The 72,089-nt window shown below is 34.5% G+C and overlaps 1 long non-coding RNA gene and 2 other non-coding genes across 3 annotated transcripts; all 3 read right to left on the bottom strand.

Annotated features, from left to right (window-relative positions):
- Nucleotides 1-28,186: 28,186 nt before the first annotated feature.
- Nucleotides 28,187-28,279, bottom strand: LOC112998417 (small nucleolar RNA R64/Z200 family). Its single transcript, XR_003263518.1, has one exon. It is a non-coding gene; the product is annotated as a small nucleolar RNA R64/Z200 family (small nucleolar RNA).
- A 20,061-nt stretch (nucleotides 28,280-48,340) lies between these two features.
- On the bottom strand, nucleotides 48,341-50,439 carry LOC102663779 (uncharacterized). The gene is made up of 3 exons (XR_001383372.3): nucleotides 50,195-50,439; nucleotides 49,059-49,329; nucleotides 48,341-48,792 (listed from the first exon to the last, which is right to left on the bottom strand). It is a non-coding gene; the product is annotated as an uncharacterized lncRNA (long non-coding RNA).
- A 2,030-nt stretch (nucleotides 50,440-52,469) lies between these two features.
- On the bottom strand, nucleotides 52,470-52,562 carry LOC112998416 (small nucleolar RNA R64/Z200 family). Its single transcript, XR_003263517.1, has one exon. It is a non-coding gene; the product is annotated as a small nucleolar RNA R64/Z200 family (small nucleolar RNA).
- Nucleotides 52,563-72,089: the final 19,527 nt, after the last annotated feature.

The following is a 72,089-nucleotide window of genomic DNA, read 5'->3' as shown; positions in this document are numbered from 1 at the left end:
ATGTCCTCACCTTCAGAGGACTACACGTCCTCGCCTTTAGAGGGCTACACGACCTCGCCTTCAGAGGACTACACGTCCTCGCCTTCAGAGGACTACACGTCCTCCCCTTCAGAGGACTACATGTGCTCACCTTTAGAGGACTACACGTCCTTGGCATTAGAGGACTACATGTCCTCACCTTCAGAGGACTACACGTCCTCAGCTTCATAGGACTACACGTCCTCACCTTCAGAGTGCCACACGCCCTTGCCTTCAGAGGACTACACGTCCTCACCTTCAGAGGACTACACGTCCTCGCCTTCAGAGGGCTACACGCCCTCACCTTCAGAGGACTACACGTCCTCGCCTTCAGAGGGCTGCACGCCCTCACCTTCAGAGGGCTACACGCCCTCGCCTTTAGAGGACTACACGTCCTCGCCTTCAGAGGATTACACGTCCTCCCCTTCAGAGGACTACATGTCCTCAGCTTTAGTGGACTACACGTCCTCGGCTTCAGAGGACTACATGTCTTCACCTTCAGAGGACTACACGTCCTCGGCTTCTGAGGGCTAAACGTCCTTATCTTCAGAGGGCCACACGCCCTCGCCTTCAGTGGACCTGGAGAAGTCCAGCAGGGTCTTAGGGTTTCTAGCTCTGATTACGGGCCTCTGTCAGTTCAACGGAGTGCCTGTCGCCCCCAATAAGGTCATCAAGCCCCCTACTAACCAAGCTTTCATCAAGAAGTACTGCGCCCCCAGGCAGGCACAGGGCGAGACACCACAGTAGCCTGGGGATGGCCGGCAGCGGGCAACAGATGCACCGTCGCCACCTCCCAAAGCCTTTCAGCTCATCTACAAAAGATGGAGCGTTGCCTACGACCCGTGGCCGACCAGCAGGCGACCAAGTCCAAAGCCAAAGGTAAGCAAGGTACTAGGTCCGTGACCGACAAGTCATCACACGTCCTGCTCAAGACGTTAAAGAAGCGCTACTAGGAGGCAACCTAGTACCTTTTAAATTTCTACTTGTTATTTGATCACCTTTTGTTTCTCAAGTCATAGTAGGACACACCTAGTTGCTCATGATCCTAGGAATTTAAATAAAACAAGCACAAGCTCGGAAGGTAGTCATACCTCACAAAATATATGTATGTATGTTTAGGTAACAAGATACCTTGGATATGCATGTATATAGCAAAAATACCACACAAAAATATACATATGTTTAGGTAGAAAAATATCTCATGAAAAAGATGTGTATGCAACTAAAGGGTGAATGTTGTGAAAATTTTCCCGAACACCCAAAATGGACTCGGATGAATGAATGAATTGATAAAAGAACATGTTTTGGAAACACTAGGTTGACTTAAATAGGGAAAATGAATCCTGAGCCCTAGTGTCACATGACCATAAAAACTTGATGCTTGAGTGTCCACATGGGTGCATGCATGGCCAGTTTTGCATAAAATTTCCAAATCATCTTTGTTGCATGTGTGTTATGGAAATAATGTGGGACATCCCCTTTATCCCTGAACCACTGGCCAAACCCACACCTTGACATATATCATGTCTAGCTATTCTACAAGCCTTGTGCCAAAATCCCAACTTACCATAAACCTTGACATAGGGTGAGAATATCAATCCTTGCCCTCGGAAGAAAACAAAGAAAAGAAAGTTCCCGATCAAAGATCGGAAGAAAGCAAAAGAAGAAAATTCCCAATCAAGATTGGAAGAAAGCAAAAAAAAGAAAGAAAAATTTTCGATCAAAGGTCGGAAGAAAACAAAATATACAGAAAGGTCTTTGGACCAGACAATATCTAAACAATACAGAATTGTCACAAGTAAACAAGAAAAGGAAGGAAACCACGACTTGGAGTGGTCCTCTCCCTTTGATCACCAACCAAAATCCTATGCGCTAGCGACTTTCTCACCCCACACTAAACAGAAACAGAAAAGGAAAAGGCCCAAACACTTAAGGCCAAATTCCTCACCAAAACACCATTCCCAAAAAAGTCCTATTGATCCATGATCACGCATGTAATCTTTGATTTGATAGGAAATGATTTTGAAAATCAAGTCATGACATATCTATGGTTCGGAATTAGGATAAAACACTTACCTGTGTGAGATTGATACACTTCGAGTGATTTTCTTCTATTTTGTTGGACCCAGTGTTTCCTCTAAATGGTCGTTTAGAAACGAAGCGCTAACATCCAAAATCTCATTTATGGTTATGAGAAAATTTCATCAGCATACTCTCTTTCCGCAATAGACACATTGTTTTTCATCAAAAATTCATATGTTGCTCTGGTCAATTGGAGGTTTTGTTTTTTTACTAAAGCATGTTCGCATTTTAGTGAAAGAACACCGAGACTATTTTAGTATCACAAAAGAAAGAACTACGTAGGTCTGAGTTCCTCGTCACAAATGGAGGATACGTAGGAGCAAAAGCCTCGCTTTTGTCGACCACCCCACCTTTGCTATCATGACCCAAGAGTCTGGTAGCAGGCAGAGACACCTTCTGGTTATCCGCACCTCGTCATTCGGAGACCCCGAGTTCGATTGGCAAGCAGAGGCCAATGTGGTCATCTGTGCCCTTTCTGGAGATGTCAGCATCTCCCGGTAGAGACTATTTTAGTCTCACACAAAAGCAAGAACTATGTAGGTCTGAGTTCCTCATCATAAATGGAGGATACGTAGGAGCAAAAACCCCACTTTTGTTGACCACCCTTCCTTTTGTTATCATGACCCGTGAAGTCAAGTGACGTGCTGAGATACACTAGTGATTATCCGCACAAACGATTTCTGTTGATCCTAACCCATGAAGTTAGGTGGCAGGCGGAGATATCCAAGTGGTTATCCGTATAAAGACACTTTCACTATACGTCAGACTAAGAGTCCGGTAGCATGCAGAGACTAACGTCGTCTTCTGCCCCCTTTGTCAATCGGGGCCAACGAACCCATTGACACGCGGAGATTTACGTTGTCTTCCGCGCTTTCTGTCTTCCTGACCCGTGAAGTCAGGTGACGTACGGAGATACCCAAGCGGTTATCCGTACAAATGGTTTCCGTCATCCTGACCTGTGAAGTCAAGTGACGTGCGGAGATACACAAGTGATTGTCCTCACAAACGATTTCTGTTGATCCGAACCCATGAAGTTAGGTGGCAGGCGGAGATACCCAAGCGGTTATCCGTATAAACACACTTTCGCTATCCGTCAGACTAAGAGTCCGGTAGCATGCAGAGACTAATGTCGTCTTCTGCCCCCTTTGTCAATCGGGGCCAACGAACCCGTTGACACGCGGAGATTTAAGTCGTCTTTCGCGCTTTTTGTCATCCTGACCCGTGAAGTCAGGTGACATATGGAAATACCCAAGCGGTTATCCGTACAAACGGTTTCTATCATCCTGACCCGTGAAGTCAGGTGACGTGCGGAGATACACAAGTGATTATCCGTACAAACGGTTTCTGTCATGCTGAACCATGAAGTCAGGTGACATGCGGGGATACTGTATGGTTATCCGCACCTTTCGTCAACCAGGGGCAAACGAGCCCGTTGACGCGTAGAGACTAACATCGTCTTCTGCACCTTTTTTCATCCTGACCCATGGAGTCAGGTGACATGTGGGGGTATCGTATGGTTACCCGCACCTTTCGTCAACCAGGGGCAAACGAGCCCGTTGATGCGCAAAGACAAACATCGTCTTCTGTAGCTTTTGTCATCCAGGGACAGCGAGTCATGTGGCAGGCGGAGATACCTTATGGTCATCTGCACCTTTCGTCAACCGAGGGGAACGAATTCGACAGTATTAGGATGATGTTGGTCATTCGATTCTGATTATTTTCAAAATTTTTGCAGGTTTTTACTCTCGTCGTCCAGAGACATTCAAGCCCGACGACGCACTAGATTCTTCTCTGGTGGGCGGGGACGATCAAGTTCGATGGCGTAGGGAAGTGTTGTGGTTGTCCCACTTTATCGCTTTCAAGACACTGAAGTTTTGTTGACGCTTATGATGCCTTTTCTTTCTTTCTGAATGACAGGTTCTGCTGGTCGAGATATTAACCGGCCGAATGATGATGTTCTGCTCGAACGAAATTAGTGTCTTATCTTTACTTCGCTTTTATCTCCAATAAAAGATAAGTAAAGTGGGGCAATAGTCATACCCTAATTTCGTCCGGGGACCATTGTTTGGTGGCATGCAACCTTCGCTTCACCGCCTCGAGGTACTTAACACCCATCATTAGGCAATCCGTGAAGTTCCGCAACATTCCAGAAGTCAAAAGGAAGCATTGTTGCGCACTCCGTAAAGTTCCGCAACATTCCAGAAGTCAAAAAGGGGCATTGTTGCGTAATCCATAAAGTTTCGCAACATTCCGGAAAGAAAATAGGTGTCGTTACATAATCCGTAAAGTTCTATAACGTTTCGAAAAAGGAATTAGCAAAAAAAGCATAAAGGGGGTGTATTTAGTAAAAAGGGGGTGCAAATAGCAACCAAGCCCACTTGGGCCTTCCAGGGGGTTCCAACAGAAGGCGGTGCCTTCTGGTGGAAGCAACCCAGCTCGCCTGGGTAAGCTGGGCGGCAACCACCTCCTGCATTTCTCCTATAAATAGGGGAAAGAGGGCAGAGTAAAAAGGTTCAGCCCTTCTGGTATTTAGGATTCTCTCGAAATTAGTGAGAAAAATTGTTTCCGTGGAAAAAATCCAAGCTGAGGCGCTTCCGTAACGCTTCCGAGACGTTTCCGTGAGCGATTTCGTGAAGATTCTTCACCGTTCTTCGTTCGTTCTTCATCGTTCTTCAGTCTTCAACCGGTAAGTTCCCGAAATCAAATCTTTCAATTCATTCTATGCACTCTTAGTGGTCCCCACTTATTCCGCATGCTTTTATTTTTATTTCGTTTTTTTTTGTACCCCCTTTTGACGTGCTTTAACCATTTATTTAAGCCGTTTTCTCACCTAATAAATAATAAAATAAATTTTCACCGATCATTTGAGTTGTAATATCGTTTAATCGTTGTTAAAATAAAATCCAACCGATCATTCACGCTGTAATCTCGATTAAACAAAAAAAAGGCAAAATAATAATTAAATAATCAAAATATCTTGAAAAATAATAATAAAATAATCAAAATATCTTTGAATAAAATAATCAAAATAATCAATCGGTCGTTTTTCTTTGGAAGTTTCCTTGAATGAATTGACTAATAACCAAAGTGAAACTAAGGCTAAAATCAACTCACAAATCAAGCTTTTGTTCGTAAAGGTCACTTAAAACCGTTTTAAGGTCCAACGCCTTAAACGGTCCTCTTTGCTTTTATCGGTTAACATGAACCGTTCAAAAGCATAAAATCAACCCATAACTTTACCGCTTTTGCAAGAACTACGTAGGTCTGATTTTCTTATCGCAATTGAGGATACGTAGGAGCAAAAGCCCTGCTTTTGTCGACCACCCCAAGAGATCGTTAATGGTCCAACGCCTTAATGTTTCTCTCCTTTCAAAATCAAAAGATCGTTTAATGGTCCAACACCTTAAATGACCTTTTGTTCAGTCAAAATATATCTTGCAAAAAAAAAGATAAAAACAACTTAACGAACGTTCAGTTCTCAAAGAACAACGTAGGTCTGATTTCCTCATCACAATTGAGGATACGTAGGAGCGAGGGAAACACCCTTGTCGACCACAAAAAGATAAAAAAAAATACAAAAGGCATAAAAAGACATAAAAACGTAAAAAAGGGAAAATAAAACAAATCGAAGACATGATATTGCACACTTGGTTAAAGGCTGTCGTCCCTTGTGACAGACGCGTGGGGTGCTAATACCTTCCCCATCCGTAAAAACAACTCCCGAACCTTTCACACTTAAAGTTCGTAGACCACACCTTTTCTAGTTTTTTAGACGTTTTCCTCGAATAAACGTTGGTGACTACTCCGCGCATTTTCCTCCCATGGAAGACGCACCCGTGAGCCTTTGCGTCGCCCTCCCGCCATAGGGTAGGTTGCAACAAGAAACAATCAATCAAAGCAATTATCAAAAGATTATGTGAATACAAACGTGAATCTATCACAATACACAAAGAAGACATGGTGTAGTACAATAAGAAATTAATTAGGAAGCAGAATAAAAAAAGGCAATGGATCTAACATATTTCATATTACAACTAATAATAGTGATGGGATGTTAAACTTCACTAATTATTTGAGAATCGTAGTAGCTAGGAAGCTCACAAGACAAGTATTTGTAAAAATGCTATACGTGTAGAGGAGTAAAATAAAAATATTTAATTAGTTGGACAATCTGCAAAGAGAAACTCATTTCTATATCTTGAACCCCATTAAAGCAAAAGAAACATTATTATAATACAATGAAGTAAAAAACATTTCAAAATTAAAATGGAATTAGTTCACAAACATAACTGTTGAAAACATGATATAGGTTCAGTATCTATCTCAAGACCATCAGTATATAATTAATTCATTCTTGAGATGGGTTCACAGATTAACAACAGAAAAAGACAAATTTAGGACTCCATAATAGAGAAAATCTATAGAGTGGATATAGAACAAAACTCAGGGCCAAGAAATCTTTCATAGCCAATATCACATGAATATATTGCCCCTATCCTTGGTTTAATGTCTCTCCCATGCTTTATGACTTGCCTAGTTCTTTGTGATGCTTGTTAAATGCCTGAGAGAAATTGAGCAAATGTTATGTAGGAAAACAAGAAAGTTTAAAAGTCTCAACCTCCTAGGTTTCAACAGTCTAATACTTCTTTACTGTGAAAGTGAATAAAGCTTTCTATGGCCTTAAGCCGGCCCCAGACAATGGTTTGAAAGACTGCAATCTACTCTCCTTCAATTTGGTTTGTGGCAAACAAGTGTGATCCCTCTCTTTTCATTTACAAGACTAGTTCTCACACTGCTTATCTCTTAGTCTATGTAGATGATATCATCATTAATGGCAGTTCTTCATAGTTGATTCAACACCTAACCCCTCAACTCAACTCTAAATTTTCTCTTAAACAACTTGGTCAATTGGATTACTATTTTGGCATTGAGACTAAATCTGTTTCTGACAAGTCATTACTTCTCACTCAAAGCAAGTATAAAAGGGATTCACTATAGAATACTAAAATGGCAAAAGCTCAGTCAATCTCTTCTCCTATGGCCTCCAACTGTAAACTTAGTAAAATAGGCTCAGATCTCTTTAAAAATGCCACTTCATACAGGTCTATAGTGGATACTTTTTAATGTTTGACCATCACTAGACCATAAATTAGTTACTCTGTGAACCAGGTTTGTTAATTTACGGTCAATCCCCTAGAGTCACACTAAACTGTAAGGAAAAGAATCTTAATGTACTTGAAAGGAATAGTTTTGCATGGTCTTCGTCTTCAAGCTATTGTTTTGGGTCAACCTTACTTTGTTTGGACCCTTTGTGTTGTGGACTTGGGATGTCAATAGGGTGGGACGAGGGCGGGGAGTGCTCCCATGTTTCCCGTCCTTGCCCCCCCCAACTTCCCCGCATCCCTGTGGGGCCCATATTTTTAAACAAAAAATATTAATTTTAAATTCTAATACAAATAAGTTTCAAAGACACTTAAAAAGTCTTGCCAACATAATATTCAAATTCAAATAATCCATATGCAGTTAAACTCAAATAAACAAACATGGACAACAAATTTAATTTGAAATAATACAAACATAATGTTCAATAATAATATAAATAGTTGAAACTACAAATATTATTTTGTAATATTTTGAACAACCAACAAGTCTTAAGTTCTCTCATTCATCAACCAAGTAAAACATATGGATCTATACTATTCCAAAACAATATGATTTGATGGAAGATAACTGTCAGCCAAGAACAAAAGCAGAGACAAACAAAACAATTATCTTGCACTTGCAAAAGAAAATACCCCATTAAATTGAAACTGGAATTTTATGTAACACTTTTTATGTTTATCCATAAGTTTTACTGAAAGCGCATAATGGATTAAGGTACATTAGATTAGATTCCAATACATTCTAGAGCTGTTGTAGCCAGTGAACCTGGAATTGTGATAAATAATGCCTTGATCAACCAGTCAATAATATAAATATAAGAGTAGCATAAATATCAAATTGAAATAGATAAAATCAGATGAAAAATATATAAAATGCCACTGGAAAAATATGTAAAAGAGATTAAAGTGAATTACTAAAAGTCAGATTGACTATGAGTGTTTAGATTTTTAGTATGTAAAATATCTTATTTATACTATGTCGTATAAATAATTTAAGAACTTAGTCTAAAGAACACACTAACTTATTCACAATTAAGAGCCAGGATGTAAGTTAGTGTGAATGTGCTAGGAAATCTTTGGGTGTAATTCAAAGAGAATTGGTCTAATTAGTTTCACATGTTAGACAATTATTAGTGAAAATAGATAGATAATCATTCAGTTTTTTAATATCCATGAATTTATTGTTCGCATTACCTTATTGTTCGCATCTTGCTTCCTAGATCTTCAAACCTTGCCCTGGTTTCTGAAGAAGATCTCATTGTCATGTGGGCCGTTCATAAAGGTTTACAAATTGATTGGGCTCATCTTGTTAGATATCGCATGCATAAGGTATTGCGATTGAATGCCCCATTGCCTTATCCTCATCTTATTACCCTTTTCCTTCAACACTTCAACATCCCTCTTGATTCTGAACCCTATGTTCCAATCAAGAGATCATTCCTTATAGGCGCTTCAGTCATAGCATCCTTTGGTTATATTATGGAGCATGATGGCTCTTGGGTAAAGAAGGGTGCTAGAAATGTTGGTGAAGAAGGACATGAGGGAGAAGATTCATCTCTTCTTTCGAAGATTTTGGAAAGGTTTGATGGTCTTCAAACCTTTGTTGGTGAGAGGTTTGATACTTTGGAATTGCAAGTGGATATGCGCTTCAATGAAATGGAGTCAAGAATGACAAAGGTTGAAGAAGATGTATCTTACATTCGGTCAAGCTTCGATCTTCCACCACCGCCACCACCATCATCTTAGAATTATATTTTAATATTATTACTACTTTGATTTTCAGCCTTGTATTTTGGCTATATTATTATGGTATTTGAACAATTTACTATTTCCTTATTTGCATGGTATGTTTGGACCAATTTTAAGTATGTTATTTGACTATGTGGAGTTTATAATTAATCTATTCATGGTTGTTGCTTCATGGTTTTCATGGCTCTTGCTTCTTGCTTCATGATTTGGTTGATGGTTTTTCATAAATGCTGTTTGAATGTTTAGTTATATTTGCATACTTAAATTTTGATACGCACTTTGGCTTTTTGTTGATGCCAAAGGGGGAGAGAAATGGGATTAAATCAAGAACTCACATGAGTAATCAATTTAATTTTAAGATAAGCATAAATTCAAAAACAAAGGGGGAGAATTTATGTGAGTGATCAACTAGGAAAAAGTGTGTGTGTGTTTCTTGATTTCAAAAGTTGTCATCATCAAAAGGGGGGAGATTGTAGAAGCAAAGCTTCATGGTGAATCAAAGGTGATTCAAAGGGCAACCTGAAGCTTATGCTGCAAACATTTATAATAGACCTCCTCAACAGCAAAACCAATAATAGTAGAATAATTATGACCTTTCAAGCAATAGATACAATCCAGGTTGGAGGATGTAGAAGCAAAGCTTCATGGTGAATCAAAGGTGATTCAAAGGTGTTTTGATGATAACAATGATGATAACAAAAGATGATGACAAAGGAGATGACAAAAAGCTCAAAGATCAATCAAAGAACAACTCAAGTGGATCAAGAACAATTCAAGAGTTCAAGATAAGAATCAAGAAGAATTCAAGACTCAAGAAGAAAGTTTAGAGTCAAGAATCAAGATTCAAGGTTCAAGATCTCAAGAATCAAGATCAAGATTCAAGACTCAAGATTCAAGAATCAAGAGAAGGCTTAATCAAGATAAGTATGAAAGGTTTTTCTCAAAAATTGAGTAGCACATGATTTTTCTCAAAACATGTTTACCAAAGAGTTTTTACTCTCTTGTAATCGATTACCAGATTGTTGTAATCGATTACCAGTAGCAAAATTGTTTTGAAAAAGTTTTTAAATTGAATTAACAAAGTTCCAATTAATTTCAAAAAGCTATAATCGATTACAATGTTTTGGTAATCGATTACCAGTGCCTTTGAACGTTGAAATTCAAATTCAAATGTGAAGAGTCACATCCTTTCACATAAAAGCCTTCCGTAATCGATTACACTGATTTGGCAATCGATTACCAGTGATTGTTTCTGAATAAATCAAAAGATGTAACTCTTCAAAAGGTTTTTAAATTTTTCAAATTGGTTTTAAGTTTTTCTTAAAGTTATAACTCTTCTAAATGGTCTTCTTGACCAGACATGAAGAGTCTATAAAAGCAAGACTTTGTTTTTCATTTTAATCAATTCATTCAATCTTGAACAACCTTTACAATACAATCCTTTACAATCTTTGAATCTCTTTGAACTTCTTCTTCTTCTTTGTACCAAAAGCTTTCTGAAGTTTTCTGGTTTTCTAAACCTTGAAAACTTGTGCTATTCATCTTTTCATTCTCTTCTCCTTTTGCCAAAAAGAATTTGCCAAGGACTAACCGTCTGAATTCTTTTTGTGTCTCTCTTCTCCCTTTTCCAAAAGAACAAAGGACTAATCGCCTGAATTCTTTTGTGTCTCCCTTCTCCCTTGTCAAAGAATTCAAAACGACACAGTCTGAGAATTCTTTTGATTCTTCCCATTCCCTAATACAAAAGTGTTCAAAGGACTAACTGCCTGAGAATTCTTTTGTATCCCCATTCACAAAGTATCAAAGGTTTAACAACCTAAGATCTTTGTCTTAACACATTGGAGGGTACATCCTTTGTGGTACAAGTATAGGGTACATCTACTTGGGTTTGACTGAGAACAAGAGAGGGTACATCTCTTGTGGATCAGTTCTAGTAGAGGGTACATCCACCAGGTTCAAAGAGAACAAGGGAGGGTACATCCCTTGTGGATCTTTGCTTGTAAAAGGATTTTTACAAGGTTGAAAGAAATCTCAAGGACCGTAGGTCGCTTGGGGACTGGATGTAGGCACGGGTTGTTGCCGAACCAGTATAAAAACTCTTGTGTGTTTGTCTCCTTCTTCCCTACTCTTTTAATTTCCGCTTTTACTTTTGGTTAAGATTCTGTTCTACTCCTTATTCTCTTAACAACTTAGTAAAAGCCTTAGAAGAGTAATTTTTTAATTAGTAAAGGTTTAGGAATAATTAATTCAACCCCCCCCTTCTTAATTATTCTGAGGCCACTCGGTCCAACAGAGGAATCATCCAAATCTGAGATGGACAAGTCCTCCACAACAACAACAACATGTCCCTCCTTTTTAGAATGCTACTGGAACAAGCAAGCCATATGTTCCTCCTCCAACACAGCAGCAGTCACAACAAAGACAACAAGCAATTGAGGCTCCTCCTCAACCTTCCTTAGAAGAGTTAGTGAGGCAAATGACCATCCAGAATATGCAATTTCAGCAAGAGATAAGAGCCTCCATTCAGAGTCTGAAAAATCAGATGGGGCAGATGGCTACTCAATTGAACCAAGCTCAGTCCCAAAAATTCTGACAAATTGCCTTCATAAACTGTGCAGAATCCGAAAAATGTGAGTGCCATCACCTTGAGGTCTGGCAACCAAATTCAAGTGCCTCCATCAGTAGCAGCACCTGCACCTGAACTTGTCAAGCTTCATTCTACACCTGAAACAGAGGATGAGATAGTTGCACAAAAGAGAAAGCTTCCTAACAAAAATTTTCATGCAGGTGGACCTTCTTCTAGTAATTTTGACTTACAACAGCCTCCTATCCCTCTTTTATTCCCACCTAGAGCAATTCCAAACAAAAAGATGGAAGAAGCGGAAAAGGAGATCTTGGAGACCTTCAGGAAAGTAGAGGTGAACATACCTCTATTAGATGCCATCAAGCAGATTCCAAGATATGCCAAGTTTCTAAAGGAGTTGTGCACCCACAAAAGGAAGCTCAAGGGCAATGAAAGGATTAGCATGAGCAGAAACTTTTCAGCATTGATAGGTAAATCTGTTCCTCACATTCCTGAGAAATGTAAGGACCCAGGTACTTTCTATATACCTTGCATTATTGGGAACAATAAATTTGAGAATGCCATGCTAGATCTAGGAGCATCGGTTAGTGTCATGCCTCTGTCCATTTTCAATTCTTTATCTCTTGGACCTTTGCAATCTACAAATGTGGTGATTCATTTGGCAAATAGAAGTGTTGCTTACCCTGCAGGTTTCATAGAGGATGTGTTGGTTCGGATTGGTGAACTTATTTTTCCTGTTGATTTTTATGTTCTTAATATGGAAGAGGGATTTTCCCATGGTTCAGTTCCAATTATTTTAGGCAGACCATTTATGAAAACAGCCTGAACCAAGATAGATGTTTATGCTGGCACATTGTCTATGGAATTTGGTGATATTGTTGTTCATTTTAACATTCTTGATGCCATGAAACATCTATCTGAGGATCATTCTATTTTTCATGCTGAGATTATTGATCAGATTGTTGATGATTATATGTTTGATTTTCATTCTGTTCTTCATGGTAGGAAACATCCATTTTTATCTGATCTGCATACTTGTCATTCCTTATGCATTGAGTCTGAATCTGAGTTTGAATTTGATCCTGTATCTGATTTTTATGCTGAGAATGAATCTGAATTTGAATCTGGTTCTGATTTTCTGGGTGTTGTACCTCTTGATGTTGATTTTTTAGTCATAATGCACTAACCATGTTGCAGGAAGTACATATACTTCTGACTTGTTTTATGAGGTACAGGTTGAGGAACCTTCTTCTTCTCCTACCCTGGTTCCTCCCACTGTTCAGCCACCACCCACACCAGAGTTGAAGCCCTTACCAGCAACCCTCAAATATGCTTACTTGGAGGACAAGGAAAAATTTTCAATGATCATCTCTGCCTCCCTTGATGCTGAGCAAGAGGAGAAGTTGTTGCTAGTGCTCAAGAAGCACAAAAAGGCCATTGGATGGACTTTAGCAGACATTCCTGGTATTAGCCCATCTACTTGCATGCATAGGATACTTTTAGAGGATGGAGCTAAGCCAGTGAGGCAGCCACAGCGGCGACTCAATCCCGTCATTCTAGATGTGGTGAAAAGGGAGGTGACCAAGCTCTTACAAGTTGGAATCATCTACCCCATTTCTGACAGCCAGTGGGTGAGTCCAGTCCAAGTGGTTCCTAAGAAGACAGGCCTCACAGTGATCAAGAATGAAAAGGATGAGCTTATCCCCACAAGAGTGCAGAATAACTGGCGAGTCTGCATTGATTATAGGAGGCTGAACCAGGTAACCAGGAAAGATCATTTTCCCCTGCCATTCATTGATCAAATGCTTGAGCGCTTGGCAGGTAAGTCTCATTACTGTTTTCTTGATGGTTTTTCTTGTTATTTACAAATTCATATTGCTATTGAGGATCAAGAAAAGACCACATTCACCTGTCACTTTGGCACTTTTGCCTATAGAAGGATGCCCTTTGGCCTATGCAACGCCCCTGGTACCTTCCAGCAGTGTATGCTTAGCATTTTCAGTGATTTTTCAGAGAGTTGCATAGAGATGTTTATGGATGATTTTACTGTTTATAGATCCTCTTTTGATATATGTTTGGATAGTCTAGATAGAGTTCTTAATAGATGCATTGAAACTAACTTTGTGCTGAATTTTGAAAAATGTCACTTCATGGTAGAACAAGGTATAGTTTTAGGGCATATCATTTCGAATAGGGGCATAGAGGTAGACCCTGCAAAAATAGATGTTATTTCACAATTACCTTACCCCTCTTGCATGCAAGAGGTTCATTCTTTTCTTGGTCATGCAGGGTTTTATAGGCGCTTTATCAAGGATTTTAGCAAAGTGGCCCTTCCACTATCCAATCTGCTGCAAAAGGAGTTGGAGTTTGATTTTGATGACCAATGCAAAGAGGCTTTTGATTGCCTCAAGCATGCGGTGACTACCACCCCTATCATTCAGGCACCTGATTGGACAGCCCCATTTGAGTTAATGTGCAATGCATCCAATTACGCATTGGGGGTTGTCCTTGCTCAAAAGATTGATAAGCTGCCTCAGGTGATCTACTACGCTTCCAGAACTTTGGATGCTGCTCAAGCAAATTACACTACCACAGAGAAGAAGCTATTAGCTATAGTTTTTGCTCTTGAGAAATTTCGTTCATATTTACTTGGTACTCGTGTTATTGTTTATACTGACCATGCAGCTCTGAAGTACCTGTTGAAGAAGGCTGCATCAAAGCCTAGATTGATCAGGTGGATGCTTTGGCTCCAAGAATTTGATTTGCAGATCCGTGATCGGAGTGGTGCGCAGAACCTCGTGGCTGACCATCTGAGTAGGATTGAGCGTGTGTCTGAGGACTCACCCATTCAGGATGATTTTTCCTCCCTTAGCATCTAAAGCTCACAATGATAAAATTAAGAGCGATGCTAAGCATTATATTTGGGATGACCCCTATTTATGGAAGTTGTGTAGTGACCAGGTTATTAGGAGATGCATTCCAGACCATAAGATTGACTCAGTCCTACAATTTTGTCATTCTTCCACACCAAGTGGCCATCTTGGCATACAGAGGATAGCTCGCAAGGTGCTTGACTGCGGTTTCTATTGGCCCACCATCTTCAAGGATGCGTGGAGAATCTGTAGCACTTGTGAGCCTTGTCAGAGAGTAGGCGGCTCACTTTCATGGAGACAGCAAATGCCTCAACAACCCATGTTATTCTGTGAGGTGTTTGATGTCTGGGGTATAGACTTTATAGGGCCTTTCCCTGTCTCTTTTGGTTTTGTTTATATTCTCCTTGCTGTTGATTATGTTTCAAAATGGGTGGAAGCCAAACCCACCAGAACTAACGATGCTAAGGTTGTTGTGGATTTTGTTAGATCTAATCTGTTTTGAAGGTTTGGAGTCCCTAGAGCCATCGTTAGTGATCAAGCACCCATTTTTGTAATAGGTCCATATATGCCTTGCTAAAAAACTATGGGGTCATGCACAGAATTTCCATACCTTACCTCCCCCAAACTAATGGGCAGACTGAGATTTCAAACAGGGAGATAAAAAGGATATTGGAGAAGATTATGCAGCCGAACAGAAAGGATTGGAGCACCAGGCTGGATGATGCTCTTTGGGCGCATAGGACTGCCTACAAAGCACCCATAGGAATGTCTCCTTATCGGGTTGTCTTTGGCAAGGCATGTCATCTTCATGTAGAGATAGAGCATAGAGCCTACTTGGTTGTAAAGACCTGCAACTTCTCTATTGATCAGGCTGGAGAGAAAAGGAAGTTGAACTAAGTGAGCTAGATGAGATCCGTTTAGAATCCTATGAGAATTCAAAAATTCTACAAGGAAAAAACCAAAAAGTTCCATGACAGTTTGATAGTTAAGAAGGACTTCATGGTTGGACAGAAAGTTTTATTGTATAACTCTAGGCTCGGACTCATGAGTGGTAAGTTGAGGTCAAAGTGGATTGGTCCTTTGGTGGTGACTAATGTTTTTCCTTATGGTACAATTGAGATCAAAAGTGAATCCACAGATAAGAGCTTCAAGGTCAATGGACACTGGCTGAAACCATTCCTCACAAATCCCTCCTTAGTGGATGTATTAGTGGAGGAGACCTCCTTGGTTCACCCTACTTCTCTTCCGCCATGACTTAGGGAGTTTTATTTTTCTGTCTCCTTCTTTACTTTTATTGCACATGTCCAAATTTATTGATTGTTCTGATTTCTCTTGTTCTTATGATTGTGTTACATTGAGGACAATGTGTTGTTTAAGTGTGGGGGGAGGGGGAGATTGTTCTTTAATTTTGTTGGGTATTCTAGTTTAATTTTATTAGGTTTTTCTAGGTTAATTTTGTTATTTTGGTTTTATGTTTTGTGTACAACATTGCATGTTTCTCTTTTGAATTTTGGGTTATGTACATGTAATGGGTAATTGTTTTTTAAATAGGAGTTTCTTGGCATTTTGTGAATTGAAACCCTTGTTTTTCTCTACATGTCAAGTTAGTTTTGAAAGTTCGAATTGAAAGTGATAGATTTACCCTTGGTGAGAATTTGAGCCATCATCATCTATTTTATTCGGTGTGTTTTGCCCCATTGATTGCTTGCACAATAGCCTTGGCTTGACTCTTGTTGATACTTCTTGCTTCACATACATGTTGGGAGATGATTTAGGCATTTTGTTCTTATAAGTCTCTAGCCAAATGAGCCCACCTTGAATTAATTCCTTTGATAGCCCCTTTGAGCCTATGTTCCCCTTTCTTTGTTTTAAAGCTCATTACAAGCCTTAAGTGAAAAACCATGATTTCCCCCTACCCTTAAGGAATTTTGGAGCTTTGGAATTGTTTTAGGAATAAGTGTGGGGGGTATGTTTCATTGGATGATATGTTTTTGTTGGCCATGCTTGATGATGTATTTTGGCCATGCTTGATGTATATACATATATTGCCTAATTGTTGCTTTATTTTTCAAATGCTTTCAAATGCTACTGTTCACGTTAAAAAAATACAAAAAAATACAAAAAAATGAAAAAAAAAAGAGAGAATGAAGTTGAATAAATGAGGTCTTGGTTTGAAGACTTGGATTGGTTTGAGGACTTGGTTGATTTTGTTTTGGGATTACTTTTTATGCTTTATTTTTAATTTTGGTTTTGGGGTTTACTACTTTTTCTTACTTCCCACTTATTCCCCATTGCTCCTCTATTCCTTTGGGTTTTAGTTACTATCCCATACTTTCCTCTACCTTGTCCTTGGCCCCATTACAACCCTAAAAGACCTTTCGATCCTCATGTGCATGTGTTTGTGATGTGGTTGTCAATTTTAGAGTCTTGCCAAGTCTATGTGGTGTCTATTTTCATGGGTGCTCTGAGAGTAAACAATAGCCTAGACACTTGAGAGATAGAGTGCATATCTTGTGAGGCTTTATTACTTTTCATTCTTGAGTTGATTGACTATCTTGCCATGTTTGAGATGCTTGGATGATTTTCATGATTGCCTTGATTCTTTAACTCTTTACGTGTTGGATGTTACCCATTCTTTTCATTCCTTGAGATTCATTGAGAAATATGTAATTGTTTTTGTGTTTGTTTGTTTCTCTTTAATGTCTCTGGATTTGTTCCTTGCTTTGCTTTTTTATTTTTCCCAGGAATGCAAAAGGCTAAGTGTGGGGGGATTTGATGTGTCATTATTTTCTCCTATTTCTTAACTCTTTTTGTCACCATTTTAATTACTGATTAGCCTTAATTGTCAAATTAATTATGCAGTTTTATCAATTGGACCTACTTGACTAATTTTGTGTTTTTAATTTAATTTCAGGAGAATTATAAGCAATTGGGCTTAGACATGAAGAGAGCAGACAATTTTAGTTTATCAAATCTTATCTTATCTAGATTTTATTTCATCCAATCTTATCTTATCTTATTTTATCTAGATTTTATTTCATCCAATCTTATCTTACCTTATCCAGATTTTATTTCACCCAATCTTATCTTATCTTGTCCAAATTTTATTTTATTTATGGGCTTGGACTTAAAAGAGATTTGTAAGCTTTGAGGGCTGAAAACCTATATAACAGCACCAAAGTTTTAGTTTTAGGTTTTTTTTCGTTTGGGAGAGGAGAATAATTTTAGGTTTTGCAATTTCAGTTTTTACTGTTCATGCATACTATTCACGTAGCAATAAAATTTATTTTCTGCTTCAATTTGCAATTTCGTTTTCTGTTTCAATCTGCAATTTTGTTTTCTACTGATTAATGGAAGGCTAAGTCTCCAGCATGATTTTCCCTTGAGGATCAAGCACAACTCTCTTTGAGGTTTTATTATTACTATTGAATTCTGATCAGTTTTTCCTCTTCACCAATTACTCTGTAATTGTTGTTATTAATCCATGCATGCTTTGTGCTTGATTAAATGTCTCTATGCTTAATTTACGTTCATGCTTAATGATCAGTTTTGTTCATGATTAATTGGTGTATGTGTTGCTTAATCACATAATGACAACCTTATGTTAAATTTCGCTTAGTAATTTAATTTAGGGTTGGATTAAGTGGTTGAACTGATAAAGGATAAATTCTCGTAACCTAGGATGCTGATTAAGTGGTGTCATCTGCATACTATAGGATGCTGATTTCTATTCCATCTTTTCCCACCAATAACCTTTGTACTTGTTTTCTTTTAGTGCATTTTCCATTAAACCCCTTAAGCCCTCAGTCACAATATTAAATAAGAGAAGGGCTAGTGGATCCCCCCCACCAAAATATTATCATAGTTTGGCACAAAGTACTGCAAAATTATCCGGGATTCAGACCTTGTTGAATGAATTGAAAGTTCCCTTCAACACACCCATTGTATTATATGACAACCAAAATGTTCTTGCTCTTGCCCACAAACCTATCCTTCATGCAAGAATAAAGCATATGGACATTGATGTTTTCTTTGTTCGGGAGAAAGTTCTAACCAAGTAGATGGTTGTTCACCATGTTCTTGCACTAAATCAATGGACAGATGCTCTCACAAAGCAACTTTCTCTAAGAAAATTTATTTTTTTGATAGCAAAATTCAAAGTGCTTGAGACTCCCTTATAGTCTCACCCACATTTATTTTGAGAGGAGGTGGGTATTAGAGTATTGTACAGAGAGTTACAGTATCCAATTCTACTATCTTAAGTTAGTAGTTAGGAGGTTAGTTATAGATAGTTTGTATGTTAGTTATTGACAACTATTGATAGACGTCATAACTAACTACCTAACTCTATGAATATAGAATTGTAACACAAAATTTAGTACCCTTATAATATTTTCTCTTTACTTTGAAGTTTTATTTTCTTTCTTTTCCCTATTCTATGATCTATTAAAACTCTAATTGCATGAAAGAAATTAAAGAAAAAATAAAATATACTCACAAACGATAATAACTATTTGATGTGACAAGAGAGACATAAACACATAGGAATGGTGTCAATGAGGTGTCTAAAATATTTGGGTGCCCAAGTATCATTGTAGGAATTAATAGAAGATATTACAGTTTCCTATATTAGATGAATCACATATTTGTTTTACTTTGTTTTAAAATAAGATTTTTTTTTATCATTATTAGCTATTATTTGTTTCCTTTATTATTCCTTAAATCAAGGAACAAATTTATTGTAATATTTCTATATAAGCAGTATTTTTACTGCTTGAATGAAATAAGAAAGTCTTTTGGCCAAGCAGATCATACCTTAGTTACAAAATTTTCTTCTAAAGAAAAAATTGTTGGACTAATAGTCTATGTTGGTGACATTATCTTCATTGGGGATGATGAAGTGGAATTGGCTAGGCTAAAAAATAACTTAATAGTAGAATTTGAGATCAAGGACTTGGGATCCTTGAGGTACTTTCTTGGAATGGAGGTTGTTTGCTCAAAAAGAGGAATTGTTGTTTCCCTACAGAAGTATATTCTAGACCTCTTGGAAGAAACTGGAATGAGCGGTTGTAGACCAGCAGATACCCCCATCGATCCCAATGGGAAATTGTGGGAAAAAGGAAGTGTTCCTATTGATGTTGGAAGATACCAAAGGTTAGTTGGCAAATTGATTTACTTGTCTTATACCCGAACACATTGTTTTTTCAGTGAGTGTTGTACATCAGTTTATGCACTCTCCTTATGAAAAACACATTGAGGCATTCTACCAAATTTTTAGGTATTTAAAGAGAAATCCTGGAAAAGGTCTGTTTTTTAAGAAAAATAGTGACTTGGAGAAGAGCAAATGCCTTCATACACCATGAGTATCTACTTTATTCCAGCAACTCTAAAGGATGAGATTCAAAGGATGTTGAATTGAATTTGGTGGGGATCGAAAGGTGCATCACCAAGAAGAATAAACTTAGCTCAATTTGGACAAGCTTTCCATAAAGAAGGAGTTTGGAGGTATGAGGTTTCGTAATCTCCATGGATTCAACCTAGCAGGGTTGGAATTTCATTAATAACCCAAATACTACAATTTCTAAAATTCTCAAAGCTAAATATTTTTCAAATATTTGATACTTGGATGCCAAACTAAGGCATAAACCAAGATATGCATGGCATAGTATTTTTGCTTCACATATATTGGTCAAGGATGGTATTTTGTGGGGAATTGATGGCAGCTCCATCAATATTTGGAGCCAACCTTGGGTGCTAGCATCAGCAAGCCCATATATCACTTCATCTACCCCGCTCGGCCTTGAGGATCTTAAAGTCAGTCCACTCATCAACCACCAACAACAATGTTGGCATTAAGATGTGGTACAAAAAATTTCCAATGACAATGACCAAAGAAATGTTGCTTCCTTCCCCCTGTTGAACAGTGAAGTCAATGATAAAATCATATGGAGATTAACTACAAATGGTGAGTAGAACATCAAATCAACTTACCACAATGTCATGGAAACAATAATCCAATAGAACCACTAAAAGGTAGCTAGAAATTGGAACCTCGTCATGAAATTATAAGTTCAACCCAAGGTAAAGTATTTTCTGATGGTGTGTTCTTAGAAACTTCCCTCTTACTCGTGTTAGGCTTCAGACCAAGAGAGTCACGTGCTCTTCTACTCGTTGTTAATGTTATAGCAATTTTGTGAACAACTTCCATATTTTCTTCAGCTGTTAACATGTCCAAAACACCTGGAAAGTTGTTGGGATTTGGATTTTAATTGAGCCAAAATTCTACCAGGTTGGACCTGCAAGCGAGCTAACCTTCAAGCTATGGGAAACCAGTAATTCCAATGTCCAAACAAGAATTGCTATGGTTTTGTGGTATATTTGGAAAAGAAAAAATGAAAAACTTTATAATGAGGTAGATACTAATCTAAACATCTCAATCTCTCTCACTATGCAATTCCTCCATGAATGAAGTCATGCTCAAAAGACCTCTCAACCACCAAGTGCAATTCAGACAATTGATGCACATTCGCGATAGACAAAACCACAAAAGAAGTATCGGAAGATCAATATAGATGCAACACTTTTCATTGTTGAGAACAAAGTTGGTATTGGTCACTGTCTACACAGTGAGGAAGCGAAAGCATGGGCCTTGCTCCATGCTATAAAATATGCACAAGAGTTAAACATCTCAAAGGTTATTTTTTGGTTTAATTGTAAGCCATTGGTTGATAATCTGCAAGCAAATTAATCAACATGGTACTTCTAAATACCAGATGATACTTCTTTAATGTCGAACAGGGATGGTAGTTATTCCAAACCCAATGGTGAGTTTTGCTAAAAGACAAATAAACCAAGTAACTCACCCCTTGCAAGGGCTTCTCGGTTTAATGCTCGTACCCATGAGTATGATTGTATTTCAAATTGTATCTAGTCTTTGATTCTTAATGAAACGAAATAATCTTGCTTCTCTTAAAAAAAATATCTGCATGTTTGAATCCATAATGAGTTTCTCATATGCATACTGAATTCGCATTAACACCATGCTTAAAGCTCATAAGTTTTAATGTGTGAGTGCATTTAATGTGATTTTCTTAAATAGGTTTGTTTTCAAACATTTATAAATGTACACTTAGTAGCCTTAAAATGACCGTCAAGCACATAAACAAGATGGCTAAACTGAGCCTCCAAACTCAAAATTAAGATTGTACTCAAAATAGTAACATGCAATTTTATTTAGTAATTGAATAAACCATATAAAATTAATCTTCATTACCTTTTCAAATTCAACCATACAATAATAAAATAGTAATTGCTTCTATTTGCTTACTTGCTTTTTCTAAATTTTTCTATGACTAGGAAGCTTTCTTTGCTTTCTAGAATTGACCTTCAGCTATATAACTTGATTGACTTTGGGGCTTAGTTTAACAACTTTGTTGTATCAAACAATGGGCCTTTGGGCTTTTTTCTGTTGAAAAGGAAGTAGATTTTACAATTTCTAGAGCGATTTAATAATTGGATAACTGTTGGATCAAGTGGCCTCGGAATAATTAAGAAGGGGGAGTTGAATTAATTATTAATGAACATTTACTAATTAAAAACTTATCCTTCTTAATGTTACTAGATTCAATTATGCTTTTACTACTAAGTTAAGAAAGTAAAGAACAGAAATAGAAACTTAACCAAAAGTAAAAGCGATAATTAAAGTGCACAACGGAAATTAAAGAGTGTAGGGAAGAAGAAGACAAACACAAGAATTTATACTGGTTCGGCAACAACCCGTGTCTACATCCAGTCCCCAAGCAACCTGCGGTCCTTGAGATTTCTTTTCAACCTTGTAAAAACCTTTACAAGTAAAGATCCACAAGGGATGTACCCTCCCTTGTTCTCTTTGAACAACCAAGTAGATGTACCCTCCACTTGAACTGATCCACAAGAGATGTACCCTCTCTTGTTCTCAGTTACAACAACCCAAGTAGATGTACACTCTACTTGTACCACAAAGGATGTACCCTCCAATGTGTTAAGACAAAGTTCTCAGGCGGTTAGTCCTTTGAAACTTTGTGAAGGGGAAACAAAAGATATCTCAGGCGGTTAGTCATTTGAAATCTTTTGTTTAAGGAAAAAGAAAGAATCAAAAGAATTCTCATACTGTGTCGTTTTGAATTCTTTGAAAAGGGAGAAGGGAGACACAAAAGAATTCAGGCGGATAGTCCTTTATTCTTTTGGAAAAGGGATAAGAGAGACACAAAAAGAATTCAGGCGGTTAGTCCATGTCGAATTCTTTTTGGCAAAGGGAGAAGAGAGACACAAAAGAATTCAAGCGGTTAGTTCTTCATTCTTTTGGAAAAGGGAGAAGAGAGACACAAAAAGAATTCAGGCGGTTAGTCCTTGTCGAATTCTTTTTGGCAAAGGAAGAAGAGAATAAAAAAGATGAATAGCACACTTTTGTTTTCTATGAAAGAACAAGATTTGGAAACCAGAAAACTTAGAAAGCTTTTGGCAAGAGAAGAAGAAGAAGAAGTTCAAGAATATGTTCAAAAAGTTGTGTAAAAAGTTATATCAAGTACTTAAAATGCAAGTCAAGGTCTTGCTTTTATAGACTCTTCATGTCTGGTCAAGAAAACCATTGGAAGAGTTATAACCTTGAGAAAATCTTGAGAAAACCATTGGAATAGTTACATCTCTTGATTTTTATTCAAAACTTGTCACTGGTAATCGATTACCAAAACCATGTAGTCGATTACACAGGGCATTTTATGAGAAGATGTGACTCTTCACAATTGAATTTGAATTTCAACGTTCAGATACACTAGTAATCGATTACCAATATATTGTAATCGATTACACCATTTAAAAATCAATTGGAACGTTGCAAATTCAGTTAAAAGCTTTTGAAATCAAAATTTGTAATCGATTACAGGAAACTAGTAATCGATTACTAGAGAGTAAAAACTCTGGTAACTTAGAAAATTTTGAGAAAAACTCTTTTGAAAAACAAAATGGTGCTATGTTTGTTTTTTGAAAAATCTTTTCAATACTTCCCTTGTGAAGACTTCTTGATTTCTACTCTTGAATCTTGAATTCATCTTCCCTTGAATCTTGAAATCAAACTTCTCTTGATTCTTGAATCTTCTTGATTTCTTCTTATGAAACTTGAAATTAAACTTGATCTTGAACTTGTTGACTCAATCTTGAAATCATTCTCTTGAGCTTTTTATCATCATCTTTGTCATCATCAAAACTACTTGAATCAACTTGATTCATCATCATGAAGCTTGCTTCTACAATAACTAAAAAGAATTTAATTTTAGGACAAAATGAAATTTTCTTAATATAAGGAGTGTTTATTAGGGTGAAAATAGGCCACGCAGACAATTAGGTGGCTTATAGCCTAGCTGGGCCTGACCTTTTTAATAGGGCTCTTGCTAAATACATCTTCTTCTTTGCTATCTTAACCCCATTTTTTGTCATTAAATTTGTTATTACCATTTATATCCTTTTCACCTTGTTTCTACACCCCCAATAGAAGCATGGTTCTCTACCTCGAAAACTGATTGGGGAGGAGAATTTTGCCCATTTGCACCTTTTTTGGTTGTGTTCCCCTTACTTAGCCCTTACAATACTCATAAATTGGATTCCAGGTCTCATGAATGCCTTTTATTGGGTTATTCTACTTCTTATAAGGGCTACAAGTGTATTTCCCTTATTGGAAGGATGTTTGTCTCAAAGGATGTCTTATTTAATGAGTTTAAATACCCCTATTTAGTTTTGTTGAGTCTACCTTTCCTACCATTGAACCATCCTTATCCCCCACTTCTTTTATTTTTCCTTCCATACCAATCATAAATAACCAGCCTCCTCATCAAGCTAACTTCTCAAATAGTTCTTCAACTCAATCTCTTCAAAATAATCAGGTTGCAACTACTGCTGACACTGCTTTTAAGTCAAATTCTGATATTGTTGTTCAATCAGCTTTTGTTGTTGTGTCTCTTCAGTCTCTTGACAGTACACATACATCTCTATTAATAGCTAACAATAATACTGCTCATTCTCCTAATACCATTGATCTTTCATCTTTTTACACTTCTTCTTTTTCTCTTTCTCCTTCTTGATCGCTGATCTTCTGAAACTTTTTCTTCTTCTTTTGCAAACTAGATTCAAATTAGGTAATTATTTACCTATGAATCCTTTACTTCTTCTAACTCAATTGAACCAAAGAATATGAAACATACCTTGACTTCTTGAAATTGTTTGTCAGTTATGTAACTAGAATATGAAGCATTGATGAAGAATAATACTTAGGATCTAATACCTCTTCGATCTAACAAGAAGGCTATTAGCTGTAACTAGGTATTTAGGGTGAAAGAAAATGCAAATGGTACCATAAATAAGTATAACTGGTTACCAATGGATTCAATCAAGGGCAAGGGTTTGATTTTTTTCTCTACTAGTAAAACCAGTTACTATTAGACTTGTTTTTAGTTTAGCCATTACAAATCAGTGGGATCTTGGTAAATTAGATGTAAATAATACTTTTCTGAATGACTTACGTGATGGACTGTTTACAAGTCTCAACCTCCTAGGTTTCAACAGTCTAATACTTCTTTACTGTGAAAGTTACTAAAGCTTTCTATGGCCTTAAGCAGGCCCCAAACAATGGTTTGAAAGACTGCAATCTACTCTTCTTCAATTTGGTTTTGTGGCAAACAAGTGTGATCCCTCTCTTTTCATTTACAAGACTTGCTCTCACACTACTTATCTCTTAGTCTATGTAGATGATAACATCATTAATGGCAGTTCTTCATAGTTGATTCAACACCTAACCACTCAACTCAACTCAAAATTTTCTCTTAAACAACTTGGTCAACTGGATTACTATTTTGGCATTGAGACTAAATCTCTTTCTGACAGGTCTTTACTTCTCACTCAAAGCAAGTATAAATGGGATTCACTATAGAATACTAAAATGGAAAAAGCTCAGTCAATCTCTTCTCCAATGGCCTCCAACTATAAACTTAGTAAAATAGGCTCGGATCTCTTTAAAAATCCCACTTAATACAGGTCTATAGTGGATATTTTTTAATGTTTGACCATCACTAGACCATAGATCAATTACTCTGTGAACCAGGTTTGTTAATTTACGGTCAATCCCCTAGAGTCACACTGAACTGTAAGGAAAAGAATCTTCATGTGCTTGAAAGAAATAGTTTTGCATGGTCTTCATCTTCAAGCTATTGTTTTGGGTCAACCTTACTTTGTTTGGACCCTTTGTGTTATGGACTTGGGATGTCAATGGGGTGGGACGAGGGCGGGGAGTGCTCCCATGCTCCCCATCCTCACCCCCAGCTTCCCCGCATCTCTGTGGGGCCCATATTTTTAAACAAAAAATATTAATTTTAAATTTTAATACAACTAAGTTTAAAAGACACTTAAAAAGTCTTGCCAACATAATATTCAAATTCAATTAATCCATATGTAGTTAAACTCAAATAAACAAACATGGACAACAAATTTAATTTGAAATAGTACAAACATAATGTTCAATAATAATACAAATAGTTGAAACTACAAATATCATTTTGTAATATTTTGAACAACCAACAAGTCTTAAGTTCTCTCATTCATCAACCAAGTAAAACATATGGATCTATACTATTCCAAAACAATATGATTTGATGGAAGATAACAGTCAGCCAAGAACAAAAGTAGAGACAAACAAAACAATTATCTTGCACTTGCAAAAGAAAATACCCCATTAAATTGAAACTAGAATTTTATCTAGCACTTTTTATGTTTATCCATAAGTTTTACTGAAAGCGCATAATGGATTAAGGTACATTAGATTAGATTCCAATACATTTTAGAGCTATTAAAAATATGGATTCGTTTAAAATAAGTCAACATGAGTCTAGAGTTGTTGTAGCCAGTGAACCAGGAATTGTGATAAATAATGCCTTGATTAACCAGTCAACAATATAAATATAAGAGTAGCATAAATATCAAATTGAAATAGATAAAATCAGATGAAAAATATATAAAATGCCACTGGAAAAATATGTAAAAGAGATTAAAGTGAATTACTAAAAGTCAGATTGACTATGAGTATTTTGATTTTTAGTATGTAAAATATCTTATTTATACTATGTCGTATAAATAATTTAAGAACTTAGTCTAAAGAACACACTAACTTATTCACAACTAAGAGCCAGGGTGTAAGTTAGTGTGAATGTGCTAGGAAATCTTTGGGTGTAATTCAAAGAGAATTGGTCTAATTAGTTTCACATGTTAGACAATTATCAGTGAAAATAGATAAATAATCATTCAGTTTTTTAATATCCACGGATTTATATAACGGTCAAACATAATAGAACTGTTAAGTTACCTGTTATAGTGAATATTTATAGAATAACTAATAAACCCATTATAAGTGCTAAGAAAATAGAATGGAAAACTAAACATGAACTTTTAATGTCAGTGTACCATACTCATCATTCTGTTGCAAGTAATAATTTATTACAAAAAAGACTAGAAGAAACACACAAGGAAAAGTTGATCCTCAAATTATATATTGTCAATGATTGACCACAAGAATAACTTGTAATATCATCCACGACCATTACATTACAAAAAAAATAAAAATTATCTTTCAAAGAAATAAAGAAAGTCAATGTGTAGCAAACAAATCCATTTGCAGAAAGAGAGTAGCCAACACTTACACTCCAAAGTGACTGGCGGCGAATGGTAATGAGATTGGGTGGCGACGGTGCGGTCTGGGGTGAAGTGAACGATGTGACATGATCTAGGGCAAGAAGTGAAGTGAACGAGCTATTTGAGGGGGACTGAGTTGTTAGGATTTCTAATTAGGCAAATTATAAAGTATTAAAATTTTAATATCTAATTATAAAAATATATAAAAGAAGTTTTCATTTATTTTAACTTTAGAAACATTTTAAGTTTAATTTCTTTTAATTGATTGAAATATGTAAAATGAACAATCAGATCATAATGTCATGTAAAATGAGAACTATTTTATGTATTTCACTAAATTAAAAAAAATAAAATTCATTTTTTGCAAAGTTAAAATAAATGAAAACTATACACCAAATGTTTGTTCATGATAAATATTTACCTAGAGTGAATAAAGAATAGATTTTTATAATTAATTAAAAATAATAATTATTAAGATTTTAATATTTTATAATTTTATTACATATATTTATGCATTTTAATATAACTTTAAGTATTAAATTTTAATTAATAATTATAAAATTTTAATGTTATACATAAAAGATATGAATAAAAAATGACATGAAAGAAAAAGTAAAGACAATGCATTCATTAAACGTGATAGTCATATCAATAATGGTAGAATTCAAATCATAAAGCAATTGTCAAAATTCTATTGGTCATTAAAATTAAAAATAAGGTAGTTAGACAAACCCTTTTATAATAATATAAATAAATAATTCTGCTGTATAACATAATTTTCAATAAATAAATTACAATTCTGCTAAGCAGAATTAAAAATAAATAATAAAAATATAAATTATGAGTTATGGTAAATAAAAAAATTAAAAATAAATAAATTATAAATTCTTCTAAATAACAGCATTATTTAATAAATAAATTATGAATTAATAACAAAATCATCAATAAATAAATTATATAGCCAGCTCAGTGACAAAATTACAACTGAATTATAAATAAATAAATTATAAATTCTCCTAAGTAACAAAATTTTTATTCTCAATTATTTGAAAATATCTGAAGTTTGACATATGAATTTATTTATGAAATTATCACCGTAGAACATATAAAAAACAAAATCAAAACCTAAAAAGATTAGCTCAAGATTTTAATCTCTATAGGAAAATACCTAAATAAACAACAAAATTAAGGTTTCTTAAGACATACACATAGCAGCGGCTCACATCAAGAATCGGAATAGCCTATACTACAAGTCTACAATAAAGACAGAAAATTAATGAGTCAAAGCCAAAAATATCAAGAAATTCACATGAAATGTTATAATTAAATATGAAGAAACAAAAATGAGCTAGAATCCAACCAAAGCACAACATGGGCGTATACTGCAAATAAAAATTCAAGGAGAAAACACAACGAAAAGATGAAAAAATTTAGAATATAAAAATAAAAATATTATATTATCATGATGATTAAGAAACAGGGTGATTGAATTAAATTGGACAGATAATTTCAAAAATAACAAAATAGAGAAAGAAAGCGATAAATAACGAAGTAGAAAATATGATTTAATATAAAGATAATAGCATAAAAAACTAAATTTGAGGAAGAAGATATGATTAATTCTCTCAAAATAACAGAAAGAATCTAAAAATGACGAAAGAAGAAAATATGATTTTTGAAAATGTAACAGAGAACGAACCTAATAAAAACTAACAATAAGGAAGACGAAAATATGATTTCTAAAGAAAGTAAGAAAAAAACAGAGTCAGAAAGCTAAAACTCGTCGTGTATCGAAAAGCAAAAACCCAATGCATACTTTTATAAGGTAATCACAGTCTAAAGGTAAAATCAAAAAATATAAAAAAAAATCATAAATTATGATAAACATATACATAATAAATTATAAACAATAAAAAATAATTAAAACATTATTTGGGCCAAGCCCAATCCCCCAGTCCTGATGGGTTAATCCCCCAGTCCCTCAATTCCTTCTTATACCTTGTTTGCTAATAATATTTCTTTAATTGCTCCTTTCTCCATTGAAGAATTTAAGGATGCCCTTTTTTCCATGTTTTCTAACCAATCCCCCAGTCCTGATGGGTTAAACCCAACTTTCTACAAAAGATTTTGGAATCTTTATGGCCTTGATATTTTTTCAGTAGCTACATCTTGGCTTGAACAAGATTTTATCCCACTACAAGAAAACCAAAATTCCATTGTCCTTATCCCCAAAATAAATAATCCGAAAATCATGAGAGACTATAGACTCGCCTCCCATTGCAACATCTTGTACAAGATCATCTCTAAAACCTTAGCCAGTAGACTTAGACCACTCCTCCAAAATGTATATCCAATGAACAATCTTCTTTGGTTGAAGGCAGATCCATTCTTAATAATGCATTGATTTCCTCTGAATTTATTCACCATAAGAGATGGAAAACAAAAGGCAAGACAAGTGACATGGATTTCAAAATCAACACCAGCAAAGAATTTGATAGAACCTACTGGAGTTATCTTCTACAAGTGATGGATAAAATGAGATTCACATGAAATAGAAAGGTTGGATAAAGCTTTGTTTGGAAACTATAAACTACCAAGTCAAAATAATGGGGACCATGCAGGACCAATCTCTCCTCGAAGAGAACTAAGACAAGGTGACTCAGTGCCACCCTACCTTTACATTCTTTGCATAGAGGGGTGCTCCTCTCTCCTTAAAAAACCTAAGTGAAGGGAGATATTCATGGTATGAAGGTGTGCAAAGGGGCCCCTGTCCTCTCACACCTTTTATTTGTGTGACGATTGTTTTCTATTTTGCATGGCATCAGAGAAATAAGCAACTACACTCACTCAAATCCTTGATACCTATGGAAGGGCTTTTGACCAAATGATTAATTTAGACAAGTCATAAAAATTTTCAGCACAACACTCAAATATTTGACGCAAACAATCATGTTTCTTTTGGGTGCCTCTACAATCATAGGGTCTAGAAAATACTTAGGCCTCCCATCTATCATAGGCAAATGAAATAAAGCAATTTCAGTTGTCTAAAGGATCGAATTTTGAAATGCATCAATCACTACTAGAGAAAGTATCTTTCCAAAGCTAGTAAAAGGAAGTTCTAATTAGGAAATCCCTTCATATTGCATGAGTATCCACTTGCTTCCAACCACTCTAGAGGATGAGATTTAAATGATGCTGAATTTATTTTGGTGGGGATCAAAAGGTGCATCAACAAGAGGAATAAACTGGCTCAATTGGGACAAGCTTTCCATGAAGAAGAGTTTGGAGGTATAGGATTTTGTAATCTCCACGGATTCAACCTAGCCATGTTAGGAAAGCAGGGTTGGAATTTGATTAATAACCCACATACTACAATTTATAAAATTCTCAAAAATAAATATTATCCAAATGTTGGATTCTTGATGCCAAACTAGGGCATAAACCAAGCTATACATCATATAGTATTTTTGCTTCACATATATTGGTCGAAGAAAGCATTAGTGCAGAAAAAGTGATGGTAGCTCTATAAACGTTTGGACCCAACCTTGGGTGTGAGCATCAACAAGCCCATATATCACTTCATCAACCCTGCTCGATCTTGATGATCTCAAAGTCAGTTCACTCATCGACAACCAACAACGATGTTGGCGTCAAGATGTGCTACAACAAATTTTCAATGACAACGACCAATGAAATTTTGCTTCCCTCCCCCTGTTGAACAACGAAGTCAATGATAAAATCTTATGGAGATTAACTGCAAATGGTGAGTACAACATCAAATCATCTTACCACAATGTCATGGAAACAATTGTCCAAAATAACAACTTAAAGGTAGCTGAAAATTGGAAAAACCTTGTCTGGAAATTACAAGTCCAAGCCAAGGTAAAGCATTTCTTATAGCGTGTTCTTAGAAATTGTCTTCCTACTCGTGTTAGGCTCCATACCAAGTGATCGCGTGCCCTTCTACTTGTTAATGTCATGAAAATTTAGAGAATGACTTACACATGTGTTTCGGTTGTGAACATGTCCAAAGTTGTTGGACTTTGTAGTTTAATTAAGCCAGAATTCTACAGGTTGAACCCACAATCAAGCTAACATTTAAGCTCTTAGAAACCAATAATTGAGTAATTCCATTCTCCAATCAAGAATGCTATGGTTCTGTGGTGTATTTGGAAAAGGCAAAATGAAAAACTAAGGAATTAGGTAGACACTACTCCAAACATCTCAATCTCTATCATTATGCAATTCCTCCTCAAATGGAGCCATGCTCGAAAGATCTCTTAACTACCAAGAGAATTTTAAGCAGCTTATGCACACTCGCGATGGACAAAACCACAAAGGAAGTACTTGAACATCTCAATCTCTATCATTTTGCATTGGTCTCTGTCTACCCATTGAGAAGGAACCTTTATTAAGGCATAAACTATGCAAGATTCAGGAAGTCTAGAAGCAAAGGAAGCGAAAGCATATGCCTTACTCTGTGCTATAAAATGGGCACAAGAGTTAAACATCTCAAAGGTTTTTTTAAGAATGATTGTATGGCATTGGTTGATAATCGGCAAGCAAATCAACATGGTTCTTCTTAATACCACATGATACTTCTTGAATGTAGAACAAGAATGATAGTTATTCCAAACTCAATGATGAGTTTTCTAGAGACAAGCAAACCAAGTAGCTTATTCCATTGCAATGACTTCTCAGTTTAATGCTCGTATCCTTGAGTATGATTGCATTCCAAAATGTATCTTGTCTTTAATTCATAATGAAATGAAATAATATCGCTTCTCTTAAAAAATCAAAAATTTCTCTGGATGTCTGAATCTATAATAAGTTTATGAGATATGCACTGAATTTTCATTAACATCAACTCAAAGCTCATAAGTTTTCACATGTGAGTGTCATTTGATGTGATTTTTTAAATAGACAGAGTTTTTTAACATTTCCAAATGTGCACTTAGTTTTGTCAATTTTTCTTCTTCAAGATTTTAACAATTTATAATATTTTAACAAGACATGGATCATGCTCGCTTATCCAAATATTATTTTATTTTGGAGGTTTTATTGGTTAAGGTAGTTGTAAGTTGTAGATGATTTTAATTTTGAAAATTAGGAATAAATCTTTAATCACCTTAAATATAACTTTTAAAACAATTATTGATTTTTTAATTATATAATAATCTTAATTAAATTACATTTAAAAAATTATTACACAAAAAGTAAATTCTAATTAATTTAATTGTTATTCGGCTTGGATATTAGGTGCAATTTTACAAATTCAATAATTAAATGATGGACAAACCCATAACAAGATGGCTAAATTGAAGCCCAAACTCAACATGCAGATTGTACTTAAAATAGTAACATATAATTTTATTTAGTAATTGAATAAATCAAATAAAATTAATCTTTATTACTTTTTAAAATTCAATCATACAAAATAAAATAGTAATTGCTTCCATTTGCTTACTTCCTTTTTCTAATTTTTTTTCTACTACTAGTAAGCTTTCTTTACTTTCTAGAACTAACTTTCAGCTATATAGCCTGATTGACTTTGGGAATTTGTTAGTTTAGCAATTTTGTTGTATCAAACATTGTGCCTTTGGGTTTTGTCTGTTGAAAAGGCAGTAGATTATACAATCTCTTGAGTGATTCAATAATCAAATAACTAAAAACAAGTTAATTTTAAGATAATATGAGGGGGTCATGTCTTACCTAAATTTGGCATTTCTGATAGGCTATTGTTAAAAAACCTCATTGTTTGCTAAGTTAACCCCTTTCTTGTTATTAAATTTGTTAGTATCAATTATACCTTTAACCTTGTTTATACACCCCAACAGAAGCGTGTTTCTCTACCTTGCAAACTGATTTGGGAGGAGAATTTCATCCGTTAGCACATTTTTTGGTTGACTGTGATATTAATCACAAAATTGTTTGCCCTCACACCCATCATCAAAATGGGGTGGTGGAAAGAAAACAAACACATGTGGTTGAACTTGGTCTTACCTTTTCACATCATGCCTCCTTGCCTTTAAAGTTCTGGAACTTTGTCTTTCTCACTTTTGTTTACCTCATAAACAAATTTCCCAAAGCCTCTCTTAACTTTTCCATACCTTATCATGTTTTCTTTAAGAAATCTCATGATTACAATTTTTTAAAAACCTTTGGTTACTCTGGTTTATTCTTCTTTGGGATGGTGAGTGTTCATCATATAGGTTAAATATCCTTACTCAAATTATGAACCCTGAACCTCTTTGCACCACCAAATACTCATCCTATATGCAAACTAGATCCAAGTCAGGTATTCATTTACTTAGTATTAATCCTTCACTTCTTCTAACTCGTTGTGAACCAAAGAATGTGAAACATGCCTTGACTTATCCAAACTGGTTGTCATCTATGCAACTAGATTGTGAAGCATTGATGAAGAATCATACTTGGAAACTAGTACCTCTTTCATCTAATTGGAAGGCCAGTGGGTATTTAGGATGAAAAAAATGAAAATGGTTCAATAAATAAGTATAAAGCTCCTCTAGTTGCCACTGGATTGAATCAAGTCCAAGGGTTTGATTTTTCATAAACCTTTTCTCCAGTAGTAAAACCAATTACTATTAGACTTATTTTTACTTTAGCCATTTCAAATCAGTGGGATCTTGCTCAATTAGATTTGAATAATATTTTTCTGAATGGCTTACTTAATGAGACTGTTTACTTGTCTCAGGCTCCTGGATTTCAACAATCTAACACTTCTTTAGAGTGCAAAGTGAATAAGCTTTGTACGGCCTTAAGCAGGCCCCCAAACAATGGTTTAAAAGACTGTAATCTACTATCTTCAGTTTGGTTTTGTGGAAAGAAAGTGTTATCCCTCTCTTTTCATTTACAAGACTGCTTTTCAAACTACTAATCTCTTAATCTATGTAGATGATATCATCATTAATTGTAGCTCTTCTTAGTTGATTCAACACCTTACCACTCAGCTCAACTCAAAATTTTCTCTTAAACAACTTGGTCAACTAGATTACTTTCTTGGCATTGAGGTTAAATCTCTTTCTAACTAGTTCTTACTTCTCACTCATAACATGTATACAATGGATTTACTACAGAAAACTAATATGATAGAAGCTTAGTTAATCCCTCTTCTCCTATGGCCTTCAATTGTAAACTTCCTAAAATAGGCTTTACAATACTTGACCATCACTAGACCTGAGATCAGTTACTCTATGAATAAGGTTTGCCAATTTATGGCCAATCCTTTAAAGTCACATTGAACTACAATGAAAACAATCTTAAGGTACATGAAAGGTACAGTTTTGCATGGTCTTCATCTTCAAGTTGTTGTTTTAGGTCAACCATACTCTGTTCAAGCCCTTTGTGATGCAAATTGGGCATCAAATGTTGATCACTGAAGGTGAATTTCAGGTTTTGCCATTTATTTGGGCCCTTATCATATATCTTGGTGGACCTGCAAGATCAAGTGCAAAGGCAAAATATCGTAGTTTGGCATAAACTACTATAGAATTATCCTGGATTCAGGCCGTGTTTAATGAGTTGTAAGTTTCCTTCGACACACCCATTATATTATGTGACAACCAAAGTGTTGTTGCTCTTGCCCACTAAAGTTAGTTATTGACAACTGTTGACACCTAACTCAATAGATTTGCAACACAAAAATTAGTACCCTAAAATAAAGGAATATTTTAATTGGTTATTTGTTCAATGAAAGAGTAAAATATAGTTCCTTTTAATAAGATAATAAAATAAAGAAAAATAGAGTAAATGATGCAATCCTACTCCGCAAGGGCATTGGATAGAAAAACTCCAAGTAGATTGGGCCAGAGATGCAAGAGAAGGCCCTAGGGTTCTTATGAGCCTTAGGGTAGATTTCGGGCCCATGGGCTAAGTACGAGCCCGCTTATCTTTGTAAATATTAGATTAAGGTTTCATTATTTTTGGGCCTTGTATTTAGGGCTCCATAATGTAGGTAGGGTACCCTAGAAATATAGGATTTTTCAGCCCTTGTATTTTAGGGCACCTAGACTAGTTTTTGTATTAGGGGTAGTTTTGTAATTTCACATGCACTAAGTGGATATTTGATGTGTGTGGTTGGAAATAAATTTAATTGAATTGGTAGAAGCCCAATCCAATTAAATTTTAGAGGGGGAGGTGAGCATTTTCTCACTACACCCCATTGCCACATCATATAGTCACACTTTGTGCATGTCCTTCATGCTTTTCATGCCTCATGACACCTAAGCACACTTAGTGGAGAATCTTGGAATTGATCTTGGATTAGTGGGCTGAACCATAACTAAAATTCACTAATCATAATTAGTGAAATTTTGGCTCCAAAGTTTGGCTCCACAAATTCAATTTCAAATTCAAGTGAAATTTGAATTTCCCTCCAATTTTGTGTGACACTTAGGCTATAAATAGAGGTCATGTGTGTGCATTTTTTTCAACTTTGATGATTTGAATATTAAACTTCAGATTTCAAAGCTCATTTAGAGCACAAAATTTCGTGCTCTTCTCTCCCTCTCCCTTCATTCATCTCATTCTTCCTCCAAGCTCTTATCCATGGCCTCCTATGGTGGTGAGCTTCTTCTAGACTCATCTTCCCCTTGAAGTGGCGTCTCCTCTCTCTCTCCCTTTCTCCATTCCGCTGCCATTCATCTTCCAAGAAGCAAAGGAATCCATTGATGAAGAAGATCCTAGGCCTACAAGCTCCAATGGAGCTTGCATCATGTGGTATCAAGAGCATCTTCATCTAGGTGATGTTCTTTTGCTTCCTCTATCTTTTTGTTCGGTGAATTCTCTTTAATTCCTTGTTCTTCATCTTATTCTCCATGTATATCCTCCATTGTCTTGTGGTTTGGTGCTGTTTAGAGTAGATTAAAAAAAAATAAACCGATTAAATCTTAGATCTACACTTGTTCTTGCATTTCTATGGTTCAAATTTTGTAGATCTACTCTTGAATCTTGTTTTTGTGTTGATTTTAGGTTCTATCAATTTTCATTCATAATATTCTTGTTCTGAACCTTTAGATCTAAATTTTGTTCCAAAATATTGATTAGAAAAAAAAAACACAAAAATCTAAGTGTAAATCACTTAATCCATGTTGTCTTAGAGTCATGTTTAGTCATAGTAATTGTCACATTATGTTCTAAGTTTGTGTTGAATTTTATTTTGTTGATTGAATTATAGATACATTTGTTCATGTATTCTTGTCATTCTTAGCCTATCTTTTGAATTTTGAGTCTAATTCATGCATGTTATTTAGTTCATAACATGTTCTAAATCAATTCCTAGAAGTAGTCTTGTTCTTGAACTTTTTTTTTTGCTTTCTAAGTTTCCTACATGATGCCTATGATGAAGTTGAGTTGTGGTGCTGAGTTGTGGCTGGATTTGTGAATCAAAATAATTCTTAAGCTCTCTTTAATTGTGTTATTCAAGATAATTGAGCATAAGCAAACACAAATTGTAACTATCCAAGCCTTAAGCAACATAAACACTACTCTTGATTTCTAGGCTGAAATCGCTGGTGCTGGCAGCTTGAACATACGAACTTGTATAAATTACTGGGAATTGGTAACTACGTTTTTTGAGCTGAAACTTTTACTGAATTTTCTAGACATCTGGACCAAAATTATAAAAAAAGAATCAAGCGATTTGGATTAAAGAAAAAAATAATAAAAATCTCACAAGTTGGCAGAAAAATCAGTGTCCAGGAAAAAAAAAGGAAAGTGAAAGGAAAGTGTGCTTGTTGTTTTGGCTCAAAATTTGTTCTATAATTGGTGCATATTTTATACCAATCCTAGTTCTGAAATTTCAATTGAACATTATTGTGAAAACAAGTGCCAAAACTAGAGGTTTCTTGAGTCTTTTTTTTTAGAGTTTTTCTACTCTACTCTAGAGCCATTCTAGGTTTCTCTTTGAGTCCTAGCTTGCTTTTTGTGCTTTTCATTGCTTTAATTGTTGAATAATCCTTGGAAATTTGTCTTGTTAAAACTCTATTGGTTTAGCTTTCATTTCATTTTTTTTTTGTCTTTGGTTATTGCTTGTCTCTTTGTTTCCTTGCTTGTGAGTTGCCATATAGGGAATTGGAAAGGAGGATTGGTGCCATATCTTGAAGAATTTGAGTCAAGAAGCAAGGGGCCAACCACCTTAAGAGCTATTGGACTAAGAAGCACTCCAAATTGAGTGAAACACTAAAGAGAGAATAGCCACCACAATTGAGGACTTTTTTCTTTGTAATTTTGTAATTGGCAATTTGCTTTGCTTTCAAATTTTGTAACAAAAAGGCCTTTCATTGGAAGTAAGTTGGGAGCCTCCGCTAGGTCACCCTACTTCCATTTGTGTGTAATAATTTTAGGCAATTTCCCCTTAGGATAGTGAGTGTTTTGTTGGGAACCTTAAATGAGGTCATCCAAACACTCTTAGGATCCGCCTAGTTTGCATTTCTTGCACTTTAATTTCTTGCTTATTTTCATAGCTTATTTCCTTTACCCTCCATTGTCAAACTGCCTAGATAGCTTGCCTTTTACTAATTAGTTTTTACCTTATCTTTCACACCTCTTTTAGTGTTTATTTTGGCTAGTTTCAACCCTAGTTTATTTTACCTTTTGTTTTCAAACCCCCAACAAGAAAGAACCATAACTTAGGAACCAACATGAGTCTTCATTCTTCATCTAGTGTTAATGGTGAGGGTTCTACTCCTAAGGACCCCTTGTATAAGATATTAGATGAGTTGAGATCCCTTAAGTTGTGGAAAGAAAAACAAGAGAGAAAAGAAAAAGGTAAAAAAAGAGTGGAAGAAATAAGTCAAGATGAAAGAAAGAAAATAAGAGAGGAAGAAAGAAGAAAAATAATGAAAGAAATGAAAAGAGAAAAACATGTCTCCTATAGTAGTCATAACTCTTGCAACAGCCTAAGTGAAGAACTTCGTGACTATTATGAAGGAAGGCATAGGTCACATCTTAGACCTCACTCCCATAGGAGAGAAAATGAAAGAAAGCCTCAAGAGGTTAACATTAAACTCCCATACTTCCATGGGAAGGACAATGTAGAGGCCAATTTAGATTGGGAAATAAGGGTAGAGCAACAACTTAAAAGGAAGTCTACTTCAAAATCTTATGGCTCTCACTCTTATCCAAAGAAAGACCAAGGTCAAGGAATCTTAGGGGTGAGACCTTCTAAGCCCAAAGATGATAAGGGGAAGACAATAGAAAAGCAACCCCTTAAGGCTAGTATGCAAGAGAAGACTAGCTCCATGAAGTGCTTTAAATGTCTTGGAAGAGGACACATTACTTCTCAATGCCCCACCAAGAAAACCATGATTATGAGGGGCCAAGACATTTATAGTAGCCAAGATGAGGCTACTACTTCACCTTCCTCTAGTAAAAGTGAAGAAGCAAAAGGGGAAGAATCTAGTGAAGAGATCTACCCCCAAGAAGAAGGACAACCTTTAATGGTTAAGGAGGAGTGTAAGGAGGTAAGTGTCTCCTCCAAGAGGTTAGCTAAGAAGGAAAGACATTTTGAAATAAAGACAAATATTAAAGAAATTTCCCTTCTTAGACAACCTCCACATTTTCTCCTTTGTAAAAAGACACTTGTTAGCATTGCCACATCTCTTAGGCTTGAGTTTATTCCTCAAGTAAAGGAGTTGTTGGATGAGGGTTTGGTTCGCAAGAGATTAAATCCTTGTGCTTTGTTGGTGCCCAAAATAGGTATTATTAGGCACCAAATCCCTAAAATAGGTGGTGTGATGAATGCTTTGGGTGGTGCAACACTCTTTTGTAAAATTACTCATGCACCCAACATCTTCATGATTTGTGTACATAGGGACTCATTAGGTAGGTTTGTTCTTATTTTTAGTTTCAATACAAACTTAGGCACACATATGGGACACCTTAGGTTTGTCATACTTTTTGGTAGGAATAATCAACATGAAAATACAGAAAAAGGTATGTTCTATTGCTTTACTTTTCTTAATTTTTTAAATTGTGATCAAAGGGTTCCCATGAACCCTAAGAGAATAAAGGTCATTCCTGAGTGGCCCGCTCCACCAAGTGTAAGAAAAATTTGGGGCTTCCAAGACTTAACAAACTTTTACAAAAGGTTTGCCCTATATTTTTCTATACTTGTAGCACCACTCATTGAGTTGGTGAGGAACCATGTTCCTTCATGGGAAGATGCCCCGGAAATGAGTTTTCAGACCTTACCTTACTTCAACATACTAAACACCACTAATACATATGTTTTTGTTCTTTTTACAGGTGTTAGGGGAAGGAGCCCAGAGTATCAAGAACCTCAGGATTTGAGGTCAAATCCTTTTCAAGGGGGAGGGAATGATGCAATCCTACTCCGCAAGGGCATTGGATAGAAAAACTCCAAGTAGATTGGGCCAGAGATGCAAGAGAAGGCCCTAGGGTTCTTATGAGCCTTAGGGTAGATTTCGGGCCCATGGGCTAAGTACGAGCCCGCTTATCTTTGTAAATATTAGATTAAGGTTTCATTATTTTTGGGCCTTGTATTTAGGGCTCCATAATGTAGGTAGGGTACCCTAGAAATATAGGATTTTTCAGCCCTTGTATTTTAGGGCACCTAGACTAGTTTTTGTATTAGGGGTAGTTTTGTAATTTCACATGCACTAAGTGGATATTTGATGTGTGTGGTTGGAAATAAATTTAATTGAATTGGTAGAAGCCCAATCCAATTAAATTTTAGAGGGGGAGGTGAGCATTTTCTTACTACACCCCATTGCCACATCATATAGTCACACTTTGTGCATGTCCTTCATGCTTTTCATGCCTCATGACACCTAAGCACACTTAGTGGAGAATCTTGGAATTGATCTTGGATTAGTGGGCTGAACCATAACTAAAATTCACTAATCATAATTAGTGAAATTTTGGCTCCAAAGTTTGGCTCCACAAATTCAATTTCAAATTCAAGTGAAATTTGAATTTCCCTCCAATTTTGTGTGACACTTAGGCTATAAATAGAGGTCATGTGTGTGCATTTTTTTCAACTTTGATGATTTGAATATTAAACTTCAGATTTCAAAGCTCATTTAGAGCACAAAATTTCGTGCTCTTCTCTCCCTCTCCCTTCATTCATCTCATTCTTCCTCCAAGCTCTTATCCATGGCCTCCTATGGTGGTGAGCTTCTTCTAGACTCATCTTCTCCTTGAAGTGGCGTCTCCTCTCTCTCTCCCTTTCTCCATTCCGCTGCCATTCATCTTCCAAGAAGCAAAGGAATCCATTGATGAAGAAGATCCTAGGCCTACAAGCTCCAATGGAGCTTGCATCAGTAAATAATAGGCTAAGAATACCCTAGCTATAAATACAATCATATTAGATCAATTTTTACATCTCTACGCTCTATGCTCTTTCTTCCTCTCAAATTCGTTTTCCCTTCTTCCTCTCCCAAAACCGTATCTTTCTCCCACATACACCCAAATATGTCCCAAAAAAACTACGATCCTAGACTCGTTAACCGTTAGATCACCGTGAAATTTGGACACCACCTTTGCAACTCATTTTCTCAATATCTCGAAGTTGGGATATGTGAAATAATGTTTGTAGAGAGAGAAATGTCACTTGCACAGAGACAGTGAAATTGAGGCTCCAATCCATTCTCCTTCTCTCTAATGCTTGAAAACCCTAGTAGACCAATCATAAGAATGTAAGAAAAAAGGTGTTCAAAAACAGTGGAATAAAAGGATCTATTTTGTATTTAAATTATATTATAAACAGATGACATATTAAAATGTGCACCTGTTGATGAGCTCTTGAAGCAAAAAATTCTTCAATAGTGTGAAGACTCTATGTGTATCCACACTGAGACTAACCTCTATTCGCCAACAACTTTGAGAAGTGGAAAAAAATAAGAATAGAGAAGTGATATTCAAAGTATGGTATTACTGTCAAACCCTTTTGAGTTACTGTAATAATTTCTGGATAGCATGAATACTAATCAAGGTAGACATCTAGCAACACTCCTTAACGTCTGGATAGCATGAAGTAGCAATAAAAGAGTACTGTAATATTTTCTTCCATCTTTACAGTTCTGGGTTAACTCTAGAGTATGATATTACTGTCAAACCCTTTTGAGTTAACTCATAACGACTTAAGAAACTCATTTCTTCTTTCATTTAATTTTCCTGGCCAGGATATAATTTTATTCATAGAGCTCAAACTCATTACCAAGAGTTGATGAATTCCTTCTTGATTAATCATTAATTCTACAGGTATTTAATCATATTCAATATCCATTCAACAAGTACTCTAAAGCATTAGGTGTTCGGAATCAAAATACAACAAATAACCTATTAATTATATGACAATCTTAGGTCAAAGAAAGCTATTATACCTCTTCTTGAGAATTTTCTATTGACAGTTTATGGTAAATTTTAACCATTAGAAAATTTCAATTGAGTCAGTTCAATGATCACATCAACATGTGACTCATCTATATATGCAAATTAATAAATGAGATCTATTAATATTTATCCAATAAATACTATCACATATATATTAATCTATCCAGATTATTGATATCCTATTTACAATAATCCTATGATCAAGAACGGTTTACATTAAAATTAGAACAAACTTGTTTCTCACTATCATAATCTCTATTATAATAACAAGTCTTTAATTTTAATCAAGGACATTATCAAATGGACCATTGAATCAAATAGTAAAATATGACAATGAAAACAAAATAATACTTTATTATTAAAATTAGAATTGATTTCATGATGACTTGGATTGTGGTCATACAAATTTATTCCCAACAAAGAAAAGTTTGAGAAATCTTAGGGAACCACTAAAGATGTCACTATCGTTGTCGAACTACACACGTGAGCCCGCTTAGAGGTACGAGATGAGTTTATTGCAATTGGGATTAGAATGAACATGTGTAGGAATCCTTAGAGGATCAAATTGGGGTTTATTTTGGGATTTTTATTGTAATGTAATTCTTACATTAAGACTATAATTACGAGATTGTTATGTTTGATGGACCAATTGATGTCATGATGCGAATTGATTGATATAATTGAGTGCTCTTGGTGTTTGACCTATGACTTTGATTCCTTTAATTTTGATATGATTATGTGAAATTGTTTGAGGGATTTTACTCCTCATGTTGTGAGAAACATTTTTGTATAATTTGTTTGTATTTTGGACAAAATTTACTAGATTACCGTGATAAATTGTTATATTGGGATCATGAAATTGTAATTGACATTGTGTGCAAGTGAGAAATTGAATATGTGATGGAGATATTGTATGCATTGAGTTGTGAATTATGAGCTATACAATCATATAATTGTAAGACCCTTTAAGGGTAACGAGTTTTGTGCGACGAGTTTTGTGATGGGATCCACTGTGGGAACCCGACGAGTTGAATCACTTTGAGGTGCATCAAATTAAAATGATTTTGAAAACAATTGAGTAGTTGTACATTGCATAATTCATAGGTAGAGTTTGTGTTTGTGCCATGTATATATTAATATTGTGATGTGTATATGATTCATGAGGTGTGATAACATGTTGCCTTGGGATTATAACATTGTGATTGAGATTGGGCATATGTGATAGATTTAGTATGTGTTGAATTGTAAGATACATGCGTATTGAGATGTTTTGTGCATTGAGTTGTGAGCTATAAACCGTACAATAACACGATTATAAAACCTTTTAAGGGCGAAGAGTTAATACGCAATGAGTATTATGATGTGATCTACTGTGGGAACCAGACGAGTTTAATAACTTTGATGATGCGCGATGAGTATTGTGATGGGATCCACTAAGGCAACCTGACAAATTTAATCACTTTAAGGTGCGATGAGTTCAAATTATTTTGAGAACAATTAAGGAGTCATGTGTTTTGTACAATTCATAGATACAGTCTGCATGCTAAAATATTTTTTGGGTTGGACCTGAATCAAGAGGAAGAGGTCCTAATGGACTCTTCAGAGTCTAGGCCTTGGGAGAAAATACACCCGGTTTGAGTGCTCCTTTAAGTTTGTGCTAATCCCACATGGTTAAAGCATTCTCGGAAAATAGTGTGACCCTGACTGGTTTCCCTATGATTTTACCAAGTGAGAGGAACCTAACTTTCTAGTGTGTGGTTGATATTGTCATGTACTCCTAAGAACCCAACAAGTTTTTGTCACTGACATGATACCACATTGCATATAGGATTGAGTCAAAGTGTATCTGTTGCATAGTGCCTGTGTAATGATCATTGTAACTTGTTACGTGATGGTGGGTATTGAATTGTGTGAATGTGAGATGTTGTGTTGTACTTGAGATGTGTTGTTCTGAACATGTGATTAATGTGAAGGTGTGGAATGTGATTTTGTGATTAAATCCTTGGAATAAGTGATTAATGAGTAGTAAAATGACATGCATTGTGCTAAGTTGAGCTTATTATACTTATATGATATTATAGTATATGTATGTGTGTGTGTGTGTGTGTGTGTGTTTTCTTTTATCTTTACTTGTTTAGGAATGTGATAAATCACTCCCTATGTGTTGTTTGTATTTTGATCTTGTGATGATCTCGAACCTTGTGTTCGTGGGAGTAGATGGTTAGGTGGATGACTTTAAAGAACCTCGTGCTAGAGGACACTATGACACAATTCTCTGATTGGATGTGACATTGGGGCATTTTCAATTGCATGATGTTCTAAACATGTTATTTTACTTTATTTTATTCCACTGCTTAACTTGAGTTTTATTTTGTAAACTTGGACGGCCTTGTTGTGAGCCGGATATGTTTTTAATAAGTTTTTTTTGGTAATAGTGTAGTGAATGTGACCTTTTTACCCACTTGAATTTGTTTACGTGATTTGAATAAAATTGATTTAATTAAATTCTGCATATTTATATGCTTTTCTTATTTATATGTATGTTGGGTAGACTGTGTTATACTATTGCTATGGGTGATATCTATATCTATATTATATACACCTAAAGCAAACACAAAAATAAGTTTTTGACAGGTGTCAACTTGTGAGCAATCCATCCAAAAATTACTATCTCCATTATTTACTATTTTAGGAATTGCAATAGTAAAATAAAATGGAGTATAATAAAAGTGAATTACCAATCTAAAACAAAGACAAAATGCAAAGGCAAAGGCAAAACAACAAGGAGGAAAACTAAACAAAACGCAAAGGCAAAACAACATAAAAGAAAACCAAACGCAACGTAAAGGCAAAACATCAGAGAAGAAGAACATGCAGGGGGGAGACAGAGAGCAAGAGAAGGCTACCCAGAGAGCATAGTTTTCACCCAAATAGAAAAATAGTGATAGTAGTCTGAATACGAATTTGACCACACTTACAAAGGTATGCGAATGCTGGAAACGGAGGAGAGTCCTCCAAATAATGTATGCACACTTACAAAGGAGTCCAAATTTAGGTAAGTTTGTAGCTGTTATGTCATTTTGAAGTTCAAATAAAATAGGTTTAGGGATTTCACAACTATTCCCTTCTCTCTCAAACCCTAATCTGATCCACTAATGAACAAATTTTTAATTTTTAATTTCAAATGTGATTTTTGATGGAGGGATAGGGTAACGTATTTTGAACCTTATAAATAGATTCAAAATTTTAGTGTGAAGTGCACAAACCATTCTAGCTATCACTGTGTTTTCCTAAATCCATAAACCCGTATATCCATAATTTTCATAATGGCCAACAATCATAACATTGTTGTTGAGATTGATGCTACTAGAGAAAACTGGAAAATATGTGTTAGGGTTGTTCGTTTGTGGTTGGTTCCTAATTTCAAAAATAAAAAACTATCACACTCCTTGGAGATGGTATTGGTAAATTCTCATATGGGTGGTTTTCTTTAATGTTACAACTTTTTGTTTTCATATATTTTTTAAATGCAATGTAAAAAATATATGGAAACAAAATCTGGTAACATTAAAGAAATCAAGGAAGGAAATTTATTTTGTTGGAAGATAGAATCCACACCACTGTGAAGAGGACATTGGTTTACAAATTTCAAAATGAAATCAAGAAAGGAAAATGTTATTCCTTCCATCCGATGGGTGTTGCTTCTAATATTGGTGGTTTCAAGACTAACCACCATCCTTACAAACTCATATTTCAATTTAGCACCAAGGTCATATTGTTAGAGGATGGTGCAGTCCCAAACATTGTGTATGATTTGGTGCCTATTTCTACAATCATGGATGGTGGTCTTGATGTTGATTATTTAGTGGGAAAGGTTGCTCTTCTAAATTCAATAAATTTTGATTTGATTATTATTTCTACTATTATGCTCTTGTGATATTTGTTGGATAAGATGTCATGGGACTATTCACTAGAGTTGGAAATGAGGGAGAGAACGAAAAGGATGGCAAGAAGACCAAGATGAATGTGATTCAACTTGAGGATGAAAGATATATTTCTTTGGAAGTTTATTTATTCTTATGTTTTATTTGTCTATTTAAAATAATGATTGTGTACAAGCAGGGTGAGGATAGAGTGTACTCTATTCGGAGAATATGTTGACAAGTTGAATGCTTCCTTGCTTCTAGAGAAGGTACAAATACTATAGTCATAGTGTAGTTTGCCAAAATGAAGTCCTTCAAAAGTATGAGTTTTGGTTTTGTATAATAGAAATAGAAAAAAATATAAAAATATTTGTTCATATTTTTAATTTAATGTTTTCCTTTGTTTTTGTTTCACTAGACAAATATTTGTTTTTAAGTCCTTCAATTTCTGCTTTTTAATTATACTTAATGCTATTATCGTATTGCTATTAGGTAATCAAAACACTTCATTTGTTGGCAACATGAGAATGAAAATATCAAAAATGAAAAATAACAATTTTTTTGTTGTTGGCAAAGGTTAATGGCTTGATTTGTTTTGGGAGTGTCGGGTATGTGATCTTAGGTTCTGATTTAATTTATCTCGACAACATGAGGCTAAAGGAAACAATGGTGTGAGCAAACTACCCATACTTGGTGGCAAAGCTCAATTGTTAACTTTTGTTTTTCGATCATCGTAGTGCATAGTATGTGATCTTATGTTTTGCTATAATATTTTGCATCAATTATTAATTTCATTCAAGCAATGAAAGTGGCTTTGTGATGGTCTTTGTTGCAAGACTACTCGTATTTGGAGAATCAGATTATTTCCTTTCAAGAATTCCTCTATTGAAATTAATTGATTGGTCTTCAACTTCTAATTTTGTTTCTATTCATCGATACTAATTTTTTTATGATTTAGTCTTAAAGGTCGTCAAATTTTAAGTTTGATAACATTTTGCAGATATTTATAACTTTTTGTCGTAGTTGCTTCATGTTGAGTTTATTTAAATATTTTAGATACATATTTTCTTAAACAAAATTAATATCAAATTCTAAAATTTTGAACACTACAAGTGTGTTACTCAAGTCCTTGAAATGTTATTTTCTCTCTTAAGCTTTTGTTCTTAGCAGAGGATGTGAAGAACTTAGATTTCAGTGCCACCAAGATGTTTGTTCAAACAATATAAAGATGAATCATTTCATCTCATTCTAAGCTTAAAAGTCTCACTTGCTGCCTTTTGACATGATGATATAGTTCCATCACCAAGATAAATCCATTGTGAAGAGAGAATAGATGAAATCACAAAAGAACTTTTTTCTTGATGGATAAATCCTGCATGGTTATTTTAACACTTTTGCCATTGATAAATTTCTTACTATGCTAACGAAACAAAATATAATATATATATATATATATATATATATATATATATATATATATATATATATATATATATAAGAAATATGAAAGTTTTCATTTAATTTACATAGATGAAGAATTTACTTCAAATTATATTAATATCTATATTATCACTGTGAAAATAGTTTTTTGTTATAATAATTTTATGACTTTCTGTTTTTCTAACTTAAATAATTTATTTGATTTGATTTGATATCAAAATTTTGTAAAATTATATCACAAATAATATCATAAATAATGTTGAGCCAAACAGTGAAACTTCTTCACAAAAAGCTTCTTTTTAAAGATAAAATAACAAAAAAGGAAAATATTTTTTAGAAAATTTAATATTTATGGTTAGACTCTCAATTATTTTATCCAACTTTTAATTTAAAGAATGTTTAAAGTAAAAAAATAATAAATAATAAACAACTTCTACTTATTTTTTATTTTAACTTAAGTAACTTTTAAGAAAGAAAAAAAAAAATAAGACTGGGCCAAACGGTATCTTAGTATTATATATGGAATGAGCTATAAATGCATGTTGGTATTTAACAAGGATGGGCCAAATTCCATAAAGATAAGAACCGGGTGAAAACAACTATAAAATATGTTTTGTCAAAGGAAGAGAATGACATTCTCTTTGTCTCAAAGGCAGAATTGATGCAATCCTACCCCGCAAGGGCATTGGATAGAGAACTCAAATAGATTGGGTCAGAGATGCAAGAGAAGACCCTAGGGTTCTCACGACCCTTTGGATAAAAATCGAAGTTACTCCAAAAATTTATTTCCTAATACTATGTCTAAGTTTATATCCAATTTCCAAAAGTGATGTGACATGTTGCAAAAAATGTTACAATAAACTCTATTTTATGGGTACCCATTTGATTACTATCTAACCCCATAAGATACTGCATGATAAGTTTTCTATTGGAGAAATGATGCCTGAGAAAGCTTCTCTGACTATACTAGCATAAATTCATTACCAAAATTCAGGTACCATGTTGTTTATAGCTAGACATCGCTGGGTAGGTTTTTATTATTTCTAATTGCAAGTTTGTGATCATTTACAAGTAAACAAAGTGTTCATTATTCTTAATTAAATTAATGAATTGATGTAGAATGTTGAATACGATCTAAAAATAGTTAATAGTATATATCATACAAAATCATATTAAGAAACAGAGGCTTGTACACCGAAGTACTAGTACTAGGTTGAAAATTAATTAGAACAGGATCAATCAAATACTGAATGAAGCTTATTTTTTATGATTTAGGCTAAAAGTGCATAGAATAAAACCAATTAAAAGGACACTAAATACTTAAACATATAGAATTTCTTAATGACCTCCAAATATATTGGAACAAAATGATTGAGCAGCAGACAAGTCATAGCAATAATATTTTGCTTGAGTCATCCACCATTTTCATGCAACACATTTTCTATTAATCTCCTATGCTTCTCACTTTAACACAAAATTTCACTTATAAAGACCCAAAATTTCCCATTTTCTAATCAAATAGATCTTCCTTGTTATTCACATTTGAATAATATAATGGCAAGTCTCATGTATATATATAAAATAAAATTTCCACTTAGCCAATCCAATTCCTTTACCTTCTCCTCCCATTACACAACTCGGAGAACCAAAAATGACATCTCTAGCATGAAAGTGAGATTCTCTGGAGAATGAGTTATTTCAATCTACACACTGAAGGCTACGTGGGAAATTTTAGACCAATAAAAACAATATGAACATAATAGGTTTCCGAAAAGGCCATTAACTAATGTTCAGCCCACTAACTTAACCGGTGATTCTCCAATTTCCCAGCATGCATTATTTGTTGAAATACCCTCCTTTATCTAAAAAATCTCCTGTACAGCAGACACAACATAAGAATAAAATTATCATAATAAAACCTACGCTCCAAACTATATAAAACTCAAATATGGAATATAAAAATGGTATAAATCAAGCCTAGGTTCTTGTCCAATTGAATATCACAGTCTGACAGAGTTCTGAAGCACGGCCAAACCTTTGTACAAACAGAATACACCAATGATTAACTAAACATCAAACAGATTATATCATGTGCCATAAGCAATCCAAGGAACACTTTCTTTTAAAATGTATATTTTACCTTAAAAGATGAAAGTGGTCTCTACCGAAATTGAGGCACACTTGGTTCTAATGACGTTGAAATCCTTCATGCCCATACCAGCATTGCATAACATTTTTCCCTCTTCACGACAGAAGTATCCCTTGTCGAGCAAGCACTTCATGAGTTGGAACCACTCAGGCCAAGGATGAGCAAGCTTGAGTATTGGCTGCTGCGCCGAGTGCAAGACTACGAGTTGTGTTAGGCTTGGGAGCAAGACTGCGAGGTCACTAACCATAGAACTTAGACACCGCTTTTTGTCCAAACAATATATAAACTCAGTATTAGGGACATTAGACCTCACTCATTCAAACAAGCGGCTTATATCACCTTCGTGTGTTATATATACAGCATTTTTGGAAACGCATTATATTCTACGCGATATATTGAAAATTTAGGCATTGTTCCAATAGAATTCAATTCATTAAAACACACCCAGTATAATTTTTTTTTACATCATATAATCATAAAATGCAGAATAAAATGCAGTGTTTGATTAACTTTCACATGCAGAACTGCAGAAACCAAAATCAAAAGCTAAAACAATATAATAAATGAATTTCAATTGCAACACATCTACAGAATTGAAAAAATAGAGATTGCAAAGAATATATATAGCAACGATTCTCATGCATGATAAAATCTACACTCACATTAAGAAGAATACCAATACTTCGACAAAAAGCAGAAAACCAGAGCCATTAACACGCAAAATTCTCTACTGCAACAAAATGTTCTAGAAATTCAAAAAAAGACAAATTATCTGCATTTGAAGATCAGAAATTGGCAATTGTTATCAGTCATTGTGATTCCCCAAAAACGGAGCAATGAAAAACTCATCATGTCTCTCAACATATAGATGAATTTGCAAAAATTCATAAAGAGAGAAATAAAGCACAAGGCAATTTCAAAAAGAAAAAATTAACTATCAGAGACTTAATCACATGATAAATACCAAATGAATTAATCCCAACCTTATTGTTGCTTAAGTTCAAGCAGTGCTGAAACTGATTATTTGTCAACCTTATAGAGAAATAAGGCAAAAGGCAATTTCAAAAAGAAAAAATTAACTATCAGAGACTTAATCACATGATAAATACCAAATGAATTAATCCAACCTTATTGTTGCTTAAGTTCAAGCAGTGCTGAAACTGATTATTTGTCAACCTTATTGTTGCTTAAATCAAGCAGGGGCTGAAACTGATTCTTTGCCGGTTATCAACTTTTGACAGACGGTTGCTCACTGTGCCTGCAGCAATATTACCAACAAGATCTTAAATTGCCGAATTTAATATATACAAGAGATGATGGTTTAACATCTTACTCATAATATTAATAGTGATACTCTTGTAACCGACTTAGCTTTTAGCTCTGTGTTCTACCAAGCACCGTTATAATCCCAGTTTATTCATATCTGCTTTTTTCAATAATAAATTAGCATCTAATAGACTAGAAGCACATTAAAATATTAAGTAAAACTCGCAAAAACATAACTCAATAGTAACCTAGGAATGACTGGAAAGTAATATAATCAATGAATCAAAGTGGGTACATAAAAGAAACAGTAAAAATAGATCTATAGCATGAAACTCCCTATTCAATTTAAATAACAAAATTTAACAAAACAAATGGATGGATATGTTACTCTCATGGCCAGTCCCAAATGATAAATGCGACAACACCACTCCACAAGCCAATGGAATATGAGACTGCTCCGGCAGAGATGTCACCAATGAGGGTGGTGCCATCAACAAGTGAGCATTGATTTATAACAGTTACTATATACAATTTGTTTGCTCTCCAAAAAGCATGAGACTCCTCCTAAGAAATCTCTTGTCAATAGAATTTAATTAAAATGTAATTATAATGCAAAAGTTTTTACCCTACCTCCAATCACAAATTATATCTAGAAGACTGTAATAATTTCCATTTGTTAATATCAAAACCCTCCTCCTTTGTCCGGGCTTGGGACCGACTATGAGAGCATAGGCGGAGTTAAAAACTTTTTTTTACAAGGGTTTGTCTAACTGATCCCAAGTAAAAATCGGGTTAAACCACCCCATTTCTAATGACCAATAAAATTTGGATATTTTTTTATATTTTGAATTCTATCATTAATGTTATGACTATTACAATTAATATCATCTTTAATTTCTCTTTCATGTCATTTATTTATTTTCATATCATTTATGTATAAAATTAAAACTTTATAGTTGTTACTTAAAAGTTAATAATAAAAATTATAGTAAAATACATAAACATATTTAAACAAATTATAAAATATTGCAATCTTAATAATTATTATTAATTAATTATAAAAATCTACATAAATTTTTTTCATTTATTTTAACTTTAGAAACATTTTAAGTTTAATTTCTTTTAATTGATTGAAATATGTAAAATTAACTTTTGGTAACTAGCTGTCATTTTACATATAGATTGTACCAACAATCAGATTGTAATGTCAAATGTAAAATGAGAACAATTTTATGTATTTCACTAAATTGAAAAAATTAAAATTCATTTTTCCAAAGCTAAAATAAATGAAAACTATATACCAAAAGGTTTTTTTCATGATAGATATTTACCTAGAGTGAATAAAAGAATAGATTTTTATAATTAATTAAAAATACTAATTATTAAGATTTTAATATTTTATAATTTATTTTACATATATTTATGTATTTTAGTATAATTTTAAGTATTAAATTTTAATTAATAATTATAAAATTTTAATTTTATACATAAATGATATGAATAAAAAATAAGAAATGAGATGAAAAAAATAATAATAAATGATATGAAAGAGAAATTAAAGACAATGCATCAAAGGTGATAGCCATATGTTCAAATTATAAAAGAATGGCCCAAACTCTATTGATCATTAAAGATAAGGTAGTAATTCAAACCCTTTTAAAATAATATAAATAATTTATTCTGCTGAATAACAGAATTCTCAATAAATAAATTATAATTCTGCTTAACAGAATTATCAATAAATTATAAACAAATAAATTATAAGTTATCATTAACAGCAGAATAAAAAATAAATAAATTATAAATTCAGTTAAATAACAGCATTATAAATAAATTATGAATTCTGCTGAGTAACAGAATCATCATCAATAAATAAAGTATAATTCTGCTTAACAGAATTATCAATAAATTATAAACAAATAAATTATAAGTTATCATTAACAGCAGAATAAAAAATAAATAAATTATAAATTCGGTTAAATAACAGCATTATAAATAAATAAATAAATTATGAATTCTGCTGAGTACAGAATCATCATCAATAAATAAAGTATAAATTCAGCTCAGTGACAGAATCATAAATAAATAAATTACAAATTCTGCTCAGCAACACAATTATAAATAAATAAATTAAAAATTCTGCTAAGTAACAGAATTTTCATTCTCATCGATTTGAAAATTTCGGAAGTCTGACATGCGAATTTATTTCTGAAATGAACACTGCAGAACATATAAAAAAAATCAAAACCTAAAAAGATTAGCTCAAGATTTCAATTTCTATAGGAAAATACCTAAATAAACAACAAAATCAAGAAATTCACAAGAAATATTACAATTAAATATTAAGAAACAAAAACAAGAATCCAAGGAAAGCACATGGGCGTACACTGAAAATAAAAATTCAAAGAGGAAACCCAACGAAAAGATGAAGAAATTCAGAATATAAAAATAAAAACATTATATTTATCATGATGATTCAGAAAAACAGACCAGCGTAAGAATCATCATGTCTATTCACTGATGGAATTTAATTTAATAGGCAATTTCAAGAACAAGAAAACAGTGAAGGAAAGCCATAAATAACGAAGACGACAATACGATTTCAGAAAGTGAACAATTGAAACAATAATAATCAGAGAGGAGAGTAATGGAATGAAGTAATGAGAGGCAGGTGATTAGGGTTTAGCATAAAATAAAGAAAAACGATTGAATAAAAAGCAGATAATAGGAGAAATGCTAACCTGTGTATTACGAATGAATTAGAGAGAGGGAGAGAGGGAGTGAGTTGCGGTGGAAATGAGATGGAGGTTGAGTTGAGAATGTGAATGTGTATTTTATAACACGAGCGAGGAGGGTTTCTGCTAGCAATTGCAAATGGCAGTAAAGGGGTGGAGTGAAATATAGAGATGAACGGCTGGAGATTGGGGTGAGAGATATGGATCGGACGGTGGGGAGAGGCGCATAGGAATCAATGTCAAATATGCACCGTGGACCTTTACCGTCCCTTTGATAGATGTCGACACTTAATCATGGCTTCACTTAATAAATCACTTTTATTCAACATTTTTTGTTATTTATATATTTTATATAAAACTTACTCGTCTTAAGACCATTTATTTCATCCATTTTATTCAGGTTTATTTAACATTTTTTTATTTAATGCAATATATATTTTATATAAAACATGACAAAAAAAATCACTAATTCACTTTAAGAACGTGTAACAGAAAAAGAACCTAATAGAATCTAATAATGACAAAGAAGAAAATTTAATTACTAAAAGAGTAAGAAAGAAATAAAGAATCCGATAGGATCGAATAACTGAAATCTAAAGTTGATGAAAAATAGATAGAGTCACTCGCAGTTTATATTTTTATAAGAAAACTCAGTCAAACGATAAAATATTTGGATTGAACAATAACAAGAAATCCTGAAACAATAATAATTTATAATTAATTAAAATATAAATAAAATCTTAAATTATGATAAACATATACACAATAAATTATAAAGAATAATAGTTAATTAAAACATTATTTAAGCCTGACTCAATCCTATATTAAACCACCAAGTTCAATAAATAGCTTACTTACATATAAAAGAAAGGGCTTGTTATTTGCACATTCTTTGCTAAGTACACCACTGCCCATTTTATTTTTATTACCAATTATATCTTTTTAAATCCTATTTTTACTCTCTATATTTGTTACTTTTTAAATCCTATATTTTATCCAATCTTTATTATAAACGATTAACCTCTTTATTCATTATTTTTTAAATCTTTTTTATGTATTACTGAATTTTTCATAAAATATATGTGATACTATACATTTCCTCCTTGTGATAATACATTTCAATGTACACTTTATCTATTATATGGTGTGCATAATACTCCTTCTTTGTACATAATAAAAAATGTGTGAGAATATTCACAAATCAAAGTTGTTGATAGACATTAGTTGTCTTCTCACATTTTGTGTATTGGGAATTTTAGATATAGGAATTAGTCTTTTAATGTCTAATGTCAAAATAAGTATGCATCCCACCATTAGTGATAATTGTAGCTCTTAAAGGAAGGAATGTTCGATAACGGTCAAAAATCACTTTTTAAAACAAACATTTATCAATTCCAAAAAGTAGTTTATAGAAATTTGTTTTAAATGTGCTAAAACATAGTTTTAAAATTACATTTTAGAACTTATATATGATTTTCTAGAAAATAAATTCCATAATTATGTGTATTTTATTAAAACATAGTCCTAAAAATTACTTTATGGAATTGATATATGTTGTTTTAGAAAGTATAGTTCAAAATTATGTTTTAAGAAATAAAAAAGATATAAATATAAAGGGGTATGTTAACATACCAAATTATTTGGACAAAAAACTTAACTACTTATTTTATGATAATAAATTTATTTACGGATAATAAGGTAATTTAATGTTTATATTTTAAAACTCATTTATTTCTCTCTCCCACTCATTCTTAAATTTTTTTAAAAAAATATTTAGGGAGAGCAGAGAGAATGTGTGCCACTAAATATATTCACCATATGGGATGCAAAACAAAAAGGAAAGACAATGAAATGACTTTGAAAATCGACATTAGCAAAGCTTTTGATAGAGCCCAATGAGATTATCTTCTGCGGGTGATGGATAAAATGAGATTTCACATGAAACAAATAGGTTGGATGAAGCTTTGTTTTAAAATTGTAAATTACCAAGTCAAAATAAATGGGAACCATGTAGGACCAATCTCACCTAAAAGAGGGCTAAGATAGGGTGACTCATTGTCACCCTACCTTTTCATTCTGTGCACAAAGGGATTCTCCTTCATCCTTAAAAAAGTCGAGTGTAGGGGAGATATTCATGGTATAAAGGTGTAGAGAGGAACACCTGTTCTCTCACACCTTTTATTTGGTGGCAATTGTTCTCTATTTTGTATGATATCAGAGAAAGAAACAACTAGACCCACTCAAATCCTTGATACCTATGAAAGGGCTTCTGGCCAAATGATCAATTTAGACAAGTCATATATTTTTTTCAGCACCAACACTCAACAATCTTTGAGGCAAACAATCATGTTTGGTTTGGGTGTCTCTACAATCATAGGGTCTGGAAAATACTTGGGTCTCTCATCTGTCAATGGCAGAACAAAGAAAGCAATTTTCAATTATGTAGAGGAACGAATTTGGAAATGCATCAATCACTGATCGGGGAAGTATCTTTCCAAAGCTGGTAAGGAAGTTCTAATTAAATCTTGTGCTCAAGCAATGCCTTCATACACCATGAGTATCTACTTGCTTCCAACAACTCTAAAGGATGAGATTCAAAGGATGTTGAATTGAATTTGGTGGGGATCGAAAGGTGCATCAACAAGAAGAATAAACTTAGCTCAATTTGGACAAGCTTTCCATAAAGAAGGAGTTTGGAGGTATGAGGTTTCATAATCTCCATGGATTCAACCTAGCAGGGTTGGGAAGAAGGGTTGGAATTTCATTAATAACCCAAATACTACAATTTCTAAAATTCTCAAAGCTAAATATTTTTCAAATATTTGATACTTGGATGCCAAACTAAGGCATAAACCAAGCTATGCATGGCATAGTATTTTTGCTTCACATATATTGGTCAAGGATGGTATTCTGTGGGGAATTGATGACAACTCCATCAATATTTGGAGCCAACCATGGGTGCCAGCATCAGCAAGACCATATATCACTTCATCTACCCCGCTCAGCCTTCAGGATCTTAAAGTCAGTCCACTCATCAACCACCAACAACAATGTTGGCATTAAGATGTGGTACAACAAATTTCCAATGACAATGACTAAAGAAATGTTGCTTCCCTCCCCTTGTTGAACAGTGAAGTCAATGATAAAATCATATGGAGATTAACTGCAAATGGTGAGTAGAACATCAAATCAACTTACCACAATTTCATGGAAATAATAATCCAAAATAACCACTAAAAGGTAGCTAGAAATTGGAACCTCATCGTGAAATTATAAGTACAACCCAAGGTAAAGTATTTTCTGATGGTGTGTTCTTAGAAACTTCCCTCTTACTCGTGTTAGGCTTCAGACCAAGAGAGTCACATGCTCTTCTACTTGTTGTTAATGTTATACCAATTCTGTGAACAACTTTCATATTTTCTTCAGCTGTTAACATGTCCAAAACACGAGGAAAGTTGTTGGGCTTTGGAGTTTAATTGAGCCAAAATTCTACCAGGTTGGACCTGCAAGCGAGCTAACCTTCAAGCTATGGGAAACCAGTAATTCCAATCTCCAATCAAGAATTGCTATGGTTTTGTGGTATATTTGGAAAAGACAAAATGAAAAACTTTAGAATGAGGTAGATACTACTCTAAACATCTCAATCTCTCTCACTATGCAATTCCTCCATGAATGAAGTCATGCTCAAAAGACCTCTCAACCACCAAGAGCAATTCAGACAATTGATGCACACTCACGATAGACAAAACCACAAAAGAAGTACTAGAAGATCAATATAGATGCAACACTTTTCATTGATGAGAACAAAGTTGGTATTGGTCACTGTCTACACAGTGAGGAAGCAAAAGCATGGGCCTTGCTCCATGCTATAAAATATGCACAAGAGTTAAACATCTCAAAGGTTATTTTTTGGATTGATTGTAAGCCATTGTAAGCCATTGGTTGATAATCTGCAAGCAAATTAATCAACATGGTACTTATGAATACCAGATGATACTTCTTTAATGTCGAACAGGGATGGTAGTTATTCCAAACCCAATGGTGAGTTTTGCTAGGAGACAAATAAACCAAGTAACTCACCTCTTGCAAGGGCTTCTCGGTTTAATGCTCGTACCCATGAGTATGATTGTATTTCAAATTGTATCTTGTCTTTGATTCTTAATGAAAAGAAATAATCTTGCTTCTCTTAATAAAATATATGCATGTTTGAATCCATAATGAGGTTATGATATGCATACTGAATTTGTATTAACACCATGCTTAAAGCTCATAAATTTTAATGTGTGAGTGTCATTTGATGAGATTTTCTTAAATAGGTTTGTTTTCAAACATTTACAAATGTGCACTTAGTAGCCTTAAAATGACCGTCAAGCCCATAAACAAGATGGCTAAACTGTGCCTCCAAACTCAAAATTAAGATTGTACTCAAAATAGTAGCATGCAATTTTATTTAGTAATTGAATAAACCAAATAAAATTAATCTTCATTACCATTTCAAATTCAACCATACAATAATAAAATAGTAATTGCTTATATTTGCTTACTTGCTTATTCTAAATTTTCTATGACTAGTAAGCTTTCTTTGCTTTCTAGAATTGACTTTCAGCTATATAGCTTGATTGACTTTGGGGCTTTGTTAGTTTAACAACTTTGTTGTATCAAACAATGGGCCTTTGGGCTTTTTTTGTTGAAAAGGAAGTAGATTTTACAATTTCTAGAGCGATTTAATAATTGGGTAACTAAAAGGAATTTAATTTTAGGACAAAATGCAATTTCCTTAATATAAGGAGTGTTTATTAGGGTGAAAATAGGCCACGCAGACAATTAGGTGGCTTGCAGCCTAGCTGGGCCTGACCTTTTTAATAGGGCTCTTGCTAAATACATCTTCTTCTTTTCTATTTTAACCCCATTTTTTGTCATTAAATTTGTTATTACCATTTATATCCTTTTAACCTTGTTTCTACACCCCCAATAGAAGCATGGTTCTCTACCTCGAAAACTGATTGGGGAGGAGAATTTTGCCCATTTGCACCTTTTTTGGTTGTGTTCCCCTTACTTAGTCCTTACAATACTCATAAATTGGATTCCAGGTCTCATGAATGCCTTTTCTTGGGTTATTCTACTTATCATAAGGGCTGCAAGTGTATTTCCCTTTTTGGAAGGATGTTTGTCTCAAAGGATGTCTTATTTAACGAGTTTAAATACCCCTATTTAGTTTTGTTGAGTCTACCTTTCCTACAACTGAACCATCCTCATCCCTCACTTCTTTTATTTTTCCTTCCATACCAATCATAAATAACCAGCCTCCTCATCAAGCTAACTTCTCTTATAGTTCTTCATCTCAATCTCTTCAAAATAATTAGGTTGCAACTACTGCTGACACTGCTTTTAAGTCAAATTCTGATATTGTTGTTCAGTCAGCTTCTATTGTTGTGTCTCTTCAGTCTATTGACAATACACATACATCTCTATTAATAGCTGACAATAATACTGCTCATTCTCCTAATACCATTGATCTTTCATCTTCTTACACTTCTTATTTTTCTCTTTCTCCTTCCTGACCTCTGATCTTCTGACACTTTTCTTCTTCTTTTACAAACTAGATCCAAATCAGGTAATTGTTTACCTATGAATCCTTTACTTCTTCTAACTCATATTGAACCAAAGAATATGAAACATACCTTGACTTCTCAAAATTGTTTGTTAGTTATGTAACTAGAATATGAAGCATTGATGAAGAATAATACTTAGGATCTAATACCTCTTCGATCTAACAAGAAGGCTATTTATTAGTTGTAACTGGGTATTTAGGGTGAAAGAAAATGCAAATGGTTCCATAAATAAGTATAACTGGTTGCAATTGGATTCATTCAAGTGCAAGGGTTTGATTTTTTCTCTATTAGTAAAATCAGTTACTATTAGACTTGTTTTTAGTTTAGCCATTACAAATCAGTGGGATCTTGGTAAATTAGATGTAAATAATACTTTTCTGAATGACTTACGTAATGGACTGTTTACAAGTCTCAACCTCCTAGGTTTCAACAGTTTAATACTTCTTTACTATGAAAGTGAATAAAGCTTTCTATGGCCTTAAGCAGGCCCCAGACAATGGTTTGAAAGACTGCAATCTACTCTCCTTCAATTTGGTTTTGTGACAAACAAGTGTGATCCATCTATTTTCATTTACAAGACTGGCTCTCACACTACTTATCTCTTAGTCTATGTAGATAATATCATCATTAATGACAGTTCTTCATAGTTGATTCAACACCTAACCACTCAACTCAACTCAAAATTTTCTCTTAAACAACTTGGTCAACTGGATTACTATTTTGGCATTGAGACTAAATCTCTTTCTAACAGGTCTTTACTTCTCACTCAAAGCAAGTATAAAAGGGATTCACTATAGAATACTAAAATGGAAAAAGCTCAGTCAATCTCTTCTCCAATGGCCTCCAACTATAAACTTAGTAAAATAGGCTCGGATCTCTTTAAAAATCCCACTTAATACAGGTCTATAGTGGATACTTTTTAATGTTTGACCATCACTAGACCATAGATCAGTTACTCTATGAACCAGGTTTGTTAATTTACGGTCAATCCCCTAGAGTCACACTGAACTGTAAGGAAAAGAATCTTAATGTACTTGAAAGGAATAGTTTTGCATGGTCTTCATCTTCAAGCTATTGTTTTGGTTCAACCTTACTTTGTTTGGACCCTTTGTGTTGTGGACTTGGGATGTCAATAGGGTGGGACGAGGGCGGGGAGTGCTCCCATGCTTCCCGTCCTCGCCCCCTTAGCTTCCCCGCATCCCTGTGGGGCCCATATTTTTAAACAAAAAATTAATTTTAAATTCTAATACAAATAAGTTTCAAAGACACTTAAAAAGTCTTGCCAACATAATATTCAAATTCAAATAATCCATATGCAGTTAAACTCAAATAAACAAACATGGACAACAAATTTAATTTGAAATAATACAAACATAATATTCAATAATAATACAAATAGTTGAAACTACAAATATTATTTTGTAATATTTTGAACAACCAACAAGTCTTAAGTTCTCTCATTCATCAACCAAGTAAAACATATGGATCTATACTATTCCAAAACAATATGATTTGATGGAAGATAACTGTCAGCCAAGAACAAAAGCAGAGACAAACAAAACAATTATCTTGCACTTGCAAAAGAAAATACCCCATTAAATTGAAACTGGAATTTTATGTAACACTTTTTATGTTTATCCATAAGTTTTACAAAAAGCGCATAATGGATTAAGGTACATTATATTAGATTCCAATACATTCTAGAGCTATTAAAATTATGGATTCGTTTAAAATAAGTCAACATGACTCTAGAGTTGTTGTAGCCAGTGAACCAGGAATTATGATAAATAATGCCTTGATCAACCACTCAACAATATAAATATAAGAGTAGCATAAATATCAAATTGAAATAGATAAAATCAGATGAAAAATATATATAATGCCAATGGAAAAATATGTAAAAGAGATTAAAGTGAATTACTAAAAGTCAGATTGACTATGAGTGTTTTGATTTTTAGTATGTAAAATATCTTATTTATACTATGTCGTATAAATAATTTAAGAACTTAGTCTAAAGAACACACTAACTTATTCACAACTAAGAGCCAGGATGTAAGTTAGTGTGAATGTGCTAGGAAATCTTTGGGTGTAATTCAAAGAGAATTGGTCTAATTAGTTTCACATGTTAGACAATTATCAGTGAAAATAGATAAATAATCATTCAGTTTTTAATATCCATGAATTTATATAACAGTCAAACATAATAGAACTTTTAAGTTACCTGTTATAGTGAATATTTATAGAATAACTAATAAACCCATTATAAGTGCTAAGAAAATAGAATGGGAAACTAAACATGAACTTTTAATGCCAGTGTACCATACTCATCATTCTGTTGTAAGTAATAATTTATTACAAAAAAGACTAGAAGAAACAAACAAGGAAACAGTTGATACTCAAATTATATATTGTCAATGATTGACCACAAGAATAACTTGTAATATCATCCACAACCATTAATTTTAAAAAAAATAAAAATTATCTTTCAAAGAAATAAAGAAATTCAATGTGTAGCAAACAAATCCATTGACAGAAAGAGAGTAGCCAACACTTACACTCCAAAGTGACTGGCGGCGAATGGTGATGAGATTGGATGGCAACAGTGCGGTCTGGGGAGAAGTGAATGATGCGACATGATCTAGGATGAAAAGTGAAGTGAACGAGCTATTTGAGGGGGACTGAGTTGTTAGGATTTCTAAAAATATAAGGACAATTTTTTAATTTCCTTAGACCAGGGACTTGTGGGGCGGGGGAAACTGTCCCTATCCTTGTCATGCTTGTGGGGAAATATTTATTCCCATTCCCATCCTCTTGGGGAAATATTCCCCTTTTGTGGGGCCCTGAGCAGGACAGTCCCTTCGGGGATCCCCGTTTATGATACAAATTGATACCTCTATTGTAGAGTGGGCATTAGATGTTGATCACAAAAGGTCAATTTCAGGTGTTGCCATATGTTTGGGTCTAGTCTTATATATTGGTGGTCCCTATTTGTGGAGCTATTTTCCACTAATTACAAAACTCTTCTCTGATATGGCTTGATCATTGGTGAAAAGGTTTGTCAAATTCTCTTTCCAGGTTCCTCAACCAGCTCTAGCAAAAAAAATGCCATCATCTAGTATCTTACTTGTGTTGGGGCTATCGTTTGATGATATGATTTTGTTTCTATGGTTCCATATACTCCAAGTTAGTGCCACCCACCAAATTAACCATCTCTGTGACTTAATACCAAAATGTGTATTGCAAATTGAGTGTTGCATGAAATTCTTCCTTGGGTGTTGCGAAAAAGGTCCCACTATATTGATCCAAGACAAGGATTCCCACCAGATCTGCCTAATTTTGTGATAGCTAAAAACCAAATGCCCTGCATTGATCCTTCTCCTTTTCCGTACAAAATGGACAGAGTGTATCATTTATAACTATATTTCTGTGTGTCAAGTTCAATTTAGTGGGCAGTCTGTCCTTCCTTAATCTCCAGACAAAAAATGCCACCTTGTTTTGTATTTTTAGCTTCCATATGTCATGAAAAATTCTCCGTGTTATCATCTTTTGAGTTCCTGTCCATTAATTGATAAGCACTTCTAACTGCGTATTTTCCACTGGTATCATTTGTCCATACCCATTTATCCAATTGCCAGAGATTTATATTAATAGCTTGTATCTCCTCCAGAAAATCAGCCCACATACTTATTTTAGTCTGGAACAGTAGCCTCTTCCACTGCAAACACCATTCTCATTTCCCTTCTGAAGTGTCTCCTATTTGCAAAATGTATTGCTTTTATTGTTTTGAGTTCAGGTACAGTGCAGGATACTTTGCCTTTAAAGGGATCCTTTCAACCCCCAATCCATCTTCCTAAAATCTAGCATTTGAACAAGACCCTATTCCATCTTATGCCCTGTTGGAACCAGCTTTCCTCCCCTGAATTGTGGCACGTCTTTTTCAGGTCATACCACCATTTGGAGACTACTTGAGGTGAGTTGTTTCCACTTTGCTAATCTACTCTCACATTTTATAACTATGGGTTCCAAAGTCACACAACTTTTTGAGTTTGCCCCAATGGGGATACCCAAATAGGTAAATGGTACAACTAGTAAGCTACAATTGAGGTACAAGGCAGCCTCATTCAACCATTAGGCAGATTTTCCAGCCGCCCCAAATTGACTTTTTGCATAGTTGATTTTTAGGCCTGATACCATCTCAAAAATCCTCAATATTTCCTTGAAGACCTTTACATTTTGCATGGATGTTTCATTGAAGAAAATGGTGTCATTTGCATACTGTAGGATGCTGATTTCTATTCCATCTTTTCTCACCAATAACCTTTGTACTTGTTTTCTTTTAGTGCATTTTCCATTAAACCCCTTAAGCCCTCGGTCACAATATTAAATAAGAGAAGGGCTAGTGGATCCCCCTCGCCACAATATTATCATAGTTTGGCACAAAGTACTGCAGAATTATCTTGGATTCAGACCTTGTTGAATGAATTGCAAGTTCCCTTCAACACACCCATTGTATTATATGACAACCAAAATGTTCTTGCTCTTGCCCACAAACCTATCCTTCATGCAAGAATAAAGCATATGGACATTGATGTTTTCTTCATTCGGGAGAAAGTTCTAACCAAGTAGATGGTTGTTCACCATGTTCCTGCACTAAATCAATGGACAGATGCTCTCACAAAGCAACTTCCTCTAAGCAAAACTATTTTTTTGATAGCCAAATTCAAAGTGCTTGAGACTCCCTTAAAGTCTCACCCACATTTATTTTGAAGGGAGGTGGGTATTAGAGTATTGTACAGAGAGTTACAGTATCCAATTCCACTATCTTAAGTTAGTAGTTAGGAGGTTAGTTATAGTTAGTTTGTATGTTAGTTATAGTTATTGACAACTGTTGATAGACGTCATAACTAACTACCTAACTCTATGAATATATAATTGTAACACAAAAATTAGTACCCTTATAATATTTTCTCTTTACTTTGAAGTTTTATTTTCTTTCTTTTCCCTTTTCTATGATCTGTTAGAACTCTAATTGCATGAAAGAAATTAAAGAAAAAACAAAATTCACTCACAAACGATAATAACTATTTGATGTGACAAGAGAGACATAAACACATATGAAAGGTGTCAATGAGGTGTCTAAAATATTTGGGTGCCCAAGTATCATTGTAGTAATTAATAGAAGATATTACAGTTTCCTATATTAGATAAATCACAGATTTGTTTTACTTTGTTTTAAAATAAGATTTTTTTATCATTATTAACTATTATTTGTTTCCTTTATTATTCCTTAAATCAAGGAACAAACTTTATTGTAATATTTCTATATAAGCAGTATTTTTACTGCTTGAATGAAATAAGAAAGTCTTCTGGCCAAGCAGATCATACCTTATTTACAAAATTTTCTTCTAAAGAAAAAATTGTTGCACTAATAGTCTATGTTGGTGACATTATCTTCATTGGAGATGATGAAGTGGAATTGGCTAGGCTAAAAAATAAGTTAATAGTAGAATTTGAGATCAAGGACTTGGGATCCTTGAGGTACTTTCTTGGAATGGAGGTTGTTTGCTCAAAAAGAGGAATTGTTGTTTCCCAACAGAAGTATATTCTAGACCTCTTGGAAGAAACTGGAATGAGCGGTTGTAGACCAGTAGATACCCCCATCGATCCCAATGGGAAACTGTGGGAAAAAGGAAGTTTGCATGTTGATGTTGGAAGATACCAAAGGTTAGTTGGCAAATTGATTTACTTGTCTCATACCCGAACACATTGCTCTTTCAGTGAGTGTTGTACATCAGTTTATGCACTCTCCTTATGTAAAACACATTGAGGCATTCTACCAAATTTTTAGGTATTTAAAGAGCAATCCTGGAAAAGGTATGTTTTTTAAGAAAAATAGTGACTTGGAGAAGAGCAAAAAACAAGGTGTTGTTGCCAAAAGCAATGCGGAAGCTAAATTTAGAGCAATGGCCCAAGGGATTTGTGAAGGATTGTGGATTTATAGAGTCTTAGAAGAACTGGAGATGGAAATAGAACTCCCATTGAAGTTGTAATTTGACAACAAGGTTGCAATAAGCATAGCTCACAATCCTGTTCAGCATGATAGAATGAAGCACATTGAAATTGATCGCCACTTTATAAAGAAGAAATTGGATGCTGGAATTATTTGCTTGTCGTTTGTGCCTTCCAATCAGAAAACATCTGACATCTTGACCAAGAGCCTAACAAGACCCATTCTTGAGCCTGTAGCAAGCAAGTTAGGCATGTTAGATATCTATGCACCAACTTGAGGGGGGTGTAGGAATTAATAGAAGATATTGTAGTGTCCTATATTAGATGAATCAGAGATTTGATTTACTTTGTTTTAAAATAAGATCTTTACCATTATTAGCTATTATTTGTTTCATTTATTATTCCTTGAATCAATGAACAAACTTCATTGTAATATTTCTATATAAGTAGTACTTTTAATGCTTGAATAAAATAAGAAAGTCTTCCCTATTACTTTCTACAATCAACACTCATTCAAAAAATGAAAAAAAAATTAACAAAGAGAGGAAAACATTATATTTCTAATAGTAGAGTAATTCCTACTTGTCGCAACCTACCCTTCGGCGGGAGGGCGACGCGAGACTCGCGGGATGCGTGTTCCACGAAAGGAATACGCGCGGAGTCGCCACCAACGTTTATTTGAGGAAAACGTCGGAAAAACCGGAAAAGACGCGATCTACGAACTTTTAAGTGAAAGGTTCGGGAGTTGTATTTACGCGCGGGGAAGGTATTAGCACCCCACACGTCCGTCACAAGGGACGGCAGCCTTTAATCGAATGTGCAAACATGACTTTGATTTTTACGTTCCCTTTTATGTCCTTATATCCTTTATACCCTTTTTATATTTTTTCTCTTTTAGTGGTCGACAAGGGTGTTTCCCTTTGCTCCTACGTATTCCTCAATTTGCGATGAGGAAATCAGACCTACGTAGTTCTTTCGGAACAAAGTGTTTGGTTTAAGTTTGTTTTTTGTCTTTTTTGCAAAATATGTTTTTTATTTGAACAAAAGGTCATTTAAGGTGTTGGACCATTAAACGGTCTTTTGATTTTGAAAGGAGAGAAACGTTAAGGCATTGGACCATTAACGATCTCTTGTTTTTGAAAGGAGAGAAACGTTAAGGCATTTGGACCATTAACGATCTCTTGGGGTGGTCGACAAAAGCGGGGCTTTTGCTCCTACGTATCCTCAATTGCGATGAGGAAATCAGACCTACGTAGTTCTTGCAAAAGCGGTAAAGTCACATGTTGATTATATGCTTTTGAATGGTCCATGTTAACCGATAAAAGCAAAGAGGACCGTTTAAGGCGTTGGACCTTAAAACGGTTTTTAGTGATTTTTCGGAAAAAAACTTGATTTGTGAGTTGATTTTAGTCTTAGTTTCACTTTGGTTATTAATCAATTCATTCAAGGAAACTTCCAAAGAAAAACGTCCGATTGATTTTTTTTAATATTTTATTCAAAGATATTTTGATTATTTTATTATTATTTTTCAAGATATTTTGATTATTTTATTATTATTTTACTTTTTTTGGTTTAACCGAGGTTATAGCGTGAACGATCGGTTAGATTTCGTTTTAACAGTGATTAAACGAGATTACAACGCAAATGATCGGTTGAAATTCATTTTATCATTTATTAGACGAGAAAACGGCTTAAATAAATGGTTAAAGCACGTTAAAAACGGAAGAAAAGAAAACTGAAAGTAAACGAAATTAAAGTGAAAGTACACAAAACAAGAAATGAATTGAAAGTCTCGGATTCGAAAACTTACCCGTTGAAGAACGAAGAACGAACGAAGAACGGATGAAGAACGGTGAAGAACGACGAAGAACGATGAAGAATTTCCACATAATCGCTTACGGAAGCGTTACGGAAGTACTTCGACTTGATTTTTCTTCACGAAAACGTGTTTTTTGCCCAAAATAGCCGAAATGCATAGCCAAAGGGGTCTTGAACATTTTGAAACAGCTCCCCCCTCCCCTATTTATAGAAAAAAAGGGAGGTGCTTGCCGCCCAAAGACTTAATGAAGAAGATTTCTAAGCGCACCTGAATTACTAAGTTCACCCCCCTTTTCGTATTTTACAGAAAAGTTACGGAAGCCTTACGGAACTGTTTTCGAATTTGATTTTCATCTTTTTTCTCTTCCCTTTCACCAATGTTAAGTGGAATATGCTTACCCAAGGTTTTCGGAAATTTTACGGAAGTATTACGGAAGCCGCGGAAGCCCCAAAAACCATTTTTCAAAAACGTGGAGGAGCTTGCCGCCCAGTTGCTTCCTCCTTAAGCAACCCAACTTCCAAAATGTTCGGGATGGGCCTAGATTTGAATTTCTATTTACACCCCTATCTTGATAAGTTCACCCCCTTACCTTTTTTGGTGATTCTTTTTTCGTAAAGTTACGGAAACTTACGAATCTCGTAACGATACTTGTTTTCTTTCCGTAATGTTACGGAACCTTGCGGATTACATAATCATCCCCTTTTTGACTTACGAAATGTTACGGAATCTCACTTAATTATGCAACGATGCTTCCATTTGATTTCCGGTGTGTCACGGAAACTTACGGATTGTGCATCAATATTTTTTGGTTTTCTGGCATGTCCTGAAATTTCACAAATTGCCTAATGATGGGTGCCAAGCACCTCACAAGGACCAAAGAAAGGTCGCATGTCATCAAGCAAAGGTCCCCGGACGAAATTAGGGTATGACACTACTCATTCCTAAAGAAAAGAAAACAATTGAAAAAAAAATGGTCGTCTAATGGCCAGTCCCAACACAAGGCAATGGAATATGATATTGCTTTGACAAAGATGCCACCTGCAAAGGCGGTGTTGTTGATACCAATGAGTATTGATTATGATAGTTACTTGACAAATATACAAGCACCATTTGTTTGCTCTAAAAAAAGTACCAGGCTCCTTCTCAGAAATCTCCTGTCACACTATGCCAAATTTCAAAATATGCAACACTTTTTTTTTGGCGCTATTACTATGGAAGATATATATATATATATATATATATATATATATATATATATATATACAATGCTTGTAGGAAAGTGTTTGTGGAAGCAATGTTTCCCAAGTTTATTTTGATGATGCCAAAGACTCAAGTCAAGAATCAAGAGTCAAGCAAGTTTCAAGAATAAAAGAGTCGTTCAATCAAAGCAAGTTCAAGAATCAAGATTAAAGTGAAAATTCAAGAGAAGACTCAATTATGATAAGTATTAAAAGAATTTTTCAAAATATTGAATAGCACAATTTTGTTCAAGAGAATTTTTCAAAGAAAAATCTTTTACCAAAGAGTTTTACTCTCTAGTAATCGATTACCAGAAAGCAGTAATCGATTACCAGTAGCCAACATTCTTTTCAAAATAATTTACAAAGCAATAATCGATTACCAATGTTTTAAAACATTAGATTTCAAATTTCAAGAGTCATAACTTGTGATAAAACATTTTCAAATCAATTCAAACTTGTGTAATCGATTACACAATACTTGTAATCGATTACCAGTGTTTCTAAACATTTTGATTTTCAAGTTTAAACATGAAGAGTCACATCTGTTGATGTGTAATCGATTACCAGTGACTTATTTTGACAAATAAATTACCAAAAGTAACAATTCTTAAAGTGACTTGTTTCTGAAGGTTTTTCAAAAGTCACAACCTTTAAGTGACTAGTTTTCAAAAGAGTCACAACTTTTAAAATGACTAGTTTTCAAAAGAGTCACAACTTTTAAAAAGTGACTAGTTTTGAAGAAATTGCCAAGAGTCATAAACTTTTAACTTGAGTCATCAAATGACTATAAATATGTGACCATGACACGAATTTAAAAGACACAATTTTCAGATTTCTTTCATTTATTCAAAACATTCTTCTAAGAGTTTTTGTTAAAAACTTTATTTATTCAAGAAAAGTTCATTGGCCAAAAACTTGTGCTATTCTTCTTCTTCTTCATTCCTTGTCTCTCTTGCCAAAATATTCGAAGGACTAACCGCTTGAGATATCTTTTGTTTCCCCTTACAAAGATTCAAGGGACTAACCGCCTAAGAATTCTTTGTCTTAACACATTGGAGGGTTCATCCCTTGTGGTACAAGTAGAGCGTACATCTACTTGGGTTGTAATACTGAGAACAAGAGAGGGTACATATCTTGTGGATCAATTCAAGTGGAGGCTACATCCACTTGGTTGTTCAAAGATAACAAGGGAGGGTACATCCCTTGTGGATCTTTGCTTGTAAAGGATTTTACAAGGTTATTGGAACTCTCAAGAACCGGTGGTTGCTTGGGGACTTGATGTAAGCACGGGTTGTTGCCGAACCAGTATAAATCTTGTGTTCGTCTTCTTCTTCTGCTTTACTTTTGTCTAAGTTATTGTTTCTATTCTTTACTTTCTCATAACTTAGTAGTAAAGCCAAATTGAATCTAGTAACATTAAGAAGGATAAATTTTTTAATTAGTCAAGACCCGTTCATAATTCATTCAACCTCCCCTTCTTAATTATTCCGAGGCCACTTGATCCAACAAGTGGCATCAGAGCAGGTATCTTGAGAAAAGTTTCACAAATTCAAGATTCATGGCCTTCTCAAATTCTCTGTTTCCCAAAGGAAACTCCATCCATAGGCCACCCATCTTTAATGGTGAGGGTTACCACTACTGGAAAACCCGAATGCAAATATTTATTGAAGCCATAGACTACAACATTTGGGAACCCATAGAAATAGGACCTTATGTTCCCTCCATAATAGATGGAAGCACATCAATAGACACAAAAACAGAAAATCCTAGAGATAAATGGTCTGAAGAAGATAGAAGAAAAGTTCAATGTAATCTTAAAGCCAAAAACATTATTACTTCTGCCCTAGGTAGGAAAAATCTTTCATAATGAAGATTTAATTAATAAAGTTTTGAGATGCTTAAGTAGGGAATGACAGCCTAAGGTAACTGCCATTTCTGAAAGTAAAGATCTTTCATCTATGTCTCTTGCCACTCTTTTTGGAAAATTACAGGAACATGAGATGGAACTCCAACGACTAAATCAAAATGAAGAAACCGACAAGAGGAAACGAAACATAGCACTCAAAGCCTCCTCCTCAATACAAGAAGAAGAAGATGAAGAAGACTTCTCACTCTTTGTGAAGAAGTTTCACAAATTTGTCAAGAAGAGAAGAATTGAGAGGCGTCAAAATTTCAACCATGGAAAAAGATTCCAAGAAGACTCTCCAACTCTTAGATGCTAAAAGTGCAATCAACTTGGTCACATCAAAGCAAATTTCCCCTCAAACGAGCAATGGCCTGAGAAGAATGAGAAGAAAAGTCATGAAGAAAAAAGATCCAGGAAGGCGTATATTGCATGGGATGACAATGACTCATCCGATGGTTCGGAGAAGGAGATTAACCTTCTATCCAAGGACTATGAGAGTGATGAGAACATCTCTCAAGAAGACTAAGCAAAAACCAAAAGTCTGACTTCCATCTTTGAAGATCTAGGCACTTAAATCATGAAAAAGGTAACATCAAAACCATTCTCTTTTAAATTAAGTTGGTTGAAATTTTCTTCTCAATTAACTTGTTATATGATGACTAACAAAATTTTATTTGTTTGTCTTGATTGATTGCTATTATGAGTATGTGCTTATATGTTTGATTGAGTTATTTTCTCTCTCAAAGCGTGAAGTTTTTTTAAAAAACAAATGTTTGATAATGCCTGTGTTCTATATCCTTTAATCCTTGTGTGATTTTTGTTTGATATATTTGAATACACATGATTAATTGAATTTATTTTTGATGATTATGTTTGAAATGATTATGCATAGTTTGACATGATTGAAGTTTTGTTAGAATTATATTGGTATGCAAAATAGTTGAATTAAGTAAAGAATTACCATGATATGTGTTGATAAGTTTTACTTAGATTTTTAGGGGTTAGTTCTCTGGTAATCGATTACCACTATGTGTAATCGATTACAGTAGAACAAACTTCTTGTAATCGATTACAGTATATATGTAATCGATTACATGTAAAGTTTTAATTCTGGTAATCGATTATAGCGCGTCTCCCTCTATAAATTCAAAACGTCAGAAATGCAGCCATTCACGATTTCTTCTCCACGACAAACCCTTTTCTCCCAAATTTCAAAATCAGATAACTTCCTCATTTCTCAACCAAATCACGTCCCACAAAGCCCAAAATTCATCATTTTTCATTCTCTTTCATCTCCACCGATCAAAACTTCCAAAAAATCCTTAAAATGGCAGAACCATCGAAGAAGCGAAAGGGTGTTTCGACTTCATCCGCAGTTGTCAGAACTCGAAGCCACGGAGCATCCAAAGCACAGACAACTCAAATTCCTCCATCCATATCATCTCCTACGTTGTTTTCCTCGAAAGAATGACGTATCCGGTACAATTCCCTTTTCTCTTCTCGTTCCATTATCGACCCTAAGTTTGTAGACTTATCCTTCTTTGATGATGAAGTGTTTGATTGTTTTCAAGCATTTCAAAATTCTTGTTTAATTCAATTTATCTCCATGAAACTTCCTTTTTATCCTGAATTAGTTAGATTTTTTTATTCTAACTTGGAAATTCAAGAAGATTCCTTGATTTCCGATGTATATGGGATTAAGATGGTCATAGACCAGTCCCTTCTCTTTGATCTCACTCAATTATCCAGTGACGGTGTACCGTTTAAGGGTACACTTGATGATGAGTGGAAGTTCGATTTCTTTGTTTCTGATGCCCGCCGGATGGTTTGCACCAACCAAGCGGATATGACCAGAAGGCTTCTTGCCGGTTCATTGGCATTCGAATGACGCATCATGCACTACTTGATTGTGCACATCCTACTCCCTAGATCATCCAACCTTGCACAGGTTTCTGAGGAAGATTTGATAATTATGTGGGTTTTCTTAACCAGTCGTCAAATCGACTGGGCCCATCTTGTGAGATATCGCATGCATAAGGCATTGCGATCAAATGCTCCACTTCCATATCCTCATTTGATCACCTTGTTCTTACAACATTTTAATGTCCCTCTTGACTCTAAACCTTTTGTTAAAGTCAAGAGATCTTTCTCTATCGGTGCGAATGTGGTCTCCTCTTTTGGATACCGCAAAGAGAGGGATGGTTCTTGGGTGAAGAAAGATGCACCAGCACAGGCCGCAGAAGATCATTCTCCATCACCACCTCCCGAGAGAGATGATTCTTCATCTCTTATGCACAACATTCTTGACAGATTGGATGGACTCCACACCTTCGTTGGTGAGCGTTTTGATTCCTTGGACAGCCACATTGATGCTATTGATGCACGGTTTGCAGGAATGGATACTTGCATCACTCAGCTTGAGGAGGTTATGAGT

The sequence above is a fragment of the Glycine max genome, chromosome 11 (assembly GCF_000004515.6).
Source record: "Glycine max cultivar Williams 82 chromosome 11, Glycine_max_v4.0, whole genome shotgun sequence".
NCBI lineage: Eukaryota > Viridiplantae > Streptophyta > Magnoliopsida > Fabales > Fabaceae > Glycine > Glycine max.
Note: the sequence above shows the minus strand (reverse complement) of the source record. Positions and strands in the feature narration are given on the sequence as shown.